Source organism: Miscanthus floridulus, chromosome 8 (assembly GCF_019320115.1).
Source record: "Miscanthus floridulus cultivar M001 chromosome 8, ASM1932011v1, whole genome shotgun sequence".
Taxonomy (NCBI): Eukaryota; Viridiplantae; Streptophyta; class Magnoliopsida; order Poales; family Poaceae; genus Miscanthus; species Miscanthus floridulus.
The window spans coordinates 13,006,936-13,078,341 of record NC_089587.1 but is presented as its reverse complement, the minus strand read 5'-3'; the positions used below and the strand labels follow the sequence as shown (position 1 = coordinate 13,078,341).

General features: G+C 45.1%; 4 protein-coding genes and 2 pseudogenes across 4 annotated transcripts; 4 read left to right on the top strand and 2 right to left on the bottom strand.

Annotated features, from left to right (window-relative positions):
- Positions 1-21,822: 21,822 nt before the first annotated feature.
- LOC136471136 (receptor kinase-like protein Xa21) lies at positions 21,823-25,691 on the bottom strand (annotated as a pseudogene).
- A 1,655-nt stretch (positions 25,692-27,346) lies between these two features.
- LOC136475762 (uncharacterized) lies at positions 27,347-35,798 on the top strand. The gene is made up of 3 exons (XM_066473355.1): positions 27,347-27,433; positions 30,733-30,810; positions 33,642-35,798. The coding sequence occupies exons 1-3, from the start codon at positions 27,353-27,355 to the stop codon at positions 33,783-33,785; spliced, it is 303 nt and encodes a 100-aa protein (XP_066329452.1). The 5' UTR covers positions 27,347-27,352; the 3' UTR covers positions 33,786-35,798.
- Positions 35,799-40,443: 4,645 nt separating this feature from the next.
- On the top strand, positions 40,444-41,628 carry LOC136468579 (leucine-rich repeat receptor-like kinase protein THICK TASSEL DWARF1; annotated as a pseudogene).
- Positions 41,629-44,950: 3,322 nt separating this feature from the next.
- On the bottom strand, positions 44,951-50,107 carry LOC136475759 (T-complex protein 1 subunit eta-like). The gene is made up of 14 exons (XM_066473352.1): positions 49,965-50,107; positions 49,586-49,846; positions 48,667-48,792; positions 48,367-48,570; positions 47,690-47,859; positions 47,426-47,561; positions 47,216-47,332; positions 46,956-47,075; positions 46,763-46,861; positions 46,592-46,681; positions 46,249-46,330; positions 46,043-46,131; positions 45,878-45,952; positions 44,951-45,340 (listed from the first exon to the last, which is right to left on the bottom strand). Exons 1-14 carry the CDS (start codon positions 49,977-49,979, stop codon positions 45,242-45,244), a joined length of 1,683 nt encoding a protein of 560 aa, XP_066329449.1. The 5' UTR covers positions 49,980-50,107; the 3' UTR covers positions 44,951-45,241.
- Positions 50,108-50,455: 348 nt separating this feature from the next.
- LOC136475760 (EH domain-containing protein 1-like) lies at positions 50,456-54,691 on the top strand. Its single transcript, XM_066473353.1, has 16 exons — positions 50,456-50,681; positions 50,774-50,853; positions 50,971-51,039; positions 51,152-51,209; positions 51,309-51,361; positions 51,467-51,509; positions 51,597-51,658; positions 51,815-51,934; positions 52,063-52,165; positions 52,282-52,331; positions 52,792-52,920; positions 52,995-53,246; positions 53,356-53,435; positions 53,683-53,809; positions 53,895-54,038; positions 54,212-54,691. Exons 1-16 carry the CDS (start codon positions 50,594-50,596, stop codon positions 54,395-54,397), a joined length of 1,644 nt encoding a protein of 547 aa, XP_066329450.1. The 5' UTR covers positions 50,456-50,593; the 3' UTR covers positions 54,398-54,691.
- A 1,367-nt stretch (positions 54,692-56,058) lies between these two features.
- LOC136475761 (ethylene-responsive transcription factor 3-like) lies at positions 56,059-57,223 on the top strand. Its single transcript, XM_066473354.1, has one exon. It carries the CDS (start codon positions 56,193-56,195, stop codon positions 56,802-56,804), a length of 612 nt encoding a protein of 203 aa, XP_066329451.1. The 5' UTR covers positions 56,059-56,192; the 3' UTR covers positions 56,805-57,223.
- The last annotated feature ends 14,183 nt before the right edge of the window (positions 57,224-71,406 follow it).

The following is a 71,406-nucleotide window of genomic DNA, read 5'->3' as shown; positions in this document are numbered from 1 at the left end:
AGGCTAGGCATTGTTCCTCGAAAAATATTTTAGCTCTATAATCCAAGATGTTTTGGCATTTTATTGATTAAATATATATATATATATGCATTTTATTGATTAAATATATATATATATATATGAACTAGGGCTCATTTAACTACTTTAGCAAACTAATTATTATGGAGCTATAAAAATTACAGCGGGCACCTAATAATGTGAGGAATTTACTGTAAATTTGTAAAGCCAACACTATCACCAATTTATCACAACAATTCCTGCAAATTTATATTTTAATAATATTAAGCATCTCAAATTAATTAGATCACTCTTGAAAATACTATGAAGCTATATGAACATAATATACTAGCAGATAGATCATAATTTTAGGAACCTAACAAAATTACTTTCACAATTTTTGGTCAACTACACAAATTTATATTGAATTTATAAATTTACCTTAGAAACTAAACTAGAAACTGCTTAAAAGAGAAAAAGGGCCGGCGGCAGACCATTCTGGCCCGACAGCCCAGCGCGGGCGTGGCTGCATGTGCGTCCCGATGGCCCTACGTGGCCCAAGGCTGGGGGAGCCCGCATGCAACGGTGGCTTTGCAGAAAAGTCCCTGAGCTTCTAGGTAATAGTACGACTACCATGCGCACTATTCTTACTGGCAGTGACTTTACAAACAAGCCCTTGGGTGTTTCCACTTTTACCATGGGGAGGTCCCTAGGGATCCCCGTGTTCGCCAGCACGGTGGCCGACGGCATAGGGCTATTACGTCGGGCAACCTAGGCTAAACCACGTAAGGATGGGTGGCGGTTAGGAACTCAGAGATGTACCAGCGCGAGCGGCAGCGCGGCCATTCCAATGACCTAGGGAACTAATGGAGAGGTAGAGACGGCGGGGAAGCACCAAAAACTCATCGAGGACCGAGCTGCGGTGACGGTTGAAACCAGGAAGTGTTGAGGTGGTCTGGCCACGTGCACCCGCACCATGCGGCGACGCTCCTAGCGCGGCACCGGCGCATCACCACACCCACGGTGAAAACCCGGGCCAACTTGACATGAGCACCAGCTAGAGGAGATCAACATGAGTCCAGAAACACCACCAATTGGGTTCTTCCCCCACTGATTGGGACTTACCCCCAACCCACTGGCTGCGGCGGTGCTCATGGCTGGCGGTGGGCAAAACCTAAAATTGGTCGCAGCCAGACCACCACTGGACCCTACAAGAATGGGGCATCTAGTTAACTCCCCATGCTACTCATTGGCACAAGGAATTGGGCTGAGAAGTCTTGAGCTGGTGATTATGAAGGGGAAGAGAGCGGTGCATCGCCACTGCTACATCGCGTGAAGCGGCCCCAGTAGGGGTGACCCGACCACAACCCAACAAGACTCGGCAACCTGAGGAAATGGCTACACAAGCGAGGGGTAGGAGGCGCGTTGGTTAGTGCTTAGGATGGAGCCATGAGGTGTGCCTACACGCGGAATGCTTGAATGCAGTAGCCAGGCCCGAGCGGGCTCACCGGCGTCGGCTAGCGGGACAGGGCAAAGCAGGGAGGCGTCACCATCAACCCTGTGACTGGGGTCTGTTGACCCAGACATGGCCGATAGCGACATAGGCCCTGGTAGGTGAATCATAGGGCGGGGCGACCGCCACGTGAGCATGGCAACGATGGCCATAGCCTCGGCTCGACCCCAGCATGCGGCTCAACGTTTCAAGGTGGCGCGCGCACGCGGTGGCAGTGGGGAACAAGCGACAATGGCATCACAACAACGCCTCGTAGCGTGGCCAGCGCAGCAATGTCACTAGTGCAGCGCGGCGGCGTAGTGCTCGTGTGTGTGCGAGAGGCACAGCTTGGTTGCCTCAACAACGGTGGTCGTGGCTGGCTCAGCCCAACATGTAGCATGGGGCGGCGATGAGATGACCACTGGCAAGGCCACGCGTGATGCGGTGCGCGTGTGCAGCAGTGGGTGCACCAACATGTGACCTCGCACCCCAAGTGCGGTGACCACACACACTCGGCTAGCCAGCCCAAGGCGATGTCATGCATAGATCTTAAAGCATAAAAATCAACCAATTAGAGCTCGGTTGAGATTAAAACAAAAGCTCAAGACTCTAGTATACCCTAAGGGCTTTGTTCTAGGCAACAAGCATGGTCGGAGGGTGACCAGCGAGGGAGATAGAGAGGTGCCAATGTGGATTCGTCACGCTGAGCGCTGGCCCAAGAACGTAGCACCAACAGCATGGTCACAGTGCGTTCTAAGGAAGTTTGGGAAATTTTTAAGAGAACAACATGCCGCCCAACACCACTACAACCTATACCATGCCCAAGTAATCGCTTAGAGGCAACCAACCATACCAAAACATAAAACTAGTGTTTAAGACATTTTAGTTAGAATTTAAACGCCAAAATGGCATTGTCTACTACTCTTTCAGACTCAGAAAAGACAAGAGTTCAGTTTGAACTTAACAACCATGAACACTTTTGCCACAATTTTTAAAAGGCCTAATCTTGATTAACTTCAACCAATAAGTACTTCATGCAATAGTCCATACTTTATACTAAATCATAGGAACAAAATATTTAAGCACTATTTAATTATTTGCTCAATATAATTCACCAAAAATGGCATTTTAAACATAAGTTCAAATTCTCGCCGATTCAACGAAAAGTTCTAGTTTCATTTTTGGATTCGATGTTTGAGCTGCCAAAACACTGGTTAACACTATTCGCTTTCCAAACCTAAAGTTGCATTCTTATCTACACTATTTGCTCATCATTTTTACATAAGCATTATACACAAGTTATATTTTGTTTTTGTTTACAGAAATTGTTTTTCATTGACCATAACCTAGGTGCTAAGTAAGCTCGTAACACCAGAGGTGTTACATACCACACCTTCCTCCCATCCATTCCCCACTCTGCTCTCTTACTCTGCTTCACTCTGCTAGCGTTGGACGAAAGGTAGCCTCTCGTGTGCTCACTGCTCCTTCACCTCCAACCTCACTGGTGCACAAATCTTCAGCGCACCGTCCCTGCTTCTCTGCTCCATTCGGATCTAAGGTAACTACACTAGATCTGCTCCTTCATCGGATTCTATATTCCTTTGTATTGCTCTCTCATGCTCTCTACTCCTTCACCTCCAACCTAGCTACAATAATTTTGTTGGATCTACAGATGAAAATGCATCTTTCTGTTCTGGAGTTTGTGGCCTTGTATATCCGTGGAGTGCAGCTTCTGAGCCTTATTGTCCTTAGTATTGGTTCACCGAATCAGTCCTTTGTGAACAAAGTCGATGAGCTAAATGAAAGTGTACCAATGGATGCGAACATGGTTGTAGTTGTCAAGGCTCAGGATGACATGGAGATTGACAACGATCCCACGGAGGTCAACAACGATCTGCAGGATCTTATGGAGATTCATAATGATCCCATGGAGGTCGACTAGGATCTGCATGGAGAATGATTAATTATGTAACCAATGATGTACATATGAAGGCCTTTTAACTTTTCAATAGTGTCAACCTAATTAGTATCTGCATTTTATCTTTCGACATGCTTGTTAGCTTGGTAGTGTCCACCTACTTATTCGGTATGAATGTATGAAACTCAAGTTGGATTCCTTTCAATCCGAGAGTACTTGCATTGTGCTTTTCTTATGTTTTCTAAGTGCATGTTTTGGCTTTCTTTCAATGTAAATCTGTGTGCCTTATTAATTACCATCAAACTCAAGTTGGCTTCCTTTCAATCTGAGTACTGGAATTGTGTTTTTTTAGTTTTCTAAGTGCGCAGTTTCGCTTTGTTTTAATGCCAAACATTAAGATTGTGTGCCCTAGTGTTCATCACCGTATCATACGGAGGTCTCTGGGTGGTAATAGGACCTAGCCGCCGGTGATAGTACTGTGCATTCACCGCTGCTTAGTTGGAAAATTTCCAATCCCGCATTTGAATCCTCCCGCACAAAACTGATGAAAGTTCGATTCCCGCGTGCCGTAAAAGTTATGTAGAGAGCAAGCAGCCCCTACTCCAACATCCCCCCATCCCCCCCGCACCCCTACCTTGCCGCTGCCCTCCCCCCCCACACACACATAGCTTTTCTTTTCATCATTCCTGTTGTTCGTCATCGTCGCTCCTGCTCATCAACACTGCTCAGCTCTTGCTCTGTGCTAGTGCACATCGTCGGATTGCCCGCACAGATCCACCAATGAATGAGCTGCTGCTGTCACTAGCGTTGCCACTCATGCTCACCGTCGCCAGATCCAAAGGAAAGTGTAACAAGGCCTTACTTGCATCGCCGTCCCTTCTCCTCGAAACTCATCACCTAACGAATGTTTATTGATGCAATTCCACGGCAGGGCGGCCTCATCTCTTCGGCTGGTGGTGTCATTCCATATGAAGGAGGCCCCCAACATGAGGAACGCAGTGGACAGCCTCTCAGACGATGTGCTTGCTGACATCTTCTGCTACCTCCCTGTCCCGTCCTTGTGCTGTTGCAAGTGTGTCTATCGCTCCTGAAAGCGCGTCATCTCCGATTCCTATCAATGTAAGAAGCTTTCACAAACTGTCGTTGGCTTCTTCTATGTGAAAGCATCTAGGCCCCTAGTTGGATTTCGGTGATTAATGTCAATACAATATTACTATGACTAATGTGTGTTTTGCAGAGGCAATTAAGTTAGGTCATGGTAATGGAGATCGATTGGGCAATCAAAGTTGTCATGCCCCTACGATGGAAATCATTTCGGTTTTCAAAGGATTGACGACAAGGTTAAGGATGATTAGTTCTAAGTGTCGATTGGAGTTGGAGAGACACTTAGAGTAGTTTAGGACTTTGTTTTTCCTTTGGCCATACTATTAAGGGGGGTATGGACGGGTAGCTTGACCTAGTTGAGTCTAGTGAGTTAGGTGTGGTGCACACTTATTAAAACTAGCTCTAGGTAGCTCCTATGAATGCCTAAGATCCTTTGGAGCAATCTTCATTCACATATGATCGAGAGTTGGAAGTGAATGGAGGGTCAAATGCTGACCGGACGCTGGCCTCGGTGCGATCGGACGCTGGCCGCAAGGTCCGGTCAGTTCATTTGATCAGCTGTCTGCGTTCGGTGCGACCGGACGCTGAAGAGGTCAAGTGACTAGACGCTAAAATGCAGCGTCTAGTCGACTCTAGTAAGGTTCCAGAGAAGGGAATCTGTGACCGGACGCGTCCGATCAGTACTGACCGGACCCTGAGGGTTTAGCGTCCGATCGAGTCCAGTAAGCATCTAGTGAGGGTTTCATGCGACTGGACCTTGCCAGCGTCCGGTCAATATATTTTCACTGGCTCGCGGGTTAAACTGACCGGAGCGTCCGGTCAACATGATCGGAGCGTCCGGTCACCCCGCAGAAGCTCATAACGGTTTGTTTTTTAGGCTGCCTTATAAATAGAAGCTCCACTCATGTGTGGAGTTACTTTTGCTCATTCCAACAACTGAGAAACATGTTTGTGAGTGCCAAGAAGAGCAAGGTCCTAGTGAGGTGATTGAGATTTGAGAATCCAAGAGAGTAGCCTCATTAGTGAATCAAGAGTAGCCAAGTGTGCATCAATCTTCTCATTAGGCTTCACGTGGTCAAGTGAGAGTTCGTGCTTGTTACTCTTGGTGATCGCCATCACCTAGACGGCTTGGTGGTGGTTGGGAGCTTGGTGATCACCCAGCGGAGCTTGTCGGTGACCCAACTCAAGTTGTGAGCGGCTTTGGGTGATTCGCCGCGACGGAGTGTCGAAGAATCAACCCGTAGAGAGCACTTGATCCTTGCGCAGATCAAGGGGGAGCTACACTCTTGTGCGGGTGCTCCAACGAGGACTAGTGGGAAGTGGCGACTCTCCGATACCTCGGCAAAACATCGCCGTGTTCCTCTCTCTCTTTACTTTGAGCATTTACTTTGAGTATTTACTTTGAGCAATTCAATACTTGTCTTTACATTCATAGAATTGCCATGCTAGAGTAAGTTTGGAACATAGGTTGCAAGTCCTTTGTGCGTTAGTTTGATAGAAACACTTTTCTAGGCACAAGGGGTTAATTGGGCTATCCGTAGGATTTGATTATTGCAAGAAAATTTAGAATTAGCCCAATTCACCCCTCCTCTTGGGCATCTTGATCCTTTCAATTAGTATCAGAGCCTCGTGCTCATGTTTTTAAGCCTAACCGCTTAGAGCAAGATGTCTCACGGGGATGAACCTCCTCCTATCTTTGAGGGAGATGACTTTTCATATTGGAAAATTCGCATAGAGGCGTACTTAGAAGCTCTAGACGTTGAAATTCTTAGAGCCACCTCACAAGGCTTTCCAAAACCTCGGGATGCTACAAACCTACAAGGCGATGAGGTTAACTATGAAAAATGGAATGCAAAGGCTCAAAACACCATCTTTAGAGGCCTTTGCAAAGATGTGTTTAACCATATAAGGAACCACAAAGATGCCCATGCACTATGGTCGGACGTTTGTGCGCTCCATGAGGGAACCAAGAGTGAGCGTGAGGAACGCTATCATCTTGTGATTAAAAAGCTAAATTCATTTGAGATGCTTCCCGAAGAAAGTGCTAATGAAATGTATTCTTGTTTAAATGTTCTTGTAGAGGAAGTCAATGGGCTTGGACTTACTTAAATGCCACCATCTGATGTTGTGAGAAAGATCTTAAGTGTCCTCCCCATTGACAAATATAGGCACATTATGACTGTGCTACATCAAGGTGATCTTTCCGCCGCTACACCGACGCAAATCTTGGGAAAGATCAATACTCATGAGATGTACATGCACATCACGCCACAAGATGGCTCATCCTCTACAAAGAAGAAAGAGAAGGACTTAGCATTCAAAGCTAGCCAAGATAAGGGCAAAGTAAGACTTGAGTATGAGAGCTCAAGTGATGAAGATGATGAAGAAAGCCTTGCTCTCATGGTGAAGAAGACCGCCAAGATGCTAAAGAAGCTAAACAAGAGTGGCATCAAGTTTGACGGCAAGAAGAAGACGTTCTTCACTAGCTCAAGAAGAAAGCCAATCTCTGAGATGGATTGCTACAATTGTGGTGAACTTGGTCATCTAGCTCATCAATGCACAAAGCCCAAGAAAGACAAGTTCAAGAACAAGAATAAGGGCAAGAAAGATGACTCAAGCAATGAAGATGAAGATGAGAAGAAAAAGAACAAGCCATACAAGAAGAGAGATGGCAAGAAGAGGGACTTCCACAAGAAGAAGAAGAGTGGAAAGGCCTACATTATCAGTGATTGGCTCACGGACATTGATTCATCAAGTGGATCATCCGATGATGATAGTGACAATGAAAAGGTAGCCGCCATTGCTATTGATCTTGCATCTTCACCGCCACCATCGCCATCATCCTCTACACACCTATGCCTTATGGCCAAGGGTGAACGCAAGGTAACTAAGAGTGATGATAGTAGTGATGATGAGCATGTTAGTGATGATGATAGCGATAGCGATGATGATGATTCACCTACATATGATAATCTTGTCAAAATATTAAGGAAATACACTAAGATCATTAGAAAGAGTAGAGCCACCAATGAAAAGTTGATGCTAAAAATGATTCACTCTTAGCTAAGTGTGATACATTGGAAAAGGCTAATGATGAGCTTAGAGAAACTAATGATGCTATATCATCTAAACTCAAGGAGCTCAAATCTTCCAAGAAAGAGCTTAAAGATAAACATGATAAACTTGAGTGGGTGCACAACAAACTCATCACTAGCCACAACAAGCTAAAAGATGAATACACTACTCTTAAGATTAATCATGATACTCTTGTTATTGCTCAAGAATTTTTACCAAATGAGCCACATGATGCTACTAACCATGTTGTTAAGATTGATATAGCTACTTCATGTGATGATTTAATTGATGAGAGCATTGAGCATGGATCTAGTAGCAAAGGCAAGCAAGTGGTTGAGTGCAATGACTATGATGAGTATGCCAAGCTCAAGAGTGATAATGAGAAGCTCATGAAAGATCTTGAAGAGATGGAAAGCCACAACACCATTGTGCTAGAAACTCTTGATCATGACAAAGAGTTGATCCTTGAGAATGACAAGCTCAAAGAAGAAAACAAGAAGCTCAAGGAAGAAAAGAAATATGATGCTCTAAAAGAAGAAAATAAGAAGCTCAAGTTGGAGAAAGAATATCTCAAGATTGGATTGAGCAAGTTTGCTAGAGGCAAGCATCTCCAAAGTGAGCTACTCATGAACACCGTCATGAAGATGGATAGAAGTGGCATTGGATATGTGGCAAGTGTAGAGAAGAAGAAGGCTCAAGCTCAACAACAACAATCAAAGCCAAAGCCAAAGCCAAAGAGATGTTTTGAGTGTGGACAAGAAGGCCACTTTGCTCATGAGTGTCAAATTCCACCGCCACAACCCTTGCCCAAGCATGCTAGACCCTTTGCTTTCAATGCTCACTATATGCTTAGAAAAGATTCTAGTGGAAAGATGAAAGTCATGTTCTTAGGCCCCCCAACAAGAGTAGACCTAAGAAGATTTGGGTGGCTAAGTCACTTGTTGAGAAGGTGAAGGATCCTTAACAAGTTTGGATTCCTAAAGCTTGAATCTCTTGTGTGTAGGTAAACTACAAGACTGGTGGAAGTCATTGGGTTATTGATAGTGGCTGCACTCAACATATGACCGGTAACCCTTGTATGTTCACCTCACTAGATGAAGAGGTAGATGAACAAGAGAAAATAACATTTGGAGATAATTCAAAGGGCAAGGTTAAAGAATTGGGCAAAGTGGCAATATTAAATGATCATTCCATCTCCAATGTGCTCTATGTTGCTTCATTGAGCTTCAACTTGCTATCCGTTGGGCAATTGTGTGATCTTGGCTTCCAATGCTTGTTCATCGAGAAGGAGATTGTTGTATCCAAGGAAGATGACAATCAAGTGATATTCAATGGATTTAGATACAATAACTTATATCTAGTTGACTTCACCTCTGAAGATGCAAATTTGAAGACTTGCCTATTCACCAAAACAACACTTGGGTGGCTATGGCATAGAAGACTTGCTCATGTTAGGATGAGCTCACTCAAGAAGCTTATGAAGAATGATTTGGTGAGAGGGTTGAAGGATGTGAAGTTTGAGAAGGACAAGCTTTATAGTGCATGTCAAGCCGGCAAGCAAGTTGCAAACACTCATCCAACCAAAGCTTTCATGTCAACCACAAGAGTGCTAGAACTTCTACACATGGATTTATTTGGACCAACAACATACAAGAGTTTGGGAGGGAATCTCTATTGTCTTGTGATTGTGGATGACTATTCAAGGTATACATGGGTGTTCTTCCTTCATGACAAATCCGAAGTTGCATCTTGCTTTAAGAAGTTTGCCAAGAGAGCTCAAAATGAATTTAAAGTGAAGCTTAAGAAAATTAGAAGTGACAATGGGAAAGAATTTGACAACACAAACATTGAAGCCTATTGTGATGAAGTTGGGATCAAGCATGAAGTATCCGCAACCTATACTCCTCAACAAAATGGTGTAGTTGAGAGGAAGAACCGGACTTTGATCACTCTTGCAAGGACAATGCTAGATGAGTACAACACCCCCGAAGCTCTATGGGCGGAAGCAATCAACACCGCATGCTATGCATCAAACCACCTATTCCTTCAAAAGTTCCTTAGCAAGACACCTTATGAGTTGCTCAATGGGAAGAAGCCAGACATCTCCTTGTTTAGGGTGTTTGGTTGCAAATGCTACATCTACAAGAAGCGGCAACACCTAGGAAAGTTCCAAAGACGTTGTGATATTGGTTTTCTTGTTGGTTACTCATCAAAGTCCAAAGCATATAGAGTATTTAATCATGCCACCGGCTTGGTTGAAGAAACATATGATGTGGAATTTGATGAATCTAACGGCTCCCAAGGAGCACATGAGAATCTTGATGATGTAGGTGATGAACCATTGAGGGAGGCCATGAAGAATATTCCAGTGGGAGACATCAAGCCAAAAGATGATAAAATGATGTATAAGTCATTAACCAACCCTCTTCATCAAGTGTACCACAAGATGGTGAAAAAGATGGGAGAGTAGAAAATGAAAATACTCATATCTCTCATGAGCAAATGGTGGTACAAGCACAAGATGTTGATGCTCCACAACCTCCTCCTCAAGTGGTCAATAGAAGAAATACACCTCTTCTACAAGATCATCCACAGGATCTCATCATAGGGAGTCCATCAAAGGGAGTAATGACTCAATCTCAAAAACTTACTTCATTTATTGCTCATCACTCTTTTGTCTCTTGCTATAAGCCTACCAAGGTAGAAGAAGCTCTTAAGGATCTAGATTGGATTAATGCCATGCATGAAGAGTTGAACAACTTCACTCACAATGAAGTTTGGACTCTTAAAGAGCGACCAAAATATGCGAGAGTCATTGGAACAAAGTGGGTGTTCCGCAACAAGCAAGATGATCAAGGTGCTGTTGTGAGGAATAAGGCAAGACTAGTTGCAAAGGGGTTCTCTCAAGTTGAAGGTTTGGATTTTGGAGAGACCTTTGCACCGGTTGCAAGATTAGAAGTCATCCGTATCCTTCTTGCATATGCATCACATCATGAAATGAAACTATATCAAATAGATGTGAAAAGTACATTTTTAAATGGCTTTATTAATGAACTAGTCTATGTTGATCAATCTCCCGGGTTTGAAGACCCTAGATATCCTAATCATGTTTATAGGTTGTCCAAGGCATTATATGGACTTAAGCAAGCCCCAAGAGCTTGGTATGAGCGCCTTTGGAACTTCCTCATTGAGAAGGGCTTCACCATTGGGAAGGTCGACACCACACTATTCACCAAGAAGCTTGATGGGCATATCTTCATTTGTCAAGTATATGTTGATGATATCATCTTTGAATCATCAAATGAAGACTCATACAAAGAATTTGATGAATTGATGTCGAAGGAGTTCGAGATGTCCATGATTGGTGAGCTTACATTCTTTCATGGTTTTCAAGTCAAGCAAATGAAAGAAGGCATCTTCATCTCTCAAGAGAAATACACAAAAGATCTTCTCAAGAGATTCAAGATAGATGAATGTAAGCCAATCAAGACACCAATGCCTACCAATGGACATCTCGACCTAGATGAGGGAGGTAACCTGGTTGATCAAACTCTCTACCGTTCTATGATTGGTAGCTTGTTATATTTAACCGCATCTAGGCCCGACATCATGTTTAGTGTGTGTATGTGTGCTAGATTTCAAGCTAGTCCTAAGAAAACACATTTAATTGCCGTAAAAAGAATCCTTAGGTATCTTAAGCACACACCAAGCATTGGTCTTTGGTATCCCAAAGGAGCTATATTTGAGTTAGTTGGCTATTCCGATTCGGATTATGCCGGATGCAAAGTTGATAGAAAAAGCACATTCGGAGGGTGCCATTTGCTTGGTAGATCACTTGTGTCTTGGTCCTCCAAGAAACAAAATAGTGTGGCTTTGTCCACCGGTGAAGCGGAATACATTGCCGCGGGTGCTTGTTGTGCACAAATTTTATACATGAAACAAACTTTGCTAGACTATGGTGTAGTTCTAGAAAAAGTACCTCTTTTGTGCGATAATAAAAGTGCGGTAAAACTTGCAAATAATCTGGTTCAACACTCTCGCACCAAGCGCATAGATATCCGCCATCACTTTCTAAGAGATCATGTTGCTAAAAATGATATATCACTAGAAGGTGTAAGAACCGAAGATCAATTAGCAGATATCTTCACTAAACCGCTAGATGAGGCTACTTTTTGTAGATTGCGGAATGAGCTCAATATGCTTGATTTTAGTAACTTCGCTAAAAATTGAGCTTGTGTTGTCCCTTGCATTCATTGTAATATACAACATATTTAATTTTTGGCAATGCATATAGGGCTTGTCTAACATGGTTAAGATAACCGTCGAAAAGCGTGTGAAGAAGCTTAACCTTGGATCAAACTTGACAAGCAACTAGATTTACTTACAAGTATTGCATATGCATGAATGTTGTTTTGTTCTATTTGCCCTCTTATTGCCTATTTTCTTAAAAAGAATTATAGCCTAAGGCAACATATTTTAAAAAATATGAGGGTTTGAGAGAGGTCACTCACATCAGTCCTAATTGGTGTTTATTTGGATCTTATTCAAGTTGGGACTTGATTGGGAATAGGCAGCGCGAAGGGACTTTGAAGATTTGCTGGAAAAGGTGCACCGGACGCTGCTGTCCAGCATCCGGTCAGTTCACAGGAGGTGAACTGCTGATGAGGAGTGATCGGACACTGCGTTTGTGTGTTCGGTCAGGAAGGGATCCAGCGTTCGGTCATTTGGTGAAGGAACAGGTTGTACTGACCGGACCCTGCCTGCGTCCGGTCATGGACCACCGGACGCGTCCGGTCTCGATTCTAGAGGAATTGGACCTCTCTGGAATCGACTGGACACTGGGTGGTAGCTTTAGGTCGCTACCACCGGAGCATCCGGTCAGTGGATCACGCGCGGCTTTAGGACTCTTTTTCCGTTTCCTTTCTTGTCATGTTTGAGGAATCTATTTAACCAAACCGCCGTACCCTTTTCCCCACATCCCGCCAGGACCAAGCCGAGCCCTAGCTAGCGCCGCCGCTCCCACGCCCAAGCCTCCACGCCGCCACAGTCCCATGCCTGAGCGCCGCACCGCCACAGCCGCCATCTCCAAGCCATCGCTGTCCCACGCTCCTCCGACTCCACACAGCTGCGTTTGCGCCGCACCGCCGTGCCCACCCTAGCCCGCGTGCCACCAAGCATCACTCAAGGCCGATTCCAGTGCCCTAGGCCTACCTCCTCTATGGTAAGGCTAGATCCTTGTTCCAATTTTGATTTGCTTAGATCAAATTGCAATACATTGCACTGATTTCAAATAATCTAGGGCCACCGGTTCATCATTGTTCTTCGTAACCCTAGCCCTAGCCGATTTCGAGGGTTCCCCCGCATGACGCCTTTCCTTTTCTCGGATCACCGGTTTGTCAGGTAGCTTGCCCATCGTCTCAATTTCGCACCTACATTGCTTGCTTCCTAGGTCTTTTGCATCTATTAGATATATCGTATTTATTTGTATATCCATCTATTCTATCGTGCAGCGAGTCGGTGTCGTTGTGGTTCTTAAGAAAGTTGGTAGTCAACTCGGAGCCAAGCTCGCGAGTAAGGATCGAGGCCAAGCCTCAGGAGTGTCAGTTTGATAGTTGATCTTCATCAGCGGTAGTTCACCCTCTTGTCAGATCAGATGGCTCGCACCAAGAACGTTGGTGGTGGTCTAGGTGATGATGACCGGAGGCCCCGCCTCGCCAGCCTGTAGGATCGAAAGGCAAAGCAACGAAGCAAGTGACATCCAAGAAGCGTAAGTACCCCGACGCAGAGACAGCGAGAGCAGCTGCAGTCGCTGAGGCCGCAGAGCATGCTGAGAGAGGTGGTGCCTGTAGTGGAGTTGTCATAGCAGATCAGTTGGCACTAGATGCGCAGGGCAGACTGAGGGAGATTGAGCAACTTCATGGTAGTCCACCTAGGACTATCATGATGGCAGGACGTCGTCTAGCCATTAAGGAGCCTCAGCGTCAGGGGGAGTCCCAGCAGGAGGCACAGCAGCAGCCCCCACCAGCAGAGCCTCAGCCAGCTTAGGACACTCAGGAGGGCCAAGCAGGCCAAGGAGACCAAGCCGGACACCCTAGCTTCGCCACTCTAGGACGTACTAGTGCCACAGTTCCAGCGAGGCCAGCTACACAGCGTAGGGTTCATGTCCCCCGCCCTAGACCACAGGGTCCGCCGCCAGTGGTACACCTTGACTTGAGGGCCGCTACAGCCAAGGCAGGTTCGCCTAGCTACGTTTTGTTGAGTTCGACGTATGGTTCCCTCTGAGGAGGGATGAGAGAGCAGCAGAGGGGTTCTACACACTGCTCTAGGAGGACTTCTACAACACATATCTGAACAGTGGGGCAGTGTTTCAGATCTCAGAGGGTCTGCAGTTTAGAGTCTATTGTGGTAGCAGCCAGAGAGCACATCCGCCCCTACTTGTCATATTTGCCTAGGGCTCGCAGATCTGATTGGCCAGATAGGAGTATATGTACCATCTTAGGGTCTGGTAGTTTTATGCTTCACTCTATGTTGATTCGCTATCACAACTTCATTCACTTTGCATTCAACGGCAGAGATTACCGAGTGATGAGCTTCAGGGCCCGGGAGATACTGAGGCTATAGGATCAGCCTGTCAAGTTGCATGAGGTATGCTATAGGACAGCAGGAGCCTCCTAGGCGTCCTCATGGAGGGATGGTGCCCCCGACAGATCTGGTGCGACATTGCTTTAAGGAGCCTTTTGGTGAGGGGTCGAGCAGGAACCCTAGTGACTTGACTCCTATAGTGAGAGTGCTAGAGGCCATTATCAGGAGGACTATTGCTTCCTAGGTTGGGATACAGGGAGGGTCTAACTCGCTTACAGCTCTGGCTCCTCAACGCCCTGATGTAGCAGACCGTGTTCGACATTTGGGACCTCCTTCTATCAGAGATGGAGGATACTATTGCTGAGGGCTTCAAGGGTCGTAGACAGCTTCCTTATGCACACTGGGTCACATTCTTGATGCTTAAGTGTGTGCAGGTTAGGACCCCTGAGTTGGTTGCAGAGTACAAGGCTGCCACCATAGAGTTTTCCTGCATATAACATGGCACAGAGGATCAGGCATAGCACTCCACAGGCACTAGCTCGTCCCAGTCGTCGTCCAAATATTCCAGAGTCAGCAGCTCAGCAGGACGAGATCATTAGAGGCATTGCCGCCGCTGAGGAGGAGCAGCTTGAGGCACAGCAGGAGATGACCGAGTCCAGTGATAGTTCGGATGATGACTATCTGCCGATTCCTCAGATGCCCCCACGCAGACATGATGCAGAGGCTGGTAGTTCCAGTTCAGCTCCACCCACACCGTAGACGGACCCCGCATTGATTGCCATTCTTGAGCAGATACAGTAGGACCAGGCACTGACAGGCACAAGAGACCGCTGCCAACTTCGCACAATTCTAGGCTCGTCAGGACGAGTTCCAGAGGCAGCAGCAGCTTCTCCAGCAGCTAGCAGCAACTTATGGGCTTTATGCAGCATGTAGTGACAGCACTTGGGGCCCCACAGCCATAGCCTTCGCCCCAGCTTGCTCCGCCTGCCTCCACCACGATGACTCCAGCTTTATAGCCTAGTGGGCTTCAGAGTCAGGGACAGCCTCTAGCTCCATTTGCTTCACCCACAGTTCAGGTGTCCCAGTGGTTGTCCTCACCAGTGGTAGCCCCGCAGTTCACTCCATATCACACGGGACTTCTCACCAGAGCAGTCACCCTTGCTATTTGTGCCTGACACGTCAGTCTCCAGGAGTCTTGGAGCATCTTTCAGCGAGCTGACCGGCATGCCTACACCGCCTCATATGCATACCGCCGGTCCTTCTACAGCAGCTCCAGTCGCAGTGACTACTCAGAGGCCCCCCTTGTCTATCGCCTCTTTAGATCCTACGACAGACATACTAGCAGCTTCATAGGCAGCACCAGCCCTAGCTCAGACCTAGACCGCTTCAGCGACACTTCCTGTTTAGAGGGTCAGTCAGTTCAGAGCTCAGGGTCAGATGATGATGGCGCCCAGTTCCATCTTGCTCCACGTACTTCAGTGCCCGACTCGTCCGCTGCAGCCCCACCGACCGACCCTTAGGTTTTGGTGTTTGACGCCAAAGGGGGAGAGGGTTCGAGTATGTAGACTCAGGGGGAGCGAGTTTTAGGGGGAGCTAGTTTTATAGCATTAGCTTATTATATACATTTGGAGTTTCATTTGTGTGATACACTATTACTTATGCATTCGTGTGTTTACTTTCATGCATATTATTATATATATGTGATAGTGCTATCTATGTGATTATGATATATGACATGTGTGCTTTCTACTTTGAATTTACTTATATGTCATATCACTTGCGTTATGCTCATTTGCTTTTGCTTCCGTGTTTATACTCTGATGCAAATGAGCTTTGTTATTAGTACTCATGCTTAATACATATCCTTTGAGTACATTGTGTTGGCTTGGGTCATATAAGCTTGACTAACACTTTTGTTTCTATTGACAAAAGCTTATATGAACCAAGCCCGTCAAAAACCTCACTCTTTCACATACTCGAGGTGGTATTGTCATCAATCACAAAAAATGGGGAGATTGAAAGCATCTAGGCCCCTAGTTGGATTTCGGTGATTAATGTCAATACAATATTACTATGACTAACGTGTGTTTTGCAGAGGCAATTAAGTTAGGTCATGGTAATGGAGATCGATTGGGCAATCAAAGTTGTCATGCCCCTACGATGGAAATCAGTTTCGGTTTTCAAAGGATTGACGACAAGGTTAAGGATGACTAGTTCTAAGTGTCGATTGGAGTTGGAGAGACACTTAGAGTAGTTTAGGACTTTGTTTTTCCTTTGGCCGTACTATTAGGGGGGTATGGACGGGTAGCTTGACCTAGTTGAGTCTAGTGAGTTAGGTGTGGTGCACACTTATTAAAACTAGCTCTAGGTAGCTCCTATGAATGCCTAAGATCCTTTGGAGCAATCTTCATTCACATATGATCGAGAGTTGGAAGTGAATGGAGGGTCAAATGCTGACCGGACGCTGGCCCCGGTGTGACCGAACGCTGGCCTGTAGGGTCCGATCAGTTCATTTGATCAGTTGTCTACGTTCGGTGCGACCGAACGCTGAAGAGGTCAAGTGACCGGACGCTGAAATGCAGCGTCCGGTCGACTCCAGTAAGGTTCTAGAGAAGGGAATCTGTGACCGGACGCGTCCGGTCAGTACTGACTGGACCCTGAGGGTTCAGCGTCCGGTCGAGTCCAGTAAGCATCCAGTGAGGGTTTCATGCGACCGGACGCGTCCGGTCAGTGCTGACCGGACCCTGCCAACGTCCGGTCAATACATTTTACTAGCTCACGGGTTGAACTGATCGGAGCGTCCAAGTCAACATGACCAGAGCGTCCGGTCACCCCGCAGAAGCTCATAATGGTTCGTTTTTTAGGCTGCCTTATAAATAGAAGCTCCATTCGTGTGTGGAGTTACTTTTGCTCATTCCAACAACTGAGAAACACGTTTGTGAGTGCCAAGAAGAGCAAGGTCCTAGTGAGGTGATTGAGATTTGAGAATCTAAGAGAGTAGCCTCATTAGTGAATCAAGAGTAGCCAAGTGTGCATCTATCTTCTCATTAGGCTTCGCAGTGGTCAAGTGAGAGTTCAGTGCTTAGTTACTCTTGGTGATCGCCATCACCTATACGGCTTGGTGGTGGTTGGGAGCTTGGTGATCACCCGGCGGAGCTTGTCGATGACCCAACTCAAGTTGTGAGCGGCTTTGGGTGATTCGCCGTGACGGAGTGTCGAAGAGTCAACCCGTAGAGAGCACTTGATCCTTACGCGGATCAAGGGAGAGCTACACCCTTGCCGTGGTGCTCCAACAAGGACTAGTGGGGAGTGGTGACTCTCCGATACCTCGGCAAAACATCGCCGCGTTCCTCTCTCTCTTTACTTTGAGCATTTACTTTGAGTATTTACTTTGAGCAATTCAATACTTGTCTTTACATTCATAGAATTGCCATGCTAGAGTAAGTTTGGAAACATAGGTTGCAAGTCCTTTGTGCGTTAGTTTGATAGAAACATTTTTTAGGCACAAGGGGTTAATTGGGCTATCCGTAGGATTTGATTATTGTAAGAAAATTTAGAATTAGCCCAATTCACTCCCCTCCTCTTGGGCATCTTGATCCTTTCACTATGGTAGCTGGTGGAAGGGACAATCACCACTTCACCAACATCATTGGTGAATGGCCCTCCTTGTCCTTCTTGCCCTTCCCCTTCAAGAAGTCCTAGTCTCAGATTGTTGCAGTGGCCTCGTCCTTTGCTGGTGTGCTGGGCCTGATGGATTACGTCGCTATGTTGTCTACAATCTGGTGACCCACAAATGGCATGTACTGCTGCGTAGCATCTGTTCTGTTGGTCAGGCTCTCTTAGGTTTTGACCCAACGTCCTCGCACTTCTATATGATTGAATTTGTTGAGGTGGTGGGTGCGTGCGTAGATGTGGAGATCTACTCATCTAAAACTGCAACATAGATCTTTAAGGAATTTGAATGGGATGACGGTAGTATTGTTCTACAGTTCAAAATCGAAAAATGTTTTTCTTAATGGTTTTATGCACATGCTTGAGTACTTTATGATAGTTGCTGTGGATATGGAGGGAAAACATGTCATAAACCAGGTGGTGCTGAAATGTCCATCCATCAAGCTCAGGTCACCTGTGTGTGTGATGTGCTGATTTTCGCAATAAGTCTTGGCTTTTAGTGTGGATACTTAAAGACTATGGTACTGATAATTGGAGTTTGAAGCATGTTGTGAACACAGAGTTACTGTTTGGACACATGAATATTAAAGTTGGTTCTGAGCTTTGTGATGAGGAGTCTAGAGTGATTACAGGTCACCCAGAATAAAATTTCATTTTCCTTATTGAGAAGGATAGAACATTGATTGCATATGACATGGACCGCACAAAGGTTCATGTCATCCATGCCCATGTCATCCACTTTTGTAGATCAAGAGGGCGTTTCCATATGAACAGGCATTACTATCTTTCTTATGTTTCCCTTGTTCATAGTCATTAGGAGAGCAGTAAAGGTGCATTTCCTGCATTTCGTCGTCACGACAGTCTTTGTTCAGGTAGGTAGTTATTTTCATTCTATGTATGTATAGGCCAATTTTGCCTTGTTAAGGAATAGTATGTTCAGTATTATTAATTCTGCTACTTTGTTCAGGTTGTGGATCAGAGATGAATAAGAGAGATTCCATGGTGCATTGGCTACCAACCCGAAGGATGCACTAATTATATTTATTTTGCCTTGCAAGCAGGAGTGCCACATAGAAGGAAGCATGACTACGTCGTTTCGTTATGTAAGTCTGTATAGATAAGTACCTTTAGTATGCTCTATGTACCGCTTGTGTTAGGACATCAGTTGAGAAAGATGTTATAGTAGCGTCCATTGTTATTGTAAAAAGTACTCTTGTTTGTGAACATGATTTATAGATGTAATGATTATATATCTGTATGCTTTGTGTTCATGAAGTTATTAAGGGCCCAGCTGAATTAGTAACTATTATGAAACCGGATGAAATTATGTCACCGTCGGATGTAAGCGCCGATCATTGCTTTTGTTATCATCACCGTTGCTATACGTATGATGCGGCAGGGATCAAAAGTATATCACCGTCGAATCCTTTAATAATCCGACACCGACTAAACTGATTATCAAAGGCGGATCGTGGTGCAAGGCGACGGTGACCATGACCTTTGTACTGACGGGTCATCGTTGAAGTGATGGTGGTGTTAACCTCTACACATGCGTCTCGGCCGTCGAAACGACAGTGAACCCGCACCGCTGACAGTCGGGTCGAAGTACAAGGCGACGGTGCTAGTGACCACTACACAGACGGTTGATGTACCCACACGACGGTTTTGATAGCCTCTACGCAGGCAGATCATTTGCCAATACGACGGTGTTAGTGTACATCCACAGCCGGGTCGTGCTCCAATGCTACAGAAGTAAGGACCTAATTACAGATGGATCATAAGCCAATACGGCGGTGTTAATGTATACCGCAGTCGATCCCAGATGCTGACAGTAAAGGCTATGACCATCACTGTCGACAGCTTACCGCCGAGGCTGAAATGCGGCTGCGATAGGGGTTACGACGTGACTGTGAAAGGTAAGTGTAGCAGTGAAGAACTTGACGCGGGGCGGTGCTTTTGTCTTCCATAGTTCCCTGGCGCCTAGCAGCGACGTCGAGTTCCATAGTTCCCTGGCGCCTAGCAGCGACGTCGAGCCAGCGAAGAATGCTCGGTAGGTGGATGATGCCGAGTACTTCCCGTCGGCAGACCATTTCCAGACGAAACGGTCCGCTTGCACGGGATCAAGCACCACTCCGCGCAGCAGCTCCCAAACATGAAGGTATTGGCACAGCACCTGGGTGGTGGGCGCGGCCACGATGTCGCGCGCCCAGCGGTTCTGGAGCAGTCCATCCCTCACCGACCTCTTCTTCCCCGAGGTGGAGATCGCCGCGAACAAGTTCGGGGTGAAGTGACACAGGGGCCCCACATGCGCCTAGCTGTCAGTCCATAGTCTGGTCAAGCACCCATCTCCCAGGACCACCGACATACTGACGGCGGCCATCGCCGCCACGGACGTCTCCGCCTTTGACGGCAGCGACGCCCAGCAGCTCACCTGCGCCGTCCTACTGAGCCATTCCCAGCGGAGCCTGAGAGCGAAACCAAAGAAGCGCAGATCAAGGATACCGAGTCCCCCCAGGCACGTCGGACGGCATACCTTGGTCCAAACCACCTTGCACATCCCGCCGGTGGTCGAATCAGTACCCGCCCAGAGGAACGAGCGCCTGCGCTTGTTGATCTGGCTGACAGCCCAAGCAGACAGGCAACAAGGCAATGCTCATGTGGATGGGGATCGCTGATAGAGTTACTTTGGTGAGCAGCACGCGGCCGGCATGAGTGAGAAGACCAGACTTCCATGTCGGTATTCTTGCCGCCACCGCGTCCACGATAGGCTGCTCATCAGCACGCCTCAGGCGCTTTAGGGACAGCGGGATTCCCAGATACTTGCAGGGGAATTGAGCCACCACAGCAGGGGAACACTTGCTGCACCACTAACATCAACTCTTCGGAGCAACGAATGGGCGATGCCACACATTTATCCACATTTGTGACTAGGCCCGAAGCACCAGCGAACAGCTGCAGGATCTGCAGCAAGCACTGCAGATCATTCGTGGTGGGAGCAACAATGGACGACCAGGTCATCAGCATACAACCATGCCCGGTGCTTGATGGCTTGCCCGGGCAATGGCGATAGCGCCGTGCGACGATCAGCCTCCCTGATCAGGGAGTTGAGTGCTTCCATGACGATGACAAAGAGCATAACAGAGATTGGGTCGCCCTATCTGAGTCCCCACGCGTGCGTGATCCTTCTGCCCACCCTGCCATTAAGGAGTACCTTGGTGCTAGCCGTTGACAGCAAGATCGAAATCCAGTTGGTCCAACGGCGCGGGAAACCAATGTGCTGCAGCACTTCCAGTAGGAACGGCCACGCGACGGAGACGAAGGCCTTGGCAATGTCGATTTTGAGCAGCACCGCAGCGAATTTCTTGCAATTCAGCCAACGGCAAACCAACTGCACAGCTCGAAAGTTATCATGAATTGACCGATCCTTGATGAAGGCGCTTTGATTGGGCGCCACAATCTCCTGAAGCCTCGGCGCTAGGCGCCTGGCCAGGCACTTGGCAAATAGTTTGCTGAAGCTGTGCATCAAGCTAATTGGCCTGTAGTCCTTTAGCCTTGTTGGAGCCTCGTTTTTGCGCAGCAAGATCATCAACGCGTCATTGAGCAGACAGAAACTTCTAGCATCGAGGGACCAAAGTGCGTTGAAAGCGTTGATCACGTCCTGCTTGACATACTGTTGTCTGTGGCGTTGCCATGCAGTCCTGATGCCCTTGGGCGGAAGGGCGAGCTGGGTGCGGTGGCACAACCACACCCAGTCACAACATTTATTAAACAAAACCAAATTATGTGCACAAGATTTTATGAATAAAATAATGCACAATACTAGTGAAACAAAATTGTGCACACAAGATTTGTAATAAGAACAAAAATGCATTCAAGATTTGTGAAAAAAAATTATGCACACAACTCTTTAGGGTATATGCCTTTTTAAGATCGGTATAATCAACAGTTCAACACACAAACGCTTTACTTCAAGCAAACAATAGAAAAGGACTACAACTTTATTTGGAAGAATATTGGTGCTTCCTGAAAATAGTAGTAAAATATATTATGCAATCACACAAATCGATCTCATTCTCATGCTCTAATGCACAAACCACCTAATGGATGCAGTTGGAAAACCCTTCAGTGGGATGATGATGCTTTCTCACTACAGAGGAGCTTATGAAACTTATCTCTAATTGCTTGCAACTCTTTCAGAGCATCTCCAATCGACACACGATCCACGGGCATCTCTTCTGAACAGGAAATCCCAACTTGCAGAACCGAAGTGATGCAAGAAATTCTCAGCATGCAGTTTGAAGTGGCTGATTCACCATCTTCTGTCTTCGTTTGTACCTGTTGGTCAATGATAGTACTCACTCTGTCTGGTAGTGCCATTTGAACATACTTGCGGAGCCCCATGGCTCCACCAAATTCGTTGTCCGTTGGTTTTTTCCCAGTAAACATTTCCAGCAATAGTATTCCATAGCTGTAGACATCACCGTGGGTGGATACTTCGTTGCCCAGTCCATACTCTGAAATAAACCAAAATGAGATTTTCTTTTAAATTCGATAAAATAACATCCTAAGAATTCTGATATACTCATCTAGTAAACTTTTGTATAAAATTCATTTCCAAAGCACTACGTACAAGTATGTAGTAAAGTACGTAGTTTCTAGTAATTTCAATATATAAGATCTTAAAATTTTGTAAAAAGTTAGCTTTGCTGAGCTCAACATATAAATCTAAGTTGACACTAAGAAAGCCTTGAGCTTTGGTTGAAGCCATCATTGTGGAGTACATTTGAACAAAGCAAATGAAAGGTACCTGGAGCTGCATATCCAATTGATCCTCTCATTGATGCCCATCCACTTGATGTACCTATATCTTGATGTAGAAACCTTGCAAGCCCAAAATCACCCACACGAGCAACCATGGAACTGTCCAGGAGAACATTACTTGGCTTAAGATCGCAATGAATAATTGGCATCGGCTTATGTTGGTGAAGGTAATCAAGTGAGCATGCCACGTCAATTCCAACATTTAATCTTGCAGTCAGATCTAATGCCTTCTGTTCACCATCTTCGATGATATGTTTGTGCAGCCATTGGTCCAAATTTCCATTCGGTAGAAACTCATACACGAGGGCCTTGAAGTCATGGCCCTTAAAATCAATGCTTGAACAGATAGTCAATATCTTTACAAGGTTCCGATGTCGAGCACTTCTTAAAGTCTCGCATTCTGCAACAAAACTTTGAGATGCACCGCTGCTGCATGAGGTTGAGAACCTTAACAGCGATCACTATTTGCTGGTCGTTGCTTCTCATTGTTCCTTTGTAAACTGACCCAAAGCTCCCAGCTCCTATGAGGTTCTCGGATGCAAAACCATTTGTTGCATTAGCCAATTCGGCATAAGAAACCCTCATATATTGCTCACTCAAGACCGACCTTTGTAGGTGTGCTTTTGTCTTCTGGCGGCTCCTTTGTCGGAGTGCAAACAATGCAATTACTAATGTGACACAGGCAAATGCACTGCATACGGAGACTGTTATGACAAGTTTTCGATGTGGTTTCTTGGCGGTCTGGGTGGGGCAAGGTGGCAATCCCAATTGAGGGATACCACCACAAAGACCATCATTCCCAGTGATAAAGATCTTTGTTGCATTGAGAAATACCCCATCACTTGGAACTCCACCTTGGAATTTATTGAATGCGAGATTCAGTATAGAAAGGCCAGTTAGTCTGGCAAGGATCTCAGGAATGGTCCCCGACAAATTATTGTGAGAAAGATCAAGCTCTACGAAGCCCTTCAGATTTCCTAGTGACAGTGGAATTGTTCCCTGAAGGATGTTTCCTGATAAATTGAGAAATTCTAGGCTTTGACACTCACCAATGGAGGATGGAATCTCACCAGAAATCATGTTATAAGATAAATCAAGTGCGTTCAGATTTTCTAAACTTCCAACTTCTGATGGCAAAGACCCAGATAAGGAATTATGTGAAATGTTGAAGAAATTCGACAAGGTTGATATGGAAAAGAGTTCTTTAGGTGTCGGACCAGAAAGATTGTTGTAAGCAAGATCCAATATTTCTAAAGGACAATGGCTGAGACTAGATGGTATAGGTCCACTTATAGCATTTATACTGAGGAGAAGACTAGTAAGTTGTGTAAGATTGCCAAGAGTTACTGGCAAGGGTCCAGACAAATCATTATTGTACAGATATAATTCAGACAACTTATTGAGGTTGCCGAGAGATGCTGGAATAGCACCCATGAGAATGTTCTGACACATGTAAAGTATTTGCAAGTTGATGAGGTTACCGATTCCTTCTGTTATTGTTCCAGTTATACTGTTGTATGCAGTGCTGAGATACTTTAGCTGTGTTGAGAGATTACCGATTGAATTTGGCAGCACGCCATGGAGATTATTCGAGTCAACATCTAGTACAACCAAGTTACTACAATTGGTCAGACTAGCCACGAAGCTCCAATCAGCATCGTTTGTTGCTTCAAACTGATTTTTTGAAAATGACACTACGTGCAGGTTCGTTTGTTGAGCTCCTAAGCATTCTGGAATCGTTCCAGATAGGAGGTTTTCTAGTGTTTGAAGATATTGAAGCATGGAGGCGTTGCAAAGGGATGACGGGAGCATGCCATGAAATTCATTGTCTGATACATAAAAATAGTTTAATTTTGGAAGGTTGCTTCCGATATTAGGTGGAAGAGTCCCATTCAGGTTGTTGTATTCTATATCCAGAACTTGGAGAGAGGAAAGGTTATTGAACAATAAAGGGGGCAAAGGGCCTTCCAGCTCATTATTATCTATAAGAAGTCGAGTGAGGGCATAGAGGTTGCCAAGCGAACTAGGTATGGGTCCTGCAAGATTGTTTTTTGTGAGAGAAAGTATCGTAAGCATCTCAAGATTTCCTAATGATTCTGGGATCTGACCAACTAGACCATTTTGCCGAAGATCTAGGAATACTAATGAAGAGAGGTTGCCTAACCAAGAAGGGATGGTTCCTTGGAGTTTGTTTCCCCCCAATTGAAGCTCCCTAAGAGACGAGAGGTGTTGTAGTGGTGGAATGCTTCCTTCAAAGTTATTTTTGAAAGCATAAAGAGTCATCAACGCTGAGAGGTTTCCCAGTGATCCGGGTATCGTTCCTGAGAACTGATTTGCACCCAGGTTCAGCACGTTGAGGTTGGCAAGGCTACCTATCTCCGTCGGGATTTCTCCTGTCATGTTGTTATATCTTAGGACTAGTTTTTTCAGGTTTACAAGGCTGGCAATGGTGGAAGGGATTCTTCCTGTAAGCCAATTTTTGCCAAGACTGAGTACCTGCAGATCACGCAAAGAGCTGAACTCACTGGGTAATACCCCATGGAAATTGTTACTGTCGAGAGAAATTTCTACCAGGTGGCTACAGTTTGAGAGTGACGGTGGAATCTGCCCAGAGAGGGAGTTGTAGGTAAGCTGCAGAGTCTCAAGGTCATGGATATTACCGAGATCTGGAGGCAGGAACCCACGGAAGCCATTCGATGAAAGATTGAGTCGCCTCAAGTAAGTGAGGTTTCCCAGCGCAGGGGTGATGGTACCAGTCAGGTTGAACTCAGGGAGGTCCAGAGCCACCACATGGCCCCGGCGATGTCCTCTCAAGCCGCACGCCACGCCGCGCCACCGGCACATGGGAATGGACATGTTGCCCCACGAAGCTAGGGCTCGCGATGGGTCACTCCTCACGAGTGACTTGAATGACATGAGCGCGAGCTGGTCGGAGTCGTGTGCTGCATCTCCATGGGCTGCGTTTGTGGCGAGGCAAACGAGGGAGAAGGCGAGCATGCGCAAGAGAGGCTTGATGAGGAGCACCACCATGGTGATTTAGTAAATTTTTGCAGACAGCAAGTCTTAGACATGGTGCTTATATTATTATTATATTCAGGATGATTGAGCTAGGCACGACTTGCGACGACTGAACCGGCTTGCTCCCTCCCACTGGCCACTCTCTGTTATGCTCTTTGTCATCGTCATGGAATATAACAGCTCAATCATCCCTACTGCTTCCTGATCAGGGAGGCTGATCGTCGCAATCATCCCTACTGCTTCCTGATCAGGGAGGCTGGCGACCCAATCTCTGTTATGCTCTTTGAGTGCTTCCATGACGATGACAAAGAGCATAACATGAGGAGCACCAAGCATGAGTAGAGCAAGGCTAATAATACAGCCGGTTTGCTGGCTGTAAGGTTTCTTGCAGCATTCTCTCAGCCCACTCATACAGTAGTTAGCTCTTTACAGTTAATACATGGCTCACTTGTCTCTCTCACAGACTTTCTTGGTTCTTGTGTCCAAGCCGGCTATAAGCTTACAGCCTGCTTCTCCTCTCTCTCCTTCCCTCTCTCCTCTACCTCAATATTTAGTCGACTTACAGCCTACTATTATACTTGCTCTAAGGGCGACGACTGACCGGTTCAGCGAGCGTTAATGGGGTCGTCCTCTAATCTTGTGCTCTCCTTTCCAAAGCCATCCTTTTCCTGCTTTAATTAGTCATGCTGCAAGACCGTGTGGCGTTGGAAATCTTCGCCGAGTTAGATTGGGCCTTGTTTAGATTAGGGTTAAGAATCAGTATTTGACAATGTAGTATTTTTGTTTGTATTTAATAATTATTGTCCAATCATGGCCTAACTAAGCTTAAAAGATCCGTCTCGTAATTTACAATCAAATTGTGTAATTAGTTATTTTTTTATCTACATTTAATACTCCATACATGTGTCCAAAGATTTGATGTGATGAAGAAAGAGTGAAAAAAACTTGCAATCTAAACAGGCCTTGGTGTCAACCAGGACCGAGTCTCTAGTGCAGTACCTTTTTCTTTTTTTTAGATCCTGTTTGGTTTCCATAAGTCAGGTGACTTATTAAGTCAGGTGACTTATAAATCATGTCTGTTTAGTTATAGATAACTTATAAGCTCATTAAAGGTGTGGGCCTCATGCGAAAAAGGATGACTTATAAGTTTTAAGCAGGGGTGAACCAACTTAAAACTTATAAGCAAAGGTGACTTATAAGTTGGTGATGTTTGGCAAAATAAGTCACTTTTTCACTTTTTAACTTATACGTGACTTATTTAGAACCAAACATGGCCTTATTTACTCCGTTTTAAATTATAAGTCCTTCGACGTTCATCCAATTCATAGTCGATACAGTTATCATCCACTTTTTAAGCCAATCAAAATCAAACACGTCATCGGTAGGATATATTTAAAAAAAAAAAGACAACAAAAACCGATTGAAAAAAACATAATAGAGTCAACTAGATTTTCTATGCAGAGCAACAAAAAAAACTGATTGCCAGCTAACAAAAAAATCAACCAGATTCTCCATCTCTGCCAAAACACAACTCACAGGCAAAGTCACGTGACCCTGTGTACTCTTCCAACCACACCCTTTTTGCAAGCTAACCGAGCCTGGTCAACTTGGAGGCCAAGAAAAAATAGAATAAAAGGAAGGACAGCCTGAAATAGATCTGCCCAATACCATCGATGAAGACAGAGAGAAGAGCTCGAGCCAACCACAATGCAAAGCCAACAGAACAAGATGCGAATGAAGCAGATCAAGAAAAGGTAATTACAAATCATTCACTGAAACATACCCAATCATCCTGTTCTTCACAGATTTGTCTATATACAAATATCAGATCATCCTATTTCATCTCTTTCCTCATGATGCTCTGAAGAACAAGAACAGAAAGACTACTGTAATGTAAAATTGTTATGTTTAATTTGGTGACATAGTTGCAGCTTAAAAGCGATGTAAGATCTAGACATATTTCTGCAAGAGTTAGTGCATAAATTGTGTTGGTGTACAACAAGCCGAAGATTCCTGGTGGTTTGGTTTCTAGTATATAGCTGTATGAGTGTTTGTTATTCTGTATGGTAAGGTGAAAGCAGAGGGAGGGGAACCTGATGATCTATAACCTCAAGGCTGCAACTCAACCTCTTCCAGTTATTCACAGACAAGTCCCGAGCTTTGGGATCACCAGCCCGGACCATTAGCTCTACTGCTTCCTCCCACTGGCCACTCTACCGAAATATAACGAGCTCAAACCACACAGCTGAAGTGGTGTCCATGGATGACTGTGGAATATTTGGCTTGCCATAGATGTACCACCGTTCTCGACAGAGGCCGAGTGACTGTAGTTGCAGGAGCGACATGGAATGATCAGCTCAGCACGATTTTTCCTTTTTTCTGCCACCTGATTTAGAAAAACAACAAAGCTCTGAAAATAGTGATTCTTAATAAATGTATCAAGGCTACTTACCTATACAAAAATAAATACCAAAAACTGAAACATGAATAAATGGTAAACTGAACTGCACTCCAAAACAATCAATAGAAATAAAAGAAAAAGAAAATATAATAAATAAAACACTGACTATCCACAACAACTAGAAATTGAGACAAGAGAAAAAGGGTGGGAGGGTACAAAGAAAGTTTCTTTGAAGACTGGTCCAGTCCTATCGTCCCCGAAGCAATGGCGGAGGAATGAATTAAATTAGGTGTGGTGAGATGCCGAACTAGAGAATATAACTACTTAGGTAGTGTAAGATTTAAAACTAATGTTGCTTTCTATGCATGTAAAATTTAAGGATTTCCGTTCATCAAGCATGAAAAATACAAACAAGAATATATAAATAATATGTAAAAGAAATCTAACATTAAAGAAGAATACTAAAAAGGTGCAAGTGACCCAAAATATTTTTTATAGTTCCAAGGTTATGTCAGGAAAAGGCTAAAAAGCCTGCATGTCAGCTTAGGGGGTGTTTAGTTCCACCCCCTAAACTTTAGTCGCTGTACCACCGGATATTTGGACATATGCATAGAGTATTAAATATAGACTATTTACAAAAATAAATGCACAGATTGAGACTAATTTACGAGACGAATTTATTAAGCCTAATTAGCCCATGATTTGACAACGTTGTGCTACAGTAAACATGTGCTAATGACAGATTAATTAGGCTTAATAAATTCGTCTCGTGAATTACTGAGGACTTCTGTAATTTGTTTTTTTATTAGTATTCAAACACCCCATGCGACACCCCATGTGACATCCGATGTGACAACTATTAAACTTTAGTCCCTGCATCCAAACACCCTCTTATTTAGTTTGCAGTCTTTTAGAGAACAAACAAGACCCTATCCAAGCAGGTCCTTCAATGAAAATCAAATGGAGACAGAGGTGATGGCCTCTGCAATATGCAATAAGCCTATTGTATGGAGACGCAATGTGCGTGGGACATATCATGTCACAAGTTATTAACTGAACTGAGATTCAGCAAAAAAAACTGAAATGGTCCACACTTGTACAAACAAAAGCACAGTCAACACATGCAGCAATGATAGAGGAGTTCATGTGCGAAAGAAATAGAGCATATTTGAGTTCTGGGCAAGTCAGCTATGGCATTCCTTCAGACACGGTGCTAGACGAAAAAATAGCCAAACTGAAAAAATGACCGAGCAGCAGCTGTCTACAGTTCTGAAAAACTGATCACACAAAACCAGCTGCTGTCGGATGGGTCACTGCTGAAAAACTACTGATCGGTCTCTCATAGCAGCAAGCACGAGCAAAGATCAGACAACAAGAAAATAGCTTGCTGAAGCTTCTCAAAAAGAAACGAACGAGCGGGACATTTCAAGTCAAATTTGCCAACTAGTTGCTGCAACTACTGGACGGTGACCTTTTCCATGTAAGAAAATTTAATCCCCATTTTCAATTGTGAATTGTTGCTGGTGTGTCACGGCCAGTGAAGCCTGCAACTTTCAACTGCAGTAGGAAGAAGGATTGGACAGCAAAAAAAAATTAATGCAAACTCAAATACAGAGCAAAATAGTGGAGAGAAAAATTCAGAGGAAGCACAACTGAATATCAGACTCTGAAACTTGAAACAATAATTCACACATAACAGTACTGAAACATATTATGTGCTACTAGCCAAACAAAAACACTGAAAAGAAGTTCTAGGACCTGTTAAGCTTTTGCAAGGCCATATAGTGTCAAAACTCAAACAGAAAAAGTCCAGATCTTTATACTTGTATGCAAACAAACCAAATAAAGTTTTGCTTTAGGTTGCACAATATGAGCCCTGAACTTTCAGCTATCTTGATTAGTTCTATCCGACTGGTTGCTATCACTTATCAACAAGTCAAACTTGAAGTGGCTTTTGTTGAACTCTCTAGGAAACAATTGTCCATCACTATTCACTACTAAAAAAAAGAAAATCTAGCTCACATTTTGTGGTTCCACAACTGAGATTTTTTAGAACAAGACATTCCTAATACGTGTTAATGTGAGTGATAGTGCTTCTCAATTCAATCAGAGTCTGCATTAGCTACACAAAGACAGTGAAGAAAAGCTGACAGACTCTACTCAACTAAAGACATAATCAGAAAATAGATTCTGCTGGACTAGAAATGAAATTAAACTGAAAATAGGTTCTACTCAACTTAACCTGAAATTAAACTGAACCTAAAGTAAAACTGAAAATAAATTCTACTGGACTTGAAGTGAACTTAAACTGAAAATAGGATACACTGAACTTAACCGAAACTTGAAGATAGATTCTACGTGGTCGACCAAAACTTAAACTGAAAATAGATTCTGCTGAACTTGAACTTAACGTAAACTGAAAATAGGTTCTACTAAACTTAACTTGAAATTGAACTGAACCTAAAATAAAACTAAAAATAAATTCTACTGGACGTGAACTGAACTTAACTGAAAATAGGCTACACTGAACTTAACCTGAACTTGAACAAAAGTAATACTGAAAATATATTCTACAAAACTGAATAATAAAACAACCTGGATTCTACTGGACCTGAACTACAACTTATACTGAAATTTGCCTTTTCCTTGCAGGTTGGCAGCCCAGAAAATAAAATAAACACAAATGTAAGGATTGTCAATGGAGTAAGCGCAAGATCCCTAGAAACAAAGGTATATAGATGAGATAGTTTACATTGATATTTCCTTGCCAACATTTAAATTGACACACATGTGAATTTACACTGAATATACGAGCGACACAGGTATCTCGGAGAAACCAAGTTTGAATTTCACACAGACTAAAAAAACTGAAGTTTTAAAACTGAAAGCACTGAACAGACATACTAAATCTGAAACAACTGAAGTTTTATAACCGAAGGCACTAAACAGTGTAACTGAAACTAAAAAAATCAACATAACAACGAACCTGAAACTAAAGTCTAGAAACTCTGAAACTTGAACTCTAACAGATAAACTAAACTAAAAAACTAAGAAATCAATTAAAACTTAAAATGAATATATAATTAATGACACTAAAGTTACTAAAATAATTTGACAATGAATGACACTAAAGTTAAACTAAAATTCCAAGCTCGAGCTGCTAATTAGCAAAGAAGAAACCAAGCAGCAGCTGGCCAACAGGAAAAGCACAACGACCTGCTACTATGACATGCCAGACTACTGAACATAGGAGCAACACAGGTATCACGTGTTGGTTTGATCTCCCAACCACAGTGGCCCAACGGCCACTTGGGCCTTGACCTCGCGCCCTGATCGGGGGCGCCCAGTCCATCTATGGCTGACGGGCCCCCGTCACACTGCGCATTAAATAGAGGTGGGGTCGGCGGCTCTCGGTACGAGGTTCGCCTGAGCCGTACGTCCCACCTAGAAACCCTACTCCGATCTAACAGAGGGGCGCAGCCAGTGACGGGAAGCACCGCCGCCGCCACTGCACTGCGCCACCACGGTCTTCACCGCTACTCCGACCGTCGCTGCCGTGTGCAGATCTTCATCGACGTACCAGCGAAGGTAGGGAGGTCCTAAGACGGTCAGATGCTCCTACTCTCTCTCTGTCTCCTACTCCCGAAGGATTCTCTAAGTCACTAGTTATCCCAAACAACAAAGAACTCACCCACTGGATCCGCTACTAGATGATCCAAAGAAAACAACAATGGTACCAGAGCCAGTTTTAGTATGTGGATCTGGATCGGGGAAAGTAAAGCATATCGAACCCTAACCCTAGATGGGGTACGGGAAAAGTGGGGATGAGATTGAAACACGGTTTCAACAAAGAACCCTAACCCTAAGATCCCCAGTCTAGTTCGTACATCTAGGTCGGGGACAGGAAAAGAAAGAAAGAAAGAAAGATTGACCGATCCGGATCGGATCGGGAAAGAAAAGACAGTAACCCTACCCCTAACTGTGATCTCGAATCAAGAAAGAAAGGACGGATTGGAAGGGGTTTTCTCCTACCTGGGGATCCCCTGAAGAAGAACAGTCTCTAACCCTAACTAGGTGAAGTTGGAACCCTAAACCCCGTGACCAGATCTCGGGGAAAGAAAAAGAAAGAAAAGAGAGGAGAAGGTGATTCAAATCGATTCCAAATTTCACCAAACCCTAACCCTAGAATCCCCAAATCCCAGCAAAGTTGAGAACGAACACAGGGTCCTACCTGGGCCTTCATCCCGCCGCCGGCATCGCCACCGTGCGGGAAAAAGACTGCGGCGTCGGTTTTCGCCGGCGTGCGGGAAGACGGCCGAGCTACGCCACCGCGCGGGCTCGGTCTGCAAAGGGCACCACCGTGGCTCTCCTCGACGGTGCCGCGCGCGGCTCTAGCCGCACGCGCGCGCCGGCGCCGCCACCTCCACTTCCTCCTCTGGACGCCGTGCGCGGCTGCTGGATACACTCGGCGCGGATGAGAGAGAAAGGGAGGGAAAGAATGAGGCTAGGGTTGAGGGAGCCGCGGTCGGTGGGGGTTTTTGATCCTCCGAGATCGATGCCTGGCCGTCGGATTCAGATAGACGGCCAGCGTTGTTTCGGGCCGAATAGAGCCCAGGCGGGATGCCACTTTCCCGGCCCAGGCCCAGGTTGCGGCCTGGGCGTGGGTGCGCGCTGCGCGAGCGGCTGCTGGGCCGAACAAGAGATCAGGCCTTCTGGCCAAGCAGGCCTCCGGGCCAAATGAACAAGGAGAGTTTTCAGTTTATTATTTTATTTTATTTTTCAGAAGCTATTTTGAATGAATAAAGTTAAGTTTAAATGTTTTATCTCTACTCAAATTTGATCCAACGTGATAATTTGTTTAGAGAACAGATGAGTAAAGTAAAAATGCTTCTGAAAAGTAGAAAAATAAATTTTGTCAAGTTTCCGCTGCAAAGTTAAAGGTTTATTGTCTTCTAATTTGAAGAGCAGTTATAGTTATTCAGTAAATGATGAAAAGTTTATCCTCCAGTTAAAATTAGAATCAGCTGGAAAATTTTAATTGGAGGAATAGTCGGTTGATAGTTTAGATAAATTATAATATTGTTATTTTCTGACCAACGTTGATGATAACAATATTATAAGTTTATTTATGAGTTTAAGTTTAAAGTTAAATTATGGTATTGTTATTTTCTGACCAACGTTGATGATAACAATATTATAATGAGTTTTATGATTAAAGTTTAAATCTCTGATGAATTTTGCATCAAAGTGACCAATTTTCAGAGAATATATAAAGATCAAGGAATGCTCTTAAACTAGAGAAATGTATTTTCATGTTTCCGCTGCAATGAAGTTGATTGTCTTCTAATTAAATTCGAACCAACGGGAGAATTTAATTTTGAGGAGCAGTTCTATGTTTTCAAGATTATTGAATTTCTATACGTTAATTCCATTTCTGCTCAACGGTGATGTGGAATTAATGTAGAAGAATGATGTTTTATTCTATTTCTGCCCAACGGTGATATAGAATAGAACATAAAGTTTTCAAAGTTTAATGAGCATTATTGTTGAATATTTTTCAGACAAAAGACCTCCATCCTTTCATTCTTGAAGGCAGAAAGAGAAATGAGCTGGGTACTTGTGACTCAGATGATGAAATGCCTAAGGGCAAGTTATGTATGAAAGAATGCCATTGGTTAAGGGACTGTGTTCTCTTTAAAGAATGACTTCAAAAGAAAAAGAATTCTAGGATATTGATCCAAGAAAAAAAAAAGATAGATCAATGAGAGTCTTCATTGAGAAATGTCTTTTATGTACTCTCTGTGGAGAAGAATTTATTTTCAGTTTCACTTATGAGAGTTGTAAAAGTCATATACATGTTTAATTTGACTAACATTATACTAAACATGTGTGTTAAAAGAATATTCGGATTTATTTCTGAATTTGATGATTGAACACGAGCCAATCCTGACAATTATGTCCGTTCAAAGGAATATCTCGCATGGCGGGAAAAAGTTTGTGATAGTGCCCGCATGGCGGGAAAAGTTTGAGAAAATACCCGCATGACGGGGTAAAGTTGGCATAGTACATATGTTAACCAATCCTACATGGCGGGAGAGTTTGGCATAGTACTTACCCCATATGGCGGGAGGAGGATGTGATGATTCATATGCTCTAAAGAAATATCCCGCACATGGAGAGAAGTTTGGGATAGCTCTTATGCTATTCTAGTATTTACCGTACACTTTGATTGTGTCATGGTCATAAGTACTCAATGAGTTTGAGAACAAAAGAAAGTTGCATGTGAACCAAGAGATAAGAATGATATGCAAGTGTGACTTGCAGAAGTATTGATAATAATAGACTATGTTGAGTTTTGAAGTGTAACGAGGAAAATGTACTCCCATACGAATTTTGTTTGCATGCTGTAATCATGTGGATGAAGTAAGTAATTAAAATTTCCTCATTCACAAGAGTTCTGAATGTTTTGAAATTGTGGTAGAAAAGTTCATACCACATTTCGAGGGGGAGAAATGTAAGATTAAGAAAGATACTTTCCCATACTTCAGATAAGCAATGCACACTATGCATTGAATATGCATTGAAGGTAAAAGTGATCTATAAAAGATGAATGTGATCGTTGAGGGAGTAAGACGGTCATAATAATGATACCCCTAAAGTAAAGAAATAGCTAAATTCCTGAACCTTTTACAGTTCCGATAGGAAAATAGCAGATTAAACCCAAAATAAGAAATTTAAAGATACACCATCTTTACTGAAGATGGAGTAATCTGGGGGAGCATGGTATGTAGATACCTAAAGCTTGAATAGAAGTGGGATAATATATCCACTACAGTGTTTAGAGCAATAAATTGCTTAATGCATGTTGATGTTGTATGACATATACAACACCAGATGTTAGCTCTTAAAGAGGATGAATAAGTAAACAAGGATCTTGTGATACAGAAGGCTATAGAACAATTGCCTTTTGGCAATGAAGAGTAACAATAGCCCCATATGAAAGAAGTGCCACGAGGCTCTAGTAGGTCTCAAAGAATAAGAAAATCAGATATTTCTGGTGACTAATAAGTAAAAGTTAAGAAAGAAATTCAAATAGAGAGTGATTACACCTCATTTGAAGAAGCCATGATAGGCGTTCACTCGTCTAAATGGCAAGAAGCAAAGGAACATGAAATGAAATCGATAAATACCAACGATGTTTGGGACTTAGAAGAAATTCCTAATGGAGCAAAAACAGTAGGCTATAATGAGTCTACAAGACAAAGGTGACTCCAAAGGGAATATAGAAAGATACCCAAAGAGAATATGGAAAGCAATAAAGCGCCACTTGTGGTGAAATGATTTACATAAAGAGAAGAAATAGATTAATAATGAGCATGCAAGGATTCTTTTAGAATCATAATGGTATTAGTGGCATATTACGATTTACAGTTACATCAGAAGGATGTAAAGACACATTCCTCAACGAGGATTTGTATGAAAACGTTTACATGGCATAACTCAAAAGGTTTTGTCGTGGAAGGAAAAGAACGTAAATGGATGTTGCCTAAAGAAATCCATTTATGAATTAAAGCAAGCTTCAAGACAGTGGTTCTTAAAGTTTGACAGTACAATAAGAAAGTTTGGGTTTTAAAGAGAATGTAGAGGACAATTGTATTTATGCAAAGTTTAAACATGAGAAATTTATTTTCTTAATCCTGCATGTGGGTAGCACCTTACTCGCTAGTAGTGGTGTTAATCTACTGTTGGAGAAGAAGCAGTTCTTGTCCTCAAGTTTCAATGAGAATGGTCTTGGTAAAGCATCATTCGTTCCAGGAATTGAAACTTACCGAGATAAAAGGAAAAGGGGTATTAGAACTATCTCAAGTGTATACTTAGAGAAGATTCTAAAGAAATAAAATATATATGTGAATAAACCTGCGCCTGTTCCTATAGTCAAGGGTAATAGTTTTCGGAACTTTCAGTGTTCCAAGAATAAATGTGAGATCGATCAAATGGACGTCCTATATGCTTCAGCTGTTGGAAGTTTACTGAATGCTTATAAGCAAGAACTTACCCTGACACAGTTTATGTATCCGGGATGTTTTTGGTAGAAGTCCAGTCCAGAAATAGATCACTGGAATGGAGTTGAGAATGTTTTGCAATTGTGCAAAGATTTATAGGCCTCATGGTAAGTAAGAAAGAATAAGTACTCTCAAATAGTTGTAGGTACAAATGTTAAATTTTGGCGAGATGTTTAGTGAAACCCACATAGTAACTAACACTCGTAGTTGAAGTTTTATTGTGGAAAAGCTCCAAAGAAACAGTTATGATGTCATCAAAGATGCATACCCATGGTATAGCTTGTTATGAGGCTTAAGGACAGGCGAAGTGGTTAAAAGAACTTACACCCGGAATTGATAATGGAATACAACAGCAATGACCATTTAAGTAGTTCGCTTCTATAACAACAGGTCAAGTGTGCTGCCAAACACATTGACGTTAAAGTTGTACGTTGTGAAGGAGAAAGTCCGGAATCATACTAAAAGTATTGAACATATAAGTAACAAGCAAGTGCTTACGGATCCATGTACAAAAGGCTTACCACCCAGTGTGTTTGGAGAACACACAGTCGACATAGGTTTATGGTATAGCCTATGATTTCCGGACAATAAAGGGCCCAAAGTTAAAGAATCTGTTTCAGAACAGAGATGTGTATTGTAGCTGTTAAGTCTATCGGCGATTGACCGTGACGATGAAGCATGCTCTATGCACTAATCTATGATGGAACAAATAAAAGTGAAAAGGATTAAAAAGTTTAAAGTTAAAGTATGAGTTGAGATCAAGGGGGAGAATGTTGGTTTGATCTCCCAACCACAGTGGCCCAACGGCCACTTGGGCCTTGACCTCGCGCCCTGATCGGGGGCGCCCAGTCCATCTATGGCTGGCGGGCCCCCGTCACACTGCGCATTAAATAGAGGTGGGGTCGGCGGCTCTCGGTACGAGGTTCGCCTGAGCCGTACGTCCCACCTAGAAACCCTACTCCGATCTAACAGAGGGGCGCAGCCAGTGACGGGAAGCACCGCCGCCGCCACTACACTGCGCCACCACGGTCTTCACCGCTACTCCGACCGTCGCTGCCGTGTGCAGATCTTCATTGACGTACCAGCGAAGGTAGGGAGGTCCTAAGACGGTCAGATGCTCCTACTCTCTCTCTGTCTCCTACTCCCGAAGGATTCTCTAAGTCACTAGTTATCCCAAACAACAAAGAACTCACCCACTGGATCCGCTACTAGATGATCCAAAGAAAACAACATCATGGAGAAACCAAATCTGAACTTCATAAAGACTAAAAAACTAAAGTTTTAAAACAGACAATGAAAATGAACATTGACAATATATCACCCTTCCTAGATAATGACACAACAAGCGATAACAACTTCCAAAATGAACTAAACTGAAAAATTAACAATGTGAGATGAAATACTGAAATGACTAAACTGAAACACTGAATCTCTTCAATAATCAATGGTAACTGCGAAAGGAAACAGGAAACCAACCAGACAGAAACATCATCATCAGCTAATAGCTAGCGATAGAGACCTACTCCATTTACCTAGCAATAGCAGTGGCCATCCCAATTCAATGAAGAAAAAAAATCAAAATGCACACCAGGCACACATTCCACTAACTGCAAACTGAACAAAACCATCAGCATCAAACGGTGTCAGGCACAAGCAAACGGAACCACAACACATACACAAACGGTGTCCCATGAGATGAACCTTAATAGACTGGGGGATACGGAATCACATTAGACAAATAACCATCACACGACTACAGTGTATGAAAAAACTACACAATGAATTTACAAGACAACTAACTAATAGCCAATTAAAAATGCCGCATCCAATTACTAAGAAGAAACCTACGGCGAACTAATTCACACATCATGCTGGAGGCGAAATGCAGAAGGGGGTGGAGCTGCCATCAGCTGAACCTAAAATAGAATGGGGGAAACTGAATCGAATCGGAGAAACAATCAACACTGGTCTTCAGAGACGCGCACTTGTCGGGCGGAGCAGCCCACTCCGCCCACCGGAGACATCCTGTACCGGAGACACTCTACCTGTCGGGCGGAGAACAACAGGCGCGGAGCGACGAGATGGGAAGCACCTGCGGAGGCCTGCAGGGGAGGGGGAGTTGACGTGAGGGACCAAAACTCAGCTAGATCTCAAAAGAAGCATCCCTCCTCCCTCACGTCGATGATCAGTACTCACGCCCGCGCAACTTCGCCGGGAACAACTCTGTCCGAGTATGGAGGAAGGCGAGGGGCATGCCAAAATTTTTGGGCAAGTATTTTCGTTGTTATTTGGTAAATAGTGTTCAATCATAGTTTAATTAGACTTAAAAGATTTATCTCGTGAATTTCGTCTAAACTGTATAATTAGTTTTATTTTTTATTTATATTTAATACTTCATGCATGCATCTAAAAATTTGATGTGACAGAGAATCTTAAAAAATTTTGCAAAATGGGATGGAAGGCCCGAGGTTGAAAAGATAAGACGAAGACAGCAGAAACTATTTCGAATCCTCTCTCCTCCACGTGACATACTGTAGCAGCGCAACAAATGGGCCGTCAAAGAAAATGAAATTGAGCCCACGAGACACAAATGGCAACCAACAAACAGTGGATGGTAACATAATTAACCATCAACCGGATGATGGATAGAAATTCCATAATTATATAAGTGACACAGGATCCTTAAATTTACACCACGGTGGCGGCCTAAAAACTGTTAAGTGACATTAAAAAAAACAAAAAGATGCTTATAATGTGGACATAGATGTTCGCATACCATGTACCAATTACCCCTACAAGCACATCCAAATGACTGATGGTCCGGCAGACGGATGATCTTGAGATTTACAAATTAATCGTAGTGCTTAATTAACTTGTTTTCTTGTCGCATACGTATACATTATTGCAGCATGCACCAGAGTCGTCATCCGATCCATAGTCTTACATCGACTAATTAAGAGCAGCTGAGCAGGTGACTTTCCGGTAAGAAGACACTGAATGGAACCACTACTGTCGAGATTCGATAGTGGAAACACATCTCGATCTTTTGCCAAAGGCAGTGATTCCAAAAGTTGTAGTATTCATCCCAGTAGATTTGGAAGACAAACAACAATGTGTAAGCAAGTGAGGAGTTTAATAAGACGAACACTCAAACAACGAGGCTTGTGTCGGTGCAAAGTGCAAACGAATTTCATTTTATATACAAAGCTATAAAAAGAAAATGTACAAGGAATCCCAGTCATGGTTTCCTTTTTCGGCCGAAATCCGTAGGTGCCGATAAGAAAATATCTATTTTTTCGTACAAATTTTGTTTAAATTTATTTAAATTTACTTAAATTCAAATTAATTTTTATTTGAATTTGGTCCGATATTTTCGATATATCCTGTTTATCCTCTTTATCTGTGACTCTGATAAATTTTAATTTTTGAAAATGAAAACCTTGATCCCAGTACTAGTCACGACCCAACGTTGTGTATATAGTACGTGATACTGACGCACACGAGCCTCAACTCTCAACCAGCCCTCAGTCGTGTCAATCCCTAACCACGAGATCATACACGTAATGGCGCTATTTGGCCTTCCCAAGATCAACCGGCTGGATTTGAGCAATAACTTGCTCTCTGCCGAGCTCCCGGTGAACCCCAGTGAGAGTTTGAGCTATTTGTCGGTGGCATCGAACAACTTATCCGGCCTTTTGCCACCGGAGATTGGCCATCTCAAGAATCTGTCCTGGCTCAGCCAAGAGCCAACGCCCTCACCGGCGGCAATCCCCGAGAGCTCAGCCGCTGTGACTCGCTAACCGTGCTCGATCTCAGGGACCGTTCGGCTGTCCTGAATTTCAGCCGGAAGTCACTGTTCATGGCTGGAAAACACTGTTTGTTCTCTCACATATCCAACAGATTCATCCAAGCGAACAGGGTGGCAACCAGTTTACCGGAGGGATACCCCAGGAGATGGCAAATTTGAAGGTCCTCACAGGGTTGAATTTGTCTAGGAATAACATTTCTGGGGATCTTCCGATGGAACTTCTTCATATGCCTAGCCTCACCAAGCTCGATGTGTCCTACAACAACCTCACTGGCAGTGTGTCACTGTCGCAACACGGGCTGCTCCAAGGTTGTTGTTTTTTTTTTTTTTTTGACGAAACGGCTGCTCCAAGTTTATTTAAACGAAATAGTTTTTGCAGGCAACCCTGGCATTTGTGTGGAGAACGTCACTGCCGCTTCGTGTCCCATGTTGTTGCAGTTGCAGCGTTCACGCCGTTTCAAGACGAGAACGCTGTTGTGCCTCGTGCTGACCGCGAGCGCCATGGTGGTGGTCGTGTGCCTCGGACTAATTAAGGTGGGGGCGCAGAGCGTGGCTGGAGATGGCGAAGCGGCGGCGGCCTACAGCGTGGAAGATGACACGGTTCCAGAGCCTGGACTTGGAAATGGACGACGTGCTCGGGTGCCTCAGGGAGGATAACCTCATCGGCAGAGGAGGCGCCGGCACCGTGTACCGCTGCGTGACGCCAGGCGGCACGGAGGTGGCGGTCAAGCGTCTCCCGGGCCCCGGCCGCCGCGACCACGGCTTCCGGGCCGAGGTGACCACGCTCGGCGGCATCCGGCACCGCAACGTGGTGCGGCTGTTCGGCTTCGCGTCCAGCACGGAGGCCAACATGCTCCTGTACGAGTACATGCCCACGAGGTCGCTGGGCGCGGTCCTGCTGCCTGCACGGAGAGAGCGGCGGGCTCCTCTTGGGCTGGGCCGCCAGGCACCGCGTCGCCACCGAGGCGGCGCGCGCGCTGTGCTACCAGCACCACGAGTGCTCGCCGAGGATCCTGCACCGCGACGTCAAGTCCAACAACATCCTGCTGGACTCGGCGATGGAGGCGCACGTCGCCGACTTCGGCCTCGCCAAGTTCCTTAGCCGCGGCGCGTCCTGCTCCGGCGGCACGGGAGCGGTGGCGGCGGAGGAGTCCGTGTCGGTCGTCGCCGGCACGTTCGGGTACATCGCTCCAGGTAAGAACTAAGAACGTGACGTGCGCTCGACAAGACATATTGTTGTCTGTTGCGTTGCCATTACAGTGACAGGCACGGAGTGGTCTCCGTGCAGAGTACGCGTACACGCTGCGGGTGGACGAGAAGACGGACGTGTACAGGTTCGGCGTGGTGCTGCTGGAGCTCGTCACGGGGCGCCGCCCGCTCGGCGACTTCGGCGACGAGATCGACCTCGTGCACTGGGCGCGGAGCGTCGTGTCGAGACCCACGGACACGGCGGCAGTCCTGGCCGTGGCTGACCCCCGGCTGCCCGCCGGCCTGATCGCTCGCCTCTTCAGGGTGGGCACATCGTGCGTCCGTGAGAGCAGCCAGGCACGGCCCACCATGCTTGACGTCGTGCGCGTCCTCTCCAGCTTCGTCGTACCACCTGCGGATCCAGCCTGCTCAGTTTGTGCCGATGACGAAGCCTGTAAGAGCAAGGATGATCGGTCACAGCTGATCTGAATGGTTGTTTTTCTGGGCCTGCTCTTCTGAATGCTGCGACCATCCGGCTGAAGATCACAGTCAGCTTGCACCGAAGATCATACTCTGGCAGTCCTGATCTGAACGGTTGTTTTTCTTCTGGCCTGCTCTTCTGAATGCTGTGACCATCCGGCATCTCACTTTCAGCTGGGCTTGGAGCTTGCACCGAAGATCATACTCTGGCAGTCCGGATGCCCGAGGGCGCTCTAGCGGCAGGGCGAGCTCAGTCACAACATTTATTAAACAAAACCACATTATGTGCGCAAGATTTTATGAATAAAATTATGCATGATACTAATGAAACAAAATTGTGAACACAAGATTTGTAATAAGAAAAAAAAATGCATACAAGATTTGTGAAAAGAAAATTATGCCCACAACTCTTTTGGGTATATGCCTTGTTAAGATCGGTATAATCAACACACAAACGCTTTAGTTCAAACAAACAATAGAAAAGGACTACAACTTTATTTGGAAGAATAATGGTGCTTCCTGAAAATAGTAGTAAAATATATCATGCAATCACACAAATCGATCTCATTCTCATGCTCTAATGCACGAACCAAGTCCGTTCAGATTTTCTAGACTTCCAACTTCTGATGGCAAAGACCCAGATAAGAAATTATCTGAAATGTTGATGAAATTCGACAAGGTTGATATGGAAAAGAGTTCTTTAGGTGTCGGACCAGAAAGATTGTTGTGAGAAAGATCCAATACTTCTAAAGGACAATGGCTGAGAGTAGATGGTATAGATCCAATACTTCTAAAGGACAATGGCCGAAAGCATGAAGAATCATCAACGCTGAGAGGTTTCCCAGTGAACTAGGGATCGTTCCTGAGAACTGATTTGCACCTAGGTTCAGCACATTGAGGTCATGGATGTTACCGAGCTCTGGAGGCAGGATCCCTTGGAAGCCATTCGATGAAAGATTGAGTCGCCTCAGGTAAGTGAGGTTTCCCAGCGCAGGGGTGATGGTGCCAGTCAGGTTGAGCTCTGGGAGGTCCAGAGCCACCACATGGCCCCGGCGATGTCCCCTCAAGCCGCACGCCACGCCGCGCCACCGGCACATGGGAATGGACATGTTGCCCTACGAAGCTAGGGCTCGCGACGGGTCACTCCTCACGAGTGATTTGAATGACATGAGCGCGAGCTGGTCGGAGTCGGCGATTGCTCCATGAGCTGCCAGTGAGGTCTGTGCCACGAATGTGGCAAGGCAAATGAGGAAGAATGCGAGCATGCTCAAGAGAGGCTTTATGAGGAGCACCACCATGGTGATTGTATAATGTTTGCAGACAGCAAGCCTTTATTAGATAGGCAACCCGGCCGTATAGACATGGTGCTTATATGGAGGCAACAGTTTCTACGAGTCAGCCGAAGAGGACGACGACTTCGTCGAGCGTTGACATGTTGCTTTATATAAGTATAAGGAAAGAATATCCCGTACCAAGCAGGCAGGCAGCCAGCAGGCCGCCGCCGCCCTTGCTGGCTGGTGCTTATACGGAGGCAACAGTTGCTACGAGTCAGCCGAAGAGGACGACGACTTCTTCGAGCGTTGACATGTTGCTTTATATAAGTATAAAGAAAGAATATCCCGTACCAAGCAGGCAGGCAGGCAGCAAGCCGCCGCCGCCCTTGCTGGCTGGCAGGCAGGCTGGCCGCCGCCCTTCCAGGCAGGCAGGCAGCAGGCCGCCGCCGCTCTTGCTGACTGGCACGGGAGGTCAGGATCGGGAAGGCGATGGGCGCTTAGCAGCCGGGGAACGGGAACGTGCCCACTTCGTTCCGATTCGCGGGAACATGGCGGGACGCCGTCCCGATAGACGATGGAACGTGACTCGCAACCACAAGCAGGAACGTCGGGTCCCAAATGAGGATGGAACGTGCGGGGAAGAACATACCTCAGGTGAAGTCAGGTCGCGTCGCTCACGGTCGCTGGCTGCCCGCAGCCTGTTCGTTTGGCTGTGGCTCGTCGTAAATGATCCTAAATTTTCAATCGAAATAATATTTTTCTCTCACATAAACCAACCAGCAGTACTTCTTTACGAACTAGCAACGCTACCCATCAGCCAACCGAACAGGCTGCCGGATCCCCGGACGCCGAGCCCACGAATGGCGAACCCCGTCCGCAGCTTCTCGACGCCGCAGGCCGCCGCATTCGATGTCGTCACAGTCTCGCAATCTTGCTAGAGTGGGTGGCCGGCCGCCGGCGGCTGTGCGGCCACTGTGACCGTGCGCTGGTCAGCGTGTGGTGCGTCGTGCGCGCTGCGCCATGCCGGTGCGTGGGTGGTGGCGGCCGGCAAAAACTAGAGCTAGTGATTGGCCTGGAGCCTGGACTGGAATGGGCTTTAGGGTTCAGTAACTAATGAACGGCACAATAAAACAAAAAAAACTGCAAAAAAAAGATGACATCAAATATGTATACTATGAAAATATAATTAATAAAGAATCTAATATATTTATTTAGTATCATAAATATTATTATTTTATTATATAAATTTGGTCAAACTTAATATGCTTTTACTCTTTAAGAAAGCTAGAATGACTTCTAATTTGGGACGGAATGAGTAGTATAAGTCCCTAAATTGTGCAAAGGACATATATATTCTTAAAATACTGATCGAACCAATACATTTACTGTAGGTGTGCCATTTAATTGGTTGCGAATGTGGGCTAAATTTAGCAAATGAATTTTTATATGGCCCCGTTCAGCTTACCTTAAAAGCCGGCTTGTTCGGCTTCTTTTTTTTCAGCCGGAATAGTATTTTTCTCTCACAATAATTCAGCTTTGACTTATTTTTTCAGTCAATTTCAGCCAAGCGAACGGGGGTATCATGTACATTGAGTCTTATTGCTGCTGCAGAGTGTGACACCCTGGTTTGAGTTATTCTTGGAGCTAAATTGTTTCATTTAGTGTCATTTGTTTGGTTCTTTATTGATCGAGGTATATGATGCTTACCCTGTCCTCCTCAGTCACTGTGTCCTCCTCAGTCACTGTGTGAAGAACACCATGTCAGTTGCACAGATCAAGCAGATTGGTGTTGATGATGCTACCCTTTATGTCCCAAGAATGTCGTCGCAGGCAATTTCAGAGCTTGATGAGGTGCGCAAAACTCTACAACACACACATATGCCCTTAGTCGCAGAGAATTGGCGTCATTAGCCCTGTAACACGCCCATTCCTGAAAATTTTGCTCGAGCCACTCAGTGTGAGCAAATAGCATCTCGGGCTCAAAGCGTACTAGCACCTGTCTAATGTTTTACGCTTGAACGCACGAGGATCACAAACTATCATTCATTCTCATGATGAAGAAAATGAAGCCAATAAACTAAGATATGGGCCAAACAATTTGTAACCAAAGGCTCAGGTCTACTACTATATCACAACAGGAAAGCTACATGGATAAACGTCTAGTGTATCTCCTCTGAAACAAAAAGGCTGCTACTGCTTCCCAACCGAAAGCACACAATAATAAGTGCGTGTCCATAAACTCACATTACATGTGCAGTACGACACAACAGCACCATGCGAACAGGCAAAAATAATCTGACCCACAAAGGCGATCAAAACATAATGTTACAGGATCAACGTGGCTCAGTTCATCGCCTGCGCATGCCCCTGCCACCACGTCCTCGCATTGCCCCTCCACCACGACCAGCCATTGCACCAGCTGCAGCCTCACCTTGTGCGCTCTCCGACTAGAGTATCCCACAATTTGAGGAAAGGAAATATGGCAATTAGTTCATGTGAAGAATCAATTGCTTTAAACAAAACAAATTGTTTGCAAGGAACATCCAAAATATCTATTAACTTAGTGACCATCTAAATTCAAAGTCGCAAAGCCTTAATTTAGGAGAAATGCTATGGGCTTTCATGGACCTATGGTTTGAACATGTGCAATTTGAAGTGGCAAAGTGGAGTCATTGCCTCCTTGGCAGTCAAACCAATCTCTAAAGATGCAAAAGAACAAAAAGAAAGAAAGAAATGTTCTTTCAAGTACCGAAATCTACTACACTATTTCTATGATCATTTTTTGTTTAGTGATTCGGAACTTTCCAGCAGAGGGAATAGATTGGACTAAATAGGACATAAGAGATGGCCAAACAATATATCATTATGGGGGGAAGAGGATTTGCCACAAGAAAATGAGTCTCAACTCCACTCATGAAACGAAAGAAGAGTAAAGGCATTGTTTTTTACTATAATGGACCCTAGACGTTTGCATGCCTCCTTACCTTTGGGTTTTTCACTGTTTCGTCAACACTAAGAATAAGGCAGGAAGCTTCGGTTGCAGCATTTATAGCATTGATCTGAACAAAAAAGTTCTCAAGACATCAGCATGTGAACTTAAGATACATGGATACCCAAAAGCAAATGAATGAAACCAAATGCGAAATTACCTTTACAACAGCAGGTTCCCACACAAAGTTCGCAAAGGAATCAGCAATTCCGCCAGTGTTTATGTCTACACCATAATTAGCACCTTCACCTGAACAAATTAACCATGCATCACGCATCAGTAAAATAGATAGCTTTCTGCTTCACAACTGTACTGTCATGAATAAAATTGTAGACTAAATTCAAAATAAAACTTAAGGAAACCAACCAGATGTGTGTTTCTGCCTGAGCTTATTGAGAGCATCAGTAGCGTCAAATCCAGCATTATCACAAAGTTGACGTGGAATAACCTGCAGGATGATTTTATTGAAAATGACTAAATGAGTGGACACAATGTTGCACATATAAGACGTAACACATGTAAGTGATCAGAATCAAATGGTCGATCAACAATATAGCCCTTTTTGACAGAACACTAAATGCAACTTAAAACCAGCAGCCGCACATTTATTGTATCCTTAAGAAGTTAGTGGAAAGCTTTGAGTGCAGTGCATAAATAAAAGCACAATCCTGAATCTAGTAAGGAAAAGTATGGACCAGGAATATTGTACCTCGAGGGCTTTAGCAAACGAATTTACAAAGAACTGAGACTTCCCAGCAATTGTCCGCGCATGCTGCCTGAGATACTTGCTTATTTCCATCTACACAAAACATAAAAAATCAGCATAAAATTCTATGAACTGCTGAATCATCCATGTTGACAAGGTGACCACAAGACATACATCAATAGCACCACCACCCGGCACAACTGTCGAGTTCTTAAGTGCTCTCCTCACAATCATGATGGCATCATGGAGACTCCGTTCAGCTTCCTCAATGAACTAGCACAGAATCAAAGAAATGTAAGGACATTCATAACATGTTGTTAAAAACAGACGATGGCTAACAGAAGTGTATCAATATTCAATAGAAGACCTGGTCTGTACCACCACGGAGCACAATAGTCGCTGTCTGACCAGAAGGGCAGCCACTAAATATGTTGAACCTTTCATTGCCCACTTGCTTTTCCTCGAATACCTCACAGGAACCAAGTACCTTTACAAAAGAAAAAAAAGAAAGGAATCAGCTCGCACTCAGCACTAGGTAGCTGACATTAACCCTAAATTTCCAGTCAACAATCCATCAAAAACAGACAATTCAACAGCTCACAAGCAAATAAAAAATGGCATGCTTACCTCATCGATGATATTATTTACAGAAGTTTGAACAGTTCCACCAGTTGCTGCAGCAACACGTTGCAAATCTTCTTCAGTGACACGGCCGGCGCAGAAAATGTCTCGATCTGCGAAATACTGTACAGACCCAAATTATCTGAGATAGGCTGCAGAAGTATACATTACAGAAAAGCAGAAGGTTTATTTGGTTAAATGAAAACATCAGGCTACCTGTGTTGCAAGATCACCAATAGCTAGCCGAGACAGAACTATCTTTGCTCCACTTTTCACACATTTATCCAGTTTGTCATAAATAATGTTCCATTCAGCATCAACAATTGATTGGTATTGCAGAGGGTCAGATAACCTACAGGTATGTTGGAAATAGAGCCAGCATAAGCAAAATTGAAAAGCATATAGAGCAACACAAAATAAAGAATGGAGCACACATTCTGTTCTGTAGCAGGTGGGGTTTGAGTGAATCGGTATGGATACCTGATCTCTGCATTTTCCTTCTCAGATTTCAATTCTAGTTCAATGTTTAACAAAAGAATCTTCGGATTCAGGAACTTCTTTGGTTGTTGCTCAAATCCAGCATACGAAAATGTCTTCTTGAACGCAACACCATTCACCAGAAAAGAATCTCTCATGGTACCTCCAGGAACCTAAGATACATCAAAATATCAGGCATTAATGTCTTATAGTGAAAAATCAAATGAATACTATATTACGTGGCATACCTACTATGTAGCCTGTAATCAAAGGCAAAATAAAGCATCAAAAAACATCATAGCTATTAGAAAGTAGTGGAATCAGTGCTTGGTTCATCAGTAAATTTGTAACATATATCCTAACATAGTTTTTTCCCCTTACATGAATTCCTTACATTCTGTATAATAAAACCAACCCTGAGAACCTTGTGGAACAAAATCGATAACTAAATGACTAGCTTGTTTTCTTTAGGCAAAGCAAAAATGGAATCCCAAGTATGCCCCTTCTACATATTAAAACAAATAGAATGGTACAACCCTTCTAGATGAAAATAATTGTTTACTTGGTTGCCCAGTAACCAATCCTTAATATATCAGTTCCGAAGTCAGAATGATATCAAGAGCTAATATCTTAAGACTTTTCAACCCAGAACATCTTGCAAAAGAACATTGCAATATCACCTTCTTAATCCCGATAAGATTAAGCCTGTCATCATTGCCAATGGCAAGGACAGCATCCACAACCATAGAAGCAAAGAATTCTTTTTCACCGCCTATAAGTTTTGAAGAGAGTGTTGTAGCAGCACACTTGGCTAGCAATGTTTTCTTCTCTTCAAGGCTTTTTCCTTCTATGCTAACTGCCAGCTCTTTAACCCTTTGGATTGCCTGACAGAAATTCATGTTAATGAATAATCAAATTTGGAAAATAGTTGCAGAGAATCAAAAGGTTGGCTGTTAAAAAAGAAGATGGTAGTTACAGACCATATTGCCTGCAGTTCTATAACTGCGAATTAGACTGTGGGGGTGCACCCCATCCTCAATATAAGGTTTTGCTTCCTTTAAGAATTCTGCAGCTAGAAGCACCACAGTAGTTGTCCCATCACCAACCTGAGTAAATAAGAAATTTAAGGTTGAGCTTAACATGCATGTCCAAGCTCCATAGTCCAACAAACATAAATCCAGCAAAAAATAATGGAAGCCAAAGCTGCAAGTCAATTATACAGCATCATCGCTTTATAACAGGAACACAGAACTAGATGCAGACTCAACTGTTGTGATACATAAATGTTGATACTTGCAAATAAAAACTGCAAGCAAGACTAAAACAGAAAATAAGAAACTTCTGTGAATGTCAAATTCATCTGCTTAACGTAGGATTGTATGACTCAAAATGAAGCGAGGAAGCTCTTAAACGACAGAGAAAAGAAAAAAAATGAAACAAATAAGAAAATAAAAAATACAACAACATGACATGGTACAAAAGCTCTAAGACACCATTTCATTGAGCCAAATGCCTGTGGACAACACGACATATCTTAGTCCAAACAGAAGAGATCAGTGGGTTGGATAGCAATGGATTAGGCCTGTCATCATTCCCACTGTTCAAATTGCAATTCCTTGGCTTATGCCTCAACCGCACAGCCCATCCATGACTAAACTATGAATTTATGAGCCATTCCACCAAAATCGTGTGCCTATCACACCTTAACAAACCGATCCTACTTCACTAAGATTAAATGTCACGAAATGGTTTAGGATTAATTGATAAGGGTTCTTATTTTGTTAACTGTCTGCCCACAGTGGCAACTGGCAAGTACCATAACAAAAGTAATGCATCTAATAGATCACAATGAGGCAGGTTTCCACAGCTCCAGGTAAAGATTTTTATCTAGATGGATACCTCGGAGTCCTGTGACTTGGCGATGTCGACAAGGATCTTGGCGGCGGGGTGCACGATGTCGAGGAGGCGCATGATGGTGGCGCCGTCGTTGGAGATGGTGACTCCGCCCTTGTCGTCGTGGATGAGCTTGTCCATCCCCCGGGGCCCCAGCGTGGTCCGCACGGTGTCGCCCACCGCCGTGCACGCGTTGATGTTGCTCACCACCTGCGCGCGCCCCTGCGACGTGTCCGTACCCTCCTTGAGCAGGATGATCTGCGGTTGCTGCGGAACACAAACGAAAGCGTCAGCACGGCCATCAGGATCAGCGAATCGGAGCTTGCGTGCGAGGGTGGAGGCAAGAGCGGATTGCGGATTAGGGCTCCGTGGAGGCGGCGCTTACCATCATCGACGCCATGGTTGGGGGCTCGGCGGAGCTAGGGCTTGAAGTGTGAGGGAGGGGAAGAGATCTGAAAGGAGACGGGAGTAGGGTTTTGAGGTTTCGGCCGAGGTTTTTTAATGGAGATCCTGGCGTCCGTCTGCCGCTGCGCCACAAGCCCACAACACCCTGGTAGCTGGTACTAGTAGACTGGTAGTCTCTCGAGTCTGACTGGTGCCGGCCCGGTGGGCCCATACCTGAATGATCCATGTTCCGTCAGCCCATCTGGGCCAGATATCAGGCCCATGTCTTTTCCTCTCTTTTCGTTTGAGATTTGAATTCAGGTCCTCCCAAATGCCATCCCTATTTGCCTATCAGTCAGTCATCATCAGGCCATGGGCATCGGGGAGCGTCCAGCCATATTTTTTTTAATAAAAAATAAAAGAAATCACGGGGGAGCGTCTCCGTGAAGTGGGGTCCTCTGTTTCAAAATGCCACCCCGTCCAACGCAAACGAGAGGGAAAGCCGAAGCGAGTGCGAGGCGGCCCGTCAGGCTCCTCCTGTCTCATCTGTGCTGCTGCAGTTGCTCCTGCTCCTCTCTGCGGCGGCGGCGGCGGCCTAGGACCTGGGCGGGGCGGCGAGAGGGGACGGAGATGGAGATCGCGCGAGCGGCTGCTGGCGTGGTCTGCTCCAAGGAGCACCAGAGGATCTACGCCGAGTGGTTCGCCCTCGCCGACCCAGGTAAGGCGCTCCTGCCCCTCAGCTCCCAGGCCGCCCTAAAAAATCCGCGGAGGTCTGATGCTTACTGCTCCGACGTGGGGTCTCTGTTGCAGATGGCGATGGCCGCGTCACGGGCGCCGACGCCACTAGCTTCTTCGGCATGTCCGCGCTCTCACGCGCCGATCTCAAGCAGGTGAGCACGGGGCCGCTGGTCTCCTCCTGCTCCTCTCCTGGCCTTGGTGATATCGTCTAGGATTATCGTTGAGGAATGGCTACTGATATTTCCCTGTTTGGGGATTTGCGTGCTAAGGTATGGGCGATCGCGGATTCCAAGCGGCAGGGGTACCTCGGATTCGCCGAGTTCGTCACAGCAATGCAGGTTCGTCCCCTCACATCCATTAGTCATAGCGTGTGCATCTGACGATGAATGGTGAGGTTGTGCTGCTGGTTTGTGGACTGATGGTCTAACACGATCGATATGCAAACTGCAGCTCGTGTCTCTGGCCCAAGCAGGGAACGAGATCACACAGGACAGTCTGAAACGTGAAGGTAGTTGGCTGTGAACTGAACTTGACCTTCCTTTGCCCCTTCTGTGAGTTCATCTGGACGTGGATGTTTAAACTCGATTGTTTACGGTGGTTCGTGCAGACCTGAGCACCATGGATCCGCCTGTGATGGAAGGTGTCGATGAGCTACTGGCTGTAAGTCTGAAATCTTCAGATTCTGTGTCATTCAATGAATTTGCCCCTTTCAATATGATACTATGATGGATTGTTGCGATGTTATGATGGACTGTTTCTTTCCAGAGATCCAAGGCTGTTGTGAAGAGAGTTCACCCAGATGACAATGGTAACCAATATGTTTAACCCTAGTTATACTCATGTGGCTGAATCATCTTTGACATCACATACCTATATGGCTATATCTGCTCTTCAGGCACCACTCAGGTCCAAGCACCTTCCATATATCACTGGTTTGGTTCAAAAGCAGCACAGAAGGTATTAGATTACCATGTTGAATTTCAAATCTCGTTCAAACTCTATGGCTGCTGCTTTCAATATGCTTTTCATTACAGCACAAACCATTTTGCCTGGTATGTGGAGCATTGTGGTTTAGCAATTGACTGATTTTGCGTTTAATCTGGCATTCTGCAGGTGCAGATGCCTCTGACTGCTGTTACCTCTGTAATTGATGGCTTGAAAAGACTATATGTCGAAAAACTGAAGCCATTGGAAGTCGCCTACAGATACAATGATTTTGCTTCCCCATTGTTGGTAAATAATTCCATTCACAGTTTTGTTTTGTTTGAAGTATCAGTCTTATTGTTCTAAAGTACTTTGATGCTCATCGTGCTCTTCCGTCATTATTTACATGTCACTTCATTGCTTCTATCATTTTCCAGACAAACAGTGATTTTGATGCAAAGCCAATGGTTATGCTCTTGGGTCAGTATTCAACAGGGAAAACAACGTTCATTAAGCATCTGCTGAAGACAAGCTACCCAGGTTTGATGCTTCATCTTATCAAACAGATTTGAGTATCAGCCTTACTGGCCATTTTGTTTTCAATTGCCTCTGATTGCATTAAAATTTGACTTTTTTTTTATCCGTTTCGATTTCAGGAGCTCATGTCGGACCAGAGCCAACCACTGATAGATTCGTAGTTGTCATGGTAACTGTTGGCATGAATATTGTATTTGCATACAAAATGGATATGGGGTCTGACTGATGGTCAACACTGTAGCATGTGTACTGAGAATGTTTTCCTTATATTGGCTAAACCAATGTAGTTCGTCTTTGCTATTATTATATCATTGCAACAACTTCTATTGTCCCTATGCAATATGGCTAGCCATTATCATGAACTGTTGATTGCTGAAAATAAAACTTTAATATTGAAAAAATAGAATCATTGTTGTGTTATTTTTTTAACCCTTTAACGCTTCCTTTAAACCATACTGCATGCCCATGGGATATTTCTTCATTCATTTAAGTTGTTCAATTCAAAACGAAACTTTGTTGCTGACCTTTTACAAATCTTATCAGTTTGCATTACCTGCTGGCTGGCCCTGTCAGTGTATACATTACTTTTTTTCTAATTGTCCCTCAAATTAATTTTGTTTTCACTTCAGTCAGGATCTGATGGAAGGACCATTCCTGGCAATACTATTGCTGTTCAAGCCGACATGCCATTCACTGGTCTTACAACATTTGGGGGAGCATTTCTGTCAAAGTTTGAATGCTCTCAGATGCCACATCCGGTAAGCTTTAGTTTGATACAGGTACATGTAGAGTGCATTCATTTAGAAACTGAATCCTCCTTTGTTTCTTGAAGCTGCTAGAGCATATCACCTTTGTGGACACTCCTGGTGTTCTCTCTGGAGAAAAGCAACGGACCCAACGTAGCTATGATTTCACTGGTGTAACCTCATGGTTTGCTGCTAAGTGTGACCTTATTCTTCTTCTGTTTGACCCTCACAAGCTTGATATAAGTGATGAGTTCAAACGTGTCATTTCATCCTTACGTGGGCATGATGACAAAATACGCGTAGTGTTGAACAAGGCCGACCAAGTTGACACACAGCAGGTACAGTTTTTTCTTGCAATCAATTTGTATGTCCTGTTATGCGTATGCTTTATTTTGTTTGTTAAAAAATGTCTAGTATGATGAATAACTTCTCCCTTCTATGCTACAGCTTATGAGAGTGTACGGTGCATTGATGTGGTCTCTTGGGAAAGTGCTAAATACTCCTGAGGTTGTGCGTGTGTATATCGGGTAATTTCTTATGCCTGTTATTTGTTACCTTACTCCTCTATAACTTTTAAGCAATGGAGGTGTTACAACTTACAAGTCTTGTACAATAAGTTAAAAAAATGCATATTGATGGTGGTTCAATTTTGTATTGGGTTGTAGCTGAGTCTTCACAACTGTTAGCAGTTGTTCAATAAAGTATAAACTAAATGGTTTTTTTCTTTCTATTTTTTCATTAACTGGATTGACACTTTGCCGCTAATATTTACAGGTCCTTTAACGATAAGCCAGTGAATGATTCAGCTGTTGGACCAATTGGAAAAGACTTGTTTGAGAGGGAGCAAGATGACCTCCTCTGTGACCTGAAAGACATTCCTAAGAAGGCCTGTGATCGACGGGTAAGTTGAAATGTTGTTGAGTCATTTGTCAGAACTCCTCCTTTCTGTACTGGAATTTGGAAATGAACAGCACCATTTCTTCCAGGTCAATGAGTTTGTTAAGCGTGCTCGAGCTGCCAAGATCCATGCTTACATAATTGGCCATCTGAAGAAGGAGATGCCTGCAATGATGGGAAAAGCTAAGGCTCAACAACGACTCATAGACAACTTAGAGGAGGAGTTCACAAAGGTAATTACAGAGAACTTGATTGCCCGAATGTTTATGTCTGGGTCTAATTTCAACAGAAGATTTACGACTAACCTTAATTTGCTGGCATCTAAATCCAAAGTTACTGTCATTTTTCCTCTTTCTTTTGCCCAACATCCCTCTACGTGACTGATACTCGTGATCCGGTGGAACAGGTGCAGAGGGAATACCATCTCCCCGCCGGAGACTTCCCCGACGTCGAGCACTTCAAACAGGTGCTGGGTGGATACAGCATCGACAAGTTCGAGAAGCTGAAGCCCAAGATGGTTCAGGCGGTGGACGACATGCTCGCTCACGACATCCCGGAGCTCCTCAAGAACTTCAGGAACCCGTACGAGTGAACTGACCTGACCTGCCTCTCGTCGGTTGTAAGATTACCTTAGCTGTCACGTCTGATGATGGCGGAGGGACGTCCTGGGAGATGTAGACAGTCACGGGTCACTACTCACTACCAAAAACCGAGAGGGTGCATGAGGATTCAGATCAGAGAGCCACAGCGCGTTGCCTGTTAGTTTCAGCGTCAGTGCTCTGTCGTGGTTGCCGCACGCCGGCACGCGAAGGAGTTGTGGTAGCGTTACCGTTTCGCTGTGATACATTTTCCCTTCGTGATGAGATAAAGAGTTGCAGGCGGCAAAGCGATACGGTGTGCAATGATAACTTGCGACCATGTGATGTTGCTGGTCCTGGGCGGCACACGATGCGTGACGCACCAGCGCCGCACCGCTGCCTGCCCTGCCCTGCCCTGTGGCGTCCCAGCTAGCCGCGTTTTGCGTACGAGTGCGGGGCAAATCGTTTGGACCTGGATGGACGGTGTCTGGCTGACTCCACACACATGATAAGGCTGTCCGCACCGGGCACCTGTATGCCGCCCTGCATGTCCGCATAGCGGAAGAAATCGCCGCAGCGCAGGCCTGTATCCTGCACTGGGAAATAAGAGGAGGAGAGAGGAACGCAAAATACAGAGAGCGTACGGCGAAACGGTAAAGGCGAGGTCGGCCCCATGCACGTGCTCGGTGGGAGGGAGGGGAGAGAGGGAGAGGGATTAAAAATTTAGAGAAAATGGGATAGAGTTTGATATAGAGAGAATATGGGTGCGGGAGATGATACTGTAAGTGGGTGACTAGGACGAGAATATTCCTTTAGAGGTGGGATTTAGAGGGATAGCTGTGCGGACAGCCTAATGGGCTCGCCCGTGAAGTGGGACCGGTTGTCGTCCGTCTCCCTTGGTGGCCTCTGCCTATATATATATCAGTTTTCAGTTTATTTCAGCTTATTCTTTCTTACAAAATACTATTGAATCAACCAAAATCAACTAAAATAAGGTGGAAATGTGACCGGCCAAACTAGCCCATTGTTTTTCAGAAATCCTGCTAGATGAGCTGGGTCTTCCCTATGGATTCCACGCATTCCGAAACGGTCAAAGAGCATGGATGTTAATGTTAGATAGGTAAACGGTGAGTATTTTTATCTTTAATTACCGCACTGGCTTGGCTTTGCACGTGGAAAAAGTGGAGCCATCCCAATTCAGCTCCCGTTGGCTTGCACTAAACTGATGGTGTCCACTGTCCACAGCCACAGGCAGGCAGGCAGCACAGTTGCGCGAATATGCCGCCCCCGCGCTAGTGGCACCGCGGCTACCAGCACGACACGCTCGGGCGCACCCAGGCCAGGCCGGCAAGCGTCGCATCGCAAAAATCCGGCGCGCCCAACCACGCCACACCACTGGGTCTGGCGGGAGAGGCGAGCACATCACCACGCGGCGGGGGCGATGCCGACGCGAATGCGATGCGGTGGCGAGGATTGAGGAGGAGGCGCAGGCGCGGCAGGCAGAGGCAGCCGACCCACCCCGGGACGTGGACGTGGGAAATCAACCCAACGGATCGACGCGGCGCCCGGGTCGTGGCGGGCCCGGCGCGTCAGCCTCTGCGGGGCCGTGCCGACCAAACAGGCGCAGGAGCAGCCGCGGGAGGAAAGGAAAGGAAAGGAAAGGCCACTCGGGGACCGGGCCAAGCCAAACGCGGAGTCGCCGAGGAGGACAAGGCACAACAAGCCGCACGAGAAGACAGGCAGGCAGGGCAGGGTAGGGCAGAGAGGAAGGAAGAGGAGGAGGAGAGCGCGTGGAGGAGGCGAGGGGGGATGCGGCGGGCGAGGCCGCCGCCCGTCCCGGTCCCGGTCCCGACAGCGCCGGGGGACGCGGGGGGGCCGGAGGTGAAGTACCGCGGGGTGAGGCGGCGGCCGTCGGGGCGGTACGCGGCCGAGATCCGGGACCCGGCCAGGAAGACCCCGATCTGGCTCGGCACCTTCGACTCGGCCGAGGCCGCGGCCCGCGCCTACGACGCCGCCGCCAGGACCATCCGCGGCGCCGCCGCGCGGACCAACTTCCCCTCCGCCTCCGTCTCCGCCGCGTTGCCGCCGCCGCCGCTCCCCGCAACCGTCACCGCCCCCGCCGCCGCGGCGGGGGCGGCGACGTCTAGCCACAGCAGCACCGTCGAGTCCTGGAGCGGCGGCGGCGCGCCCGGCGCGCCCGCCGGGATCCTCCGCGCCGCAGCCGCCCCGGCCGCCGAGGAGGACTGCCGCAGCTACTGCGGCTCCTCGTCGTCGGTTCTCTGCGAGGACGGCGCGTCGGGCCTGGGCTGCGGCGACGAGGCCGCCGCGCCGCCGCCGGCCCCGCTGCCGTTCGATCTGAACGTGCCGGACCCGGCGGCCGACGAGATGGACTGGCGCTGCGACACGCTGCTGCACCTCTAGCCGCCGCCGCGGACCAACCGCGAGCACTCCCCCGAACTGGTACTACAGGATCGTGCTGCTCGCTTCCTGTGGCTGATGATGATCCGGCGGAGCAATGCGTACCCGCCCAACAAGTGCTATCGTGCTATCTCTCTCCATAGAAATTGATAATTTTAATTTTAATTTTTTTTTTTTTTTTTGCTACTGCCTCTTTAGTCTCTCTTTTTTTACCACTGCCAAGATTCGGTAATGCTACTTTTGTGATAATGTGAATAACTCATCGTCATGTAATCCGTGGAGGGGGAACCTGTTCTTGCAAACCTTCCTGCTTCCTGCTGTGTTATCTGTAGCAGCATGATGTATGTGAGTATATGACCACGGCCTCTTCTTGTCTTGCTGTAATTCTCAAGACAATGGAATTAAGAGAAAAATTACAGACACCTTTGCTTCTGTTTATTGGCAGCTCCTGGCTGTTTGCTTTGATTGTGTAATTGTGTGCCCTGTGCTTCATGAGCAGAGCTCTGCAGAAGTTTGAAGTGAAACGCAGCCACAGACGTAAAAACATCGTTATGCTTATGTATGCCCCTAATTCAGGAATGAGGATTAGCAGAGTATCATCATCTTCAGACTTCAGTCCAAAGCCAGCTGAAAGCATCTGATCTGATCTTGCTGCTGCGCATTGCAACACTCTTCGGAGGTAAGAGCAGCCAGATAACCATTCAGATCAGCGGCTGCATCCTGCACTGCACAATTAGTCAATTACTGCCCTAAAGACATCGAAACAGAACAATGAAGGTTACATTACACGGTCGGTTGAGAAGAAGAAATGCATCTTTAGTGTATCATCCAAAGCCTGAGTCAGTCTAATTATAATGTAAGGGAAAATCTGGATAGGATAGCTCATCTCCGTCTTGCGTCTAGGGCTGGGGACAAACGTTGCCATCAGACGAGCCAGCGCCTGTGCGATGCGGATCGGGATTGCGATTGGGGTGATGGGCCTGATGGCAATTGCCAATTGGCATGGCTGTCGGAGACGAATTTTTTTTTATTATTTTAACACTTTTTTAAAATTAATTTTAAATCCAACACCGTTTTTTATTTCCAAATCTAACACTTTTGGCCGCGCCTATTGCCATGGCGCGGCGAGAGAGCTGACGTGGCTACGACCGAGGCGCTGACCGGTGACGTGGCAAGGTCTGTCGCGCCACCGATCTTGGCGCGGCTGCGCCGCGCCATCCATCACGGCGCGGCAGAGAGCGGCCGCTGGAATCAATGGGACGTCATGGGCTAGCTACTCGTAGAAATGATTTCGTTTTAGGAAATGATCTTTTTCTACCCGATGCAATAGTGGATGCACTACTCGCCGCCTCGATGACGAGCTAGAAGAGAAAGAGATGGTGTGGCGACCGAGCAAAAGGACTAGAGGAAGCGCATGCACTATGCCAGAACTGTGTGGGGCGCCGTGGGCGCACCAGCCGGCAGCCGCGAGGCGGACTGCCTACCTCGGGACGCGTGGCTGGGTTCGTGGGGTAAGCTGTCCTCGCACTGTGATTGGCTGGCTGGCTGGGTTCACGGTACAAAGCAACAGGTTCACGGTACAGAGCACAATGGCCCCGTTCGCTGGTCTGAACTTTGGCTAAAACTGGCTAAAAAACATCCGGCTGAATTGTTATGAGAGAAAAACACTGTTTCGGCTGAAAAAACAAGCGAACAAGCCAAACTTTAAGACAAACGAACGGGACCAATGTTCAATGTAAAGCTTCGTGCTGCCAGTCAGTCTGCCACACACCACGCCCCTGATGCGACCTGTGAAGTCATGTGTGAGTGTGACTAAGGGGGTGTTTGGTTCGAGCTACTAAACTCTAGTCAACAATCTAATCCAGAGTTACTAGAGATAACTAAAACTCTTTTAGTAGCTTTTAGTCATAGTGTTTGGTTAAAAAGTTACTAAAGTGACTAAAAGCTACTAAATTTAGTAGCTACTAGACGAACCAAACATGCCCTAAAGCGCTTGGTCGTTTGAACGCTGGCCATAGCCGGTCAACAATCTAATCCATACACGCCTCCCAGGCCCCTTCTTTCTGGATTAAGTTCAGAAGAGAGAACATAGAGCACGAACACACAAACGCACAGGAGTGCTGCTACTACTGAACTAAGAATACAGCTGGTCCTTGAACTTGATTATATACAAATTCTAATCTAGTACAATAGGTGTACACCTAGTACTAAGCCCATACCAGCATGACAAGAACTGTGGCCATATCAGCCATACTTCCTACTATTACAAGGCCATCCCTGCACAATATCAGCTTTCACTGCTTTCTTATCTACTATTAGCCTCACGTCTGATGCGGCGCTGGCGATGTGGAGAGCGTAGGGGCGAATGGAGTAGATGAGATTGGCAGGGTGTTTGGTCGCACGGACTAAATTTGAGTTCCGGTCAAATTTGATGTTTGACACTAATTAGAAATAATAAATATAGATTAATTACAAAACTAGCTGCACAGATTGAGACTAATTTGTGAGACGAATCTATTAAGCCTAATTAGTCCATGATTTGATAATGTGATGCTACAGTAAATATGTGCTAATGATGGATTAATTAGGCTTAATATATTCATTTCGTAAATTAGTCTCCATGTATGTAATTAGGTTTATAATTAACTGATGTTTAGTCTTCCTAATTAGTATCCGAACGTCCGATATGACAGAAACTAAACTGGTGGTGGCAAGCTGCTATAGCAGAACAGGACGAAAATAAGAACAAAAAATAAGTTTACAAAGAACAAAAACAATATCAACACGTATAACTTCAAATAATTATACTACCAAATTATATTACACGATGAATCTAATGTAGTAATGTTTCATATTAATTGCCTTAAATGTTAATATTATTTATATAAATTTGATAAATTAAAAATATTTAACTAAACACTTCTTTAATTACATTCATTTCATTTATAGAACTGAGGTAGTAAACCTCGTCAGACTATACCTAAAATAAATCAACTCATAGAATCATCGTAAGTCAAACTATTTTTAATTTAACTAATTTTAGAGAGAGAAAAATAACATCTGTTTTAGAGAAAAAAATAGCAGCTAGTAAAAAGTCATCGAAATTCGAAAGAAGGGGGCACATGCCCATGTCACACTTCCTAGCCTTTCATGAGTGTCTAGAGATGACCCACATCTCATAGATTATGACTAGCAATAGAACTCATATAGGTGTATTCCTTTAAGGATGTTCTGTAGGACAACATCCCTACTTAATGAAGCCACTCGGATCACATTAAGAACTTAATCAACCTGCCTTACAGCTTTGGAGAAACGGTGCATCTCAAATGAGCGAAACTTTGTTTCAAGGAGTCTCTCCCTCAGTCATCCACTAGCTTGTTTCACCATCCTAATTTATGGGATCTCTGATCAAATAGGACAGGTTACCACTATGAAATGACTTCAAGTGGGTCTCAAGCCCAGCTCCCTCGACGCACCTTCTATCACATTACGTGACAGACCCTTAGTAAACTAATCTGTCAGATTCTTAGATGTGTGGACATAGTCCAATGCAATTACTCTGGAGTTTCTTAATTTTCTGACAGTCTTCAGACGCCTTTTTACATGCCTTGTGGACTTCATGTTGTCCTTAGAACTGTTCACCTTGGTTATCACAGTTTGGTTGTCACAATTCATAGAAATAGTCGTTATAGGTTTTTCCACTACCGGTAAATCCATAAGGAGCTCATGAAGCCTCAGCGCCAGCAGTATCCAATGTTGTCAGTTCTGTTTTCATTGTAGACTTCGTTAAGATAGTCTGCTTGCAAGACTTCCAGGAAACAGCACCACCTCCAAGCAGGAACGCATATCCGCTCGTGGCGTACAGCTCATCAGCATCAGATATCCAATTAGCATCACAATAACCCTCCAGTACCCTTGGATACCCGGTAAAGTGAATACCATAAGTCATTGTACCTTTGAGATAGCGCAGCACTCTCTCAAGAGCACTCCAATGAGTATCTCCCGAATTTGATACAAACTGGCTTAGTTTGCTCACAACAAACGAGATATCAGGCCTCGTGGCGCTAGCCAAGTACATAAGAGAACCAATAATTTGAGAATACCGCAATTGATCCCTTGAAATTCTGCGGTTTTTCCTCAAAATTATACTTGGGTCATAAGGAGTTGGAGCAGGTATACAATCACTATAACCAAAGCGATTCAAAACTTTTTCCACATAGTGGGTTTGCACAAGAGTTACCCCACCATTTCCTTCTTCTCTTAATAGCTTTATATTAAGAATAATATCAGCCTCACCCAAGTCTTTTATCTCGAAATTATTAGACAAAAAGTCTTTCACTTCTTTGATCACATCAATATTATTTCCAAAGATTAAAATATCATCCACATATAAGCACAAAATGACACCATTTCCCCCACCATACCAATAATATACACATTTATCAACTTCATTCATTGCAAAGCTGGTTGATGTTAAAGTTTTATCAAACTTCTCATGCCACTATTTAGGGGCTTGCTTCAGACCATACAAGGATTTTAATAATTTACACACCTTACCCTCTTGACCCTTCGCAACAAATCCATCTGGCTGGTCCATATAGATCTCTTCCTCAAGCTCTCCATTCAAGAAAGCTGTTTTAACGTCCATCTGTTGAATGAGAAGACCGTATGAGGCAGCTAAGGATAAAAGTACACGTATGGTCGTCAAACGGGCAACTGGTGAGTAAGTATCAAAATAATCCTCTCCTTCCTTTTGTGTATAGCCTTTAGCCACTAGCCTGGCCTTGTACTTCTCAATAGTACCATTAGGCCGAAGCTTCTTTTTGAATACCCATTTATACCCCACAGGTTTACATCCATAGGGACGATCAATCACTTCCTAAGTACCATTAGACATGATGGAATCCATCTCACTCTGTACGGCTTCCTTCCACAAGTCAGGATCGAGAGATGAATATGCCTCTGTAATGGTTGTGGGAGTGTCATCCATAAGGTATATAATAAAGTCTTCACCAAAGGATTTTATAACCCTTTGCCTCTTACTCTTTCGAGTGACAATATTATTATCCTCCTTATGAATTTCAACATGGGTTCCAACATCAGCGTGTACCACTAGTTCAAAAGATTCAGGGATAGATTCATGACTAGAATTGCTAGGTGTATTATCTTTCATGGGAAACTCATTCTCAAAGAATGTTGCATGTCTAGATTCCATGATGGTCTCAACTGTCATATCAGGAACTCCAGAATTTATTATTAAAAATCTATAACCCACGCTGTGAATAGCATACCCGAGAAAAACGCAATCAATGGTTTTGGGTCTAAGCTTTCGTTTCTTGTTAATTGGCACACTCACCTTTGCCAAACAACCCCATGTTCGTAGATAGGAGAGATTTAATCTCTTTTTCTTTCATTCCTCGAATGGTGTAATTTCTTTGTTTTTAGTGGGCACTCTATTCAGGACATGACATGCTATCAATATAGCCTCACCCCACCATTCCTTAGATAGTCCCACAGTCTCTAACATGGCGTTAACCAAATTTGTTAGAGTACGGTTCTTTCTCTCTGCAATCCCATTGGATTGTGGTGAGTATGGTGGCATCCTCTCATGAATAATACCATGCACCGCATAAAACTGAGTAAACTCATTTGAGAAATATTCTCCCCCACGATCGGATCGTAACTTTTAAATTTTCTTCTCAAGTTGATTTTCTACTTTAGCTTTATAGATTTTAAAATAATGCAACGCTTTGTCCTTAGTTTTTAGTAAATATACGTAGCAAAAATGAGTGCAATCATCTATAAATGTAAGGAAGTATCTCTTACCACCTTTGGTCAAAACTCCATTCATCTCACAGATATCAGAATGAATTAGTTCAAGCAGTGCCAATTCTCTCGCCACAGCAGTCTTGTGAGGCTTACGAGTTTGTTTTGTCTCAACACAAACATGGCACCATGAACCTTTGACCATATCTATTTTCGGAATTAAATTTAAACCAACTAAGCGGGACATGCAACCAAAATTAATATGACATAAACGAGAATGCCAAATATTTGTCTCAATGTCGTGACTCACATGATTAACATAAAGTGTCAACCAAAGACAAGCGAAACAAGCCTCCGCTCTCATAGCCTTTTTCCAATAAAAATTCCATACTTGGAGAGTACAAATTTATTAGATTCAAACACAAGTCTAAAACCATCACGACACAGCAGGGAACCGCTAATCAAATTCTTCTTTATTGAGGGGACATGATGCACGTTCCGCAGCTACACGGTCTTTACCGAAGTGAGCTTCAGATCGACCGTACCAACACCAGGAACAGCCGCACGCGCCCCATTCCCCATCAATAAGGAGCCAGCCCGCTTGGCCTGGTAAAAAGAAAACAAGAAAACATCAGCACACACATGTATATTTGCACCAGTGTCAACCCACCAATCAGGTGAATGACAAACTGAAAATACAGAAGGCAAAACTTTACCATACCCAGATGTAGCTGCATCAGTCTCAATGGTGTTAATTGATTTCTGTGGTGGAGGAGGCTTCCACTTAGCCTCAGGACACTCCCTAGAAAGTGCCCAGTCTTGCCACAGGTGAAATAATTCATCTTTTCCTTGTTCATCTTCTTACCCTTCTTGAAAGGAGTAGTGGTCTGTTGCTTAAGCCCTTGCTGAAATTTCTTTTTCTGTGGTTTAGGACAGTTCCTTTGCACCACATGTGCGCTAGAACTCCCCTCACCGACTTTCTTGCCTTTAACATCCTTTGCTCTAGCCTTGTCTTCAACATCTAGAGTCCCAACAAGCTCAGCAGTGCTGAACTCTTGCCTCTTGTGTTTCAGAGAAGTGGCAAAGTCAGTCCAAGATTGTGGTAGCTTAGCAATGATACAGCCTGCCATAAACTTGTCAGGAAGTACACACCCAAACAACTCAAGTTCCTTTACTAGTGCCTGTATTTCATGGGCCTGTTCAACTACCGAACGACCCTCAACCATCCGATAGTCATGGGACTGCTCCATGACATATAGCTCAGAACCGGCATCAGAAACACCAAAGCGGGCCTCAAGTGCATCCCACATGGCTTTTCCGGTCGGAAGTGTCACATATCCATCAACAAGAGAGTCTCCAATGACACTCAACAGAGTAGCCTTGCATGTGATGTCAGCGTTTTGGAATGCACGCTCCTCATCAGAGGTCCACACTCCAGTAGGTTGCTCATGCACCACATGAAAATAGTTCATAGAGTTTAACCACAGAATTGTTTTCTGTCGCCATCTCTTATAGTGAGTGCCCTCAAATAGATGAAAATTGCCTACCATCACGTTTTTTGGAATGATAGAAATATAGGCAAATTCAAGTTTAATTTAATCCATAAAAGAGATATAAACAAAATACTCATGACATCATATATGTGCTTGTTCAAATGAAACATCACCATGGATATTAAAATAGTGCTAACCAGTGATACATGATACATATTATTATCCGAATAAATCATGACCATCATATAGTTAACACTAACCAGCAAGATTGTAACAAAGATCATATAATTAACAAGATGGGTGAAGTGATTATACCCTACAGCAGAGCCGGATGCACCAAACATGATGCCTGTCGTTGTAGTCGTCCCACTTGATGCAGTAAAGAACAGAAGCCGTGCAGATCACCCGACGAAGACGAACAACAACTCACGGCGGGAACAGGAAGGGGACGAAGCGAGTATTCGTGCCGCTTGCGGACACTTCTCAAAAACGTGATGGCCGCCCTTCACCCCAGCAGATGAACTCGATGAGTGGAGACGTTTCGGAGGCTCTACTCTTCCATCTCGTGTGCGCGCAGGAGACGGAACGGGAAAACTTTTTAGACAATGAGAACTTTTGGTTTTTCTGGTAATCGAAAGATCAATTGGACCAGGCGATGGAGTTAGGAATATATCCCACACACGGATGAGAAGGCTAGCGGACTCAGGAAGACTAGGAGGTAGCAGATACGATGAATGCTAGAGAAGGAAACTCCTGTATTCATTTGCTAATTAATTAATGGAATGAAAAGACCTTCTGTAACTTACGAAATCAAGAATTCTAATTGGCAAGATGGAATACTGAACGCCTTGTTGCCTTCCTGCATGCCTAGTCACGTCCAAGGCCCAGCCGATCACCAGCCTCATGTGCCTACGGTTGGTCCATATCACATATTGGTACTAAACCAATAAATATTATTTAATACAAATCATAGAGTTTATTAATTATTGTATATATTACATGGGCCTAGACCATAATATACCAACAATCCCCACCAAACTTTAGGGTTTGTAAAAAATAATCTCAAAAACCATAGTTCTTTGATATACCAGAGTTTCAATGGGGACTATTAAGTTGAACACACGTCTAGAACAAAGGCTAGGCTCATTCACAACTGAACAATGAACTATACCTTGAATTGATAGTTTTGTGTGAATTGAGTTTCACCAAAGTTCTTTTCATGGTACTTGGCAGTTACAAATATCCCCTCTGTTTGAAGCATATAAGTCACACTTCCTAGCCTTTCATGAGTGTCTAGAGATGACCCACATCTCATAGATTGTGACTAGCAATAAAACTCATATAGGTGTATTCCTTTAAGGATGTTCTATAGGACAACATCCCTGCTTAATGAAGCCACTCGGATCACATTAAGAACTTAATCAACCTGCCTTACAGCTTTGGAGAAATGGTGCATCTCAAATGAGCCAAACTTTGTTCCAAGGAGTCTCTCCCTCAGTCGTCCACTAGCTTGTTTCACCATCCTAATTTACGGGATCTTCGATCAAATAGGACATGTTACCACTATGGAATGACTTCAAGTGGGTCTCAAGCCCAGCTCCCTCGACGCACCTTCTATTACATTACGTGACAGACCCTTAGTAAACTGATCTGCCAGATTCTTAGATGTGTGGACATAGTCCAATGCAATTACTCCGGAGTTTCTTAATTTTCTGATAGTCTCCAGATGCCTTTTTATATGTCTTGTGGACTTTATATTGTCCTTAGAACTGTTCACCTTGGTTATCACAGTTTGGTTGTCACAATTCATAGAAATAGCCGTTAGATGTGTCACGCCACCGATCTTGGCGCGGCTGCGTGCACCATCCATCACGGCGCGGCAGAGAGCGGCCGCTGGAATCAATGGGACGTCATGGGCTAGCTACTCGTGGAAATGATTTTGTTTTAGAAAATGATCTTTTTCTACCCGATGCAATAGTGGATGCACTACTCGCCGCCTCGATGACGAGCTAGAAGAGAAAGAGATGGTGTGGCGACCGAGCAAAAGGACTAGAGGAAGCACATGCACTATGCCAGAACTGTGTGGGGCGCCATGGGCGTACCAGCCGGCAGCCGCGAGGCGGACTGCCTACCTCGGGACGCGTGGCTGGGTTCGTGGGGTAAGCTGTCCTCGCACTATGACTGGCTAGCTGGCTGGGTTAACGGTACAAAGCAACAGGTTCACGGTACAGAGCACAATGTTCAATGTAAAGCTTCGTGCTGCTAGTCAGTCTGCCACACACCACACCCCTGATGCGACCTGTGAAGTCATGTGTGAGTGTGACTAAGGGGGTGTTTGGTTCGAGCTACTAAACTTTAGTAGCTACTAAACTCTAGTCAACAATCTAATCCAGAGTTACTAGAGATAACTAAAGCTCTTTTAGTAGCTTTTAGTCATAGTGTTTGGTTAAAAAGTTACTAAAGTAACTAAAAGCTACTAAATTTAGTAGCTATTAGACGAACCAAACATGCCCTAAAGCGCTTGGCCGTTTGAACGCTGGCCATAGCCGGTCAACAATCTAATCCATACACGCCTCCCAGGCCCCTTCTTTCTGGATTAAGTTCAGAAGAGAGAACATAGAGCACGAACACACACACGCACGGGAGTGCTGCTACTACTGAACTAAGAATACAGCTGGTCCTTGAACTTGATTATATACAAATTCTAATCTAGTACAATAGGTGTACACCTAGTACTAAGCCCATACCAGTCAGCATGACAAGAACTGTGGTCATACCAGCCATACTTCCTACTATTACAAGGCCATCCCTGCACAACATCAGCTTTCGCTGCTTTCTTATCTACTATTAGCCTCACGTCTGATGCGACGTTGGCGATGTGGAGAGCGTAGGGGCGAATGGAGTAGATGAGATTGGCGGGGTGTTTGGTCGCACGGACTAAATTTGAGTTCCGGTCAAATTTGATGTTTGACACTAATTAGGAATAATAAATATAGATTAATTACAAAACTAACTGCACAGATTGAGACTAATTTATGAGACGAATCTATTAAGCCTAATTAGTCCATGATTTGATAATGTGATGCTACAGTAAATATGTGCTAATGATGGCTTAATTAGGCTTAATATATTCATTTCGTAAATTAGTCTCCATCTATGTAATTAGGTTTATATTTAACTGATGTTTAGTCTTCCTAATTAGTATCCGAACGTCCGATATGACAGAAACTAAACTGGTGGTGGCAAGCTGCTGCAGCAGAACAGGACGAAAATAAGAACAAAAAATAAGTTTACAAAGAACAAAAACAATATCAACACGTATAACTTCAAATAATTATACTACCAAATTATATTACACGATGAATCTAATGTAGTAATGTTTCATATTAATTGCCTTAAATGTTAATATTATTTATATAAATTTGATAAATTAAAAATATTTAACTAAACACTTCTTTAATTACATTCATTTCATTTATAGAACTGAGGTAGTAAACCTCGTCAGACTATACCTAAAATAAATCAACTCATAGAATCATCGTAAGTCAAACTATTTTTAATTTAACTAATTTTAGAGAGAGAAAAATAACATCTGTTTTAGAGAAAAAAATAACAGCTAGTAAAAAGTCATCGAAATTCGAAAGAAGGGGGCCCATGCCTCACTCCTTTACACACCTAGCAGTACATGTTGTAGCCGCAACACTAATAGACCGAACGGCGGTGCCTGCCTGTTCTGTGTCCTCTTTCTTGTCTCTCTCTTCCGCGATTCCCGAGACAAAACCCCATAGGGGCGGCGCAGGCACTGGCTGGCACGCAGCCTCTGGGGCGTCATCTGATCTGCCACTGCCATCTGACTAATGTCCTCCGCTGCAAGAAAAAAAAATTATTTTCCAAAGCAAAATTATTTCCACGAGGAGCTAGCCCGTCACGTCGTATTGATTCCAGCGGCTGCTCTCTGTCGCGCCAAGATCGGTGGCGCGGCAGACCTTGCCACGTCACCGATCAGCACCTCGGTCGTCGCCATGTCAGCTCTCTCACCGCGCCACCATGCATGGCGCGGCACAGACATTTCGCCGCGCCATAGCAATAGGTGTAGATTTGAAAATACAAAACCAGCTGTGTTAGATTTAAAATTAATTTAAAAAAGTGTTAAAATTAAATAAAAAATCTCGGAGACGGAGAGCAGCAGCCTATGGCCGGCCTATGCCTATGCGCTGCTCGGCTGCCGCAGTGGTGTGGTGCCCCGGCCGGCTGCTCGAAAGCAGTGGCAGCGATTGGACGGATCAGCAAAAAATCTCCTCCGCTTCAACGGCTCGGATCGATTGGAGTCGACGAGTGGTGCAGGTATTACACGTTTCCGTTGGTCGTGATGGTGGCTCGACGCGAGTCGAAAAGGTGAATTTCCCAACCGTCGAGTGCTTGCTTGCTATGAGTCCTTGACTTCTCAACCAACAGCTCGATCGATATAAGGATCCGATCCGATCCGGACGTGGAGCCAGGAGGTCCCTTCCGACTACCGATCTATATATTTGTACATACAGTTGTACTAGGAGACAAAGCAAGGGTCTGCAACAAATGTTACTCACGTACAGTCACGTTGTTGTACCTGGACTCTGGCTGCGACGTGCTGTGTACGTACACACGCAGACCACATACGCACCTTTGTGTCTGGCACGTGCGGTTAGAAATATATAGGCAAATTCAAGTTTAATTTAATCCGTAAAAGAGATATAAACAAAATACCCATGATATCATATATGTGCTTGTTCAAATGAAACATCACCATGGATATTAAAATAGTACTAACCAGTGAGACATGATACATATTATTGTCCGAATAAATCATGACCATCATATAATTAACACTAACCAGCAAGATTGTAACAAAGATCATATAATTAACAAGACGGGTGAAGTGATTATACCCTGCAGCAGAGCCGGATGCACCAAACATGATGCATGTCGTTGTAGTCGTCCCGCTTGATGCAGTAAAGAACGGAAGCCGTGCAGATCACCCGACGAAGACGAACAACAACTCACGGCGGGAACAGGAAGGGGACGAAGCGAGTAGTCGTGCTGCTTGCGGACACTCCCCAAAAACGTGATGGCCGCCCTTCACCCGAGCAGATGAACTCGATGAGCGGAGACGTTCCGGAGGCTCTACTCTTCCAACTCGTGTGCGTGCAGGAGACGGAACGGGAAAACTTTTTAGACAGCGAGAACTTTTGGTTTTTCTGGTAATCGGAAGATCAATTAGACCAGGCGATGGAGTTAGGAATATATCCCACACACGGATGGGAAGGCCAGCGGACTCAGGAAGACTAGGAGGAATGCTAGAGAAGGAAACTCCTGTATTCATTTGTCAATTAATTAATGGAATGAAAAGACCTTCTGTAACTTACGAAATCAAGAATTCTAATTGACAAGATGGAATACTCAACGCCTTGTTGTCTTCCTGCATGCCTAGTCACGTCCAAGGCCCAGCCGATCACCAGCCTCATGTGCCTACGGTTGATCCATATCACATATTGATACTAAACCAATAAATATTATTTAATACAAATCATAGAGTTTATTAATTATTGTATATATTATATGGACCTAGACCATAATATACCAACACGTGCTGTATGCAGCTGGGAGCCTGGGACGGGGGACGGCAGTGCGCGACACTAGAGTTGATCGCTTCAAAAAAAAAAAAGTCTACATAACCCTCCAATCTTTATCGACGTGTCTACTTTACCTCTAAACTATAAAACCGTGTATCCAGCACCTTAAACTTTTCTAAACCAGACATTTAACCCCTTCTAATGGTTTTGGTTGCTGGTTTTGCTGACGTGGCGGTTCAACTTGGCTCACATTGACCTGTTGTGCACGGGCCCCACGCGTCATATAAAAGGGGAAACGGATGACGACTCTCGAGGAGCGGCTCTGCGAGCTCTCCGCCCACGCCGCCGTGCTCACGGACGGGGATCACGGCCGTCTCCGTCCTGTTCAAGGCCACGAAGGAGAAGCGCGTCGCGCTGCAGGCGGCGTAGGGCTCACTTGGGCATGCCCAGGTGGGGACGGTGCGTGAGGGGAGGAGTTTGAGCGCGCCGCGGAGCCACACGAGCAGAACTTCCGTCTGGCAGTCGAAGGCCTGAGGCCACGTTGTAGGACGCGAACGTCACGCGGGCGTCGGCCAGAAACCAGAGCAGTATCCTGGGCACCGCGTCACCGGCCTTCGCGATCTGGAAACGATCACCCGTAAGCTCGACGAGTGCTGATTTATTATGAGAAAAAAATATTATTGATTGGCTAATAATTCTTGGCTAAAACCCAGGCTGCATGTAGCTGCACCGCGCACCATGCACCGCGCACAGCGTGCACCTGCAGCTCATTGCTTGATTTTGTTGCTGCAGCTTCGTACAGAAGATGCGTTCCACGCCGCAGCAACGAAGTCAGGTGCCTGTAGGCGGCGGTTGCGGCTCACGTGTCGCTTGCGGGGCTTGCGGACATGGGGCGGGCTGCCCATCGCCCCGTCAACCACGGCGCTCTTCGCGCTGGCCGGGGCGCCTGTTTCGCGACAAGCGCGCGCGGACGAGCTACTGCGCCGTTCCACCAGCAGCCCGTGCGCGTGCCGCCGCCGCTGCTAGGCGACCTGCTCGGCTGCTCGACCTCGCGAGGGCGACGTACGGGGCGCAGACGGCGCGTGTGGCATCCTGGATCTCGCGCGTGTACGGGGCGACCTGCTTCGACGCGCTCGCCGCGCTGCTGGGCCTCGGCGTGGGCCAGGTGGCGGCCTACCTCGCGGAGCGCGACGGCGGCTTCCTGCGTGTGTGCATCCTGGATCCGCGCGGTCCGTGCTGCCGTCCGCGGCATCTTCGCCTGTGCTTCCCCATCTTCCTCCTCTGCCTCGACCATGGCGCTCGTGGGCCGGCTCGCAAATGCCAGGTCGCGCACCCGCATCACCTCCTCTGCGGCGGACGCGGAGGACACGCCGACGGTGGGCACGCGGCCCCGGCGGAGCAGCAGCACCGATCGTGCGCGCGCGCCAGGAACGCCAACGCGCCTGCATCACCTCCCCTTTCTATGACACATGGGCCCGAGTGCCAACATGTCATTGTGGGCCAGTTTGGACTGCCACGGTAAAACCAGGAACCAAAATCATTTCGAGCCTTCTTTTGGATATGCATATATTTGTTTTAATTCATATGTGTTGAAGTGGATTTAAGTAAAATTAAACTAAGTTCCATATCAATCCACGTTAACACATGTGGGTTGAATTACATGCAGATCCAAACAAGGGCTCAAGGGGTTAAATGCTCGGTTCGGAGAAGTTTAGGATACTGTTTCATAGTTCAGGG

Bases quoted from the DNA above. Each gene is read 5' to 3' on its own strand.
- LOC136475761 (XM_066473354.1), top strand. From the start codon at position 56,193: ATGCGGCGGGCGAGGCCGCCGCCCGTCCCGGTCCCGGTCCCGACAGCG.
- LOC136475760 (XM_066473353.1), top strand. From the start codon at position 50,594: ATGGAGATCGCGCGAGCGGCTGCTGGCGTGGTCTGCTCCAAGGAGCAC. The intron at 51,362-51,466 runs GTAAGTCTGAAA...GTTTCTTTCCAG, and splicing joins GTGTCGATGAGCTACTGGCT to AGATCCAAGGCTGTTGTGAA. The intron at 54,039-54,211 runs GTAATTACAGAG...CCGGTGGAACAG, and splicing joins TAGAGGAGGAGTTCACAAAG to GTGCAGAGGGAATACCATCT.
- LOC136475759 (XM_066473352.1), bottom strand. The intron at 46,682-46,762 runs GTATGTCTTGTG...TGTTTTGTGTAG, and splicing joins CGGGTGGTGGTGCTATTGAT to ATGGAAATAAGCAAGTATCT. The intron at 45,953-46,042 runs GTAATTTCGCAT...TTTTTTGTTCAG, and splicing joins GGGAACCTGCTGTTGTAAAG to ATCAATGCTATAAATGCTGC.
- LOC136475762 (XM_066473355.1), top strand. From the start codon at position 27,353: ATGAAGACAGAGAGAAGAGCTCGAGCCAACCACAATGCAAAGCCAACA. The intron at 27,434-30,732 runs GTAATTACAAAT...TTTTCCTTGCAG, and splicing joins ATGAAGCAGATCAAGAAAAG to GTTGGCAGCCCAGAAAATAA. The intron at 30,811-33,641 runs GTATATAGATGA...AATATTTTTCAG, and splicing joins CAAGATCCCTAGAAACAAAG to ACAAAAGACCTCCATCCTTT.